This window comes from Populus trichocarpa, chromosome 18 (genome assembly GCF_000002775.5).
Source record: "Populus trichocarpa isolate Nisqually-1 chromosome 18, P.trichocarpa_v4.1, whole genome shotgun sequence".
Taxonomy (NCBI): Eukaryota; Viridiplantae; Streptophyta; class Magnoliopsida; order Malpighiales; family Salicaceae; genus Populus; species Populus trichocarpa.
This window is the reverse complement of record NC_037302.2, coordinates 7,896,362-7,968,450: the sequence shown is the minus strand read 5'-3', so window position 1 is coordinate 7,968,450 and position 72,089 is coordinate 7,896,362. Positions and strand designations below refer to the sequence as shown.

The 72,089-nt window shown below is 32.6% G+C and overlaps 3 protein-coding genes across 6 annotated transcripts; 2 read left to right on the top strand and 1 right to left on the bottom strand.

Moving 5' to 3' along the window:
- The first annotated feature begins 30,572 nt into the window (after window positions 1-30,572).
- LOC18107693 (telomere repeat-binding factor 4) lies at window positions 30,573-33,996 on the top strand. 2 transcript variants are annotated; one of them, XM_024589931.2, is made up of 7 exons: window positions 30,578-30,727; window positions 31,149-31,433; window positions 31,522-31,730; window positions 31,960-32,044; window positions 32,675-32,758; window positions 33,356-33,635; window positions 33,713-33,996. In XM_024589931.2, the coding sequence occupies exons 2-7, from the start codon at window positions 31,284-31,286 to the stop codon at window positions 33,742-33,744; spliced, it is 840 nt and encodes a 279-aa protein (XP_024445699.1). In that variant the 5' UTR covers window positions 30,578-30,727; window positions 31,149-31,283; the 3' UTR covers window positions 33,745-33,996. The 2 variants fall into 2 exon arrangements, with proteins under 2 accessions (XP_006371994.1, XP_024445699.1); XM_006371932.3 differs by having other exon boundaries at window positions 30,573-31,433.
- Window positions 33,997-37,586: 3,590 nt separating this feature from the next.
- Window positions 37,587-39,869, bottom strand: LOC18107694 (glycylpeptide N-tetradecanoyltransferase 1). The gene is made up of 2 exons (XM_006371933.3): window positions 39,675-39,869; window positions 37,587-39,410 (listed from the first exon to the last, which is right to left on the bottom strand). Exon 2 carries the CDS (start codon window positions 39,362-39,364, stop codon window positions 38,054-38,056), a length of 1,311 nt encoding a protein of 436 aa, XP_006371995.2. The 5' UTR covers window positions 39,365-39,410; window positions 39,675-39,869; the 3' UTR covers window positions 37,587-38,053.
- A 6,743-nt stretch (window positions 39,870-46,612) lies between these two features.
- On the top strand, window positions 46,613-58,270 carry LOC18107695 (diacylglycerol O-acyltransferase 1). 3 transcript variants are annotated; one of them, XM_052449148.1, is made up of 16 exons: window positions 46,613-47,225; window positions 47,310-47,390; window positions 47,516-47,589; window positions 47,762-47,837; window positions 47,974-48,041; window positions 48,950-49,073; window positions 49,332-49,430; window positions 50,609-50,710; window positions 50,810-50,946; window positions 51,452-51,533; window positions 51,643-51,663; window positions 52,574-52,632; window positions 54,463-54,510; window positions 57,225-57,287; window positions 57,464-57,517; window positions 57,836-57,931. In XM_052449148.1, exons 1-15 carry the CDS (start codon window positions 46,947-46,949, stop codon window positions 57,471-57,473), a joined length of 1,323 nt encoding a protein of 440 aa, XP_052305108.1. In that variant the 5' UTR covers window positions 46,613-46,946; the 3' UTR covers window positions 57,474-57,517; window positions 57,836-57,931. The 3 variants fall into 3 exon arrangements, with proteins under 3 accessions (XP_052305108.1, XP_052305107.1, XP_006371996.3); XM_006371934.3 differs by having other exon boundaries at window positions 46,622-47,225; window positions 52,570-52,632; window positions 57,836-58,270; XM_052449147.1 differs by lacking the exons at window positions 47,762-47,837; window positions 47,974-48,041 and having other exon boundaries at window positions 46,617-47,225; window positions 52,570-52,632; window positions 57,836-58,270.
- Window positions 58,271-72,089: the final 13,819 nt, after the last annotated feature.

Here is a 72,089-nt window from a genome sequence, read left to right as displayed (position 1 = left end):
CTTCTCTCATTCTTTTTATATCCTAGGAAACCCTAGTCTCTATTTTACAAAATAGTCCTCCCTTAAGTAGACTGTTTACATTTAAGTATTCCAATAACTATTTCCTAAAAAAGGAGAAATAGCCTTGCATGAAATCTTCAAGCTTTGACTTAGAGGAGCTAAATTGCTGAAATAAAAACTTGGATATCGGTTTAGATGCTTCGGAACGTAATTTGGACTCGTTTCTTCATGAAACCTGTTTGCTGGCAGAATTCAGTTATCATCTTTGAAAAATCATATCTCCCTCATATGACATCATTTTTGGCTGAAATGTTGTTTATAGACCTTTGAGTCAGGAATCCAAAACAATTGAGTTTGCATCAATTGGACTTCTGTAGCTCCAGATATTCAAGTCGGAATGGCCGAAGGTCAACAATGGCAGATTGCGATATTTGACTTTGAAGGCTGCGATTTCCATGCTCTTCTTTATTTTATTTTCTTGCCTTAGATGTCTAGAAAGGTATGGATGTTAGCTTTTTAATGCCACCGTAATCACTTCATTTCAACCTCTAGAGCTCACGCTCTGCACAAAACATCAACTGAAGGTCAAATCTGCCAATTATCTCCAATTTACTCCTTTTTGCATCTTTCCTCCAAAAGTGCCTTCAAAATATAAAACAAAGAATATCAAGGCATTTTATATATAAAACATAGGCAAAACACTAGTTAAATGTGGGTGAAACTATCGAATAATATGGTTGCATCAGGGACCCCTAACATACCCCTAATGTATGTTAATCGATGCATGGTGATCCCCTTACCTGGGATCCTAACATACACTAAATGTACGCTACCCGACACATGGTAATCCCCTTACCCGGGATCCTAACATACACTCAATGTATGCTAGTCCATACCCCATAGGCATCGATGCATGGTGATCTCCTTACCCGAGATCCTAACATACATTAAATATATGTTAGTCCATGCCCCATATGCATCGATGCATGATGATTTCCTTACTCGGGATCCTAACAGACACTGCTAGTCCATACCTCATAGGCATCGATGCATGGTGATCCCCTTACCCGAGATCCTAACATACACTAAATGTATGTTGAACCATGCCTCATATCACACTTCTCAAATTTTCTATGTCAACAATACTTTCATCACTTGGCAAATCACATACAAGACTATTCTCACCTTGAACACATATATATTCGGGATACTATCCGAAGTAATAACATCATTACGCAAACTTTCATTCTTTCATATAATATCCAACATTCATCAATTTACATTTCACATCAATAACATATTAAATCATAGAATTTAACTAGAAAGCATAGGTGCGGATCACCTACCTATAATAAAAGCTCTTCTTGTGCTCTCCTATTGCTGCTGTTGTACCACGCATGTGGTCCCACCTGTAATCACAAGCATATCTCATAAATTATCCTCATTCAATGATACATTTCATAATAACCATATTAACAGCCAATATAGGTCTTTCTTTCAATTATTCCTTTCTTTATATTTTATGTTTTTCTCATTTCACCCATTAATATCGTCATTCTTTGTCCGACCATAGTTATCATTACAAGTTTCCATTTTTAACATGACTCATTTCTTTTGGAAGTTAAGATGTAATATGAAATGTTTCTCTGAAGGGAAAAGACCCAATTTTCACCCTTAATGCATCTAAATAGTTGCTTTAACGACTTTTCGAATCTACTGGCAGAGGTTGCCTTCCGACCTCTCCTCAGCTTTTTTACTATATCTGGAGTTCTAGGACTCTATTTCAAGCGAGGTTGGTCTCGTTGGAAAGCTAAGACACGGGGCAATAAGTCCACTGAAGGAAGGAGAACCCAGTTCGGCCCCAAGACAATCAAAATTACTCATCAACGAATCAGACCCACTGCCTTATAAAGTCTGTCATGACCCAATCTCGTTTGGTGACCCATAACTGGAATTATATAGGTCCAAATTAAGTAAGACCAATTTTCTTAGTTAGTCAACATCCAAAACTACAATTACTATGAAGGAACCTGATCCTAATTCTCTCATCCTCTAACTCAAATTCTCATCGAAAGTCAAGAGATGAACCTGTCCAGATTCATTAACCTTTCCATTTACTCACATTATCCACAATTCAATTTTTCCTCTTTTATCTCAACCCCTAGTCATATCACATACCATATAAGAGTGTCAAAAATATCTTTTAAGAGCCAATTTACTCTATTTATTTCAATTTTTCCTCTTAACATCAAAATATGACATTTTATCGATTTTACTAACTTTCCAAACAATATTCTTCTAAACACAATCCTTGTTATTTCAACATGTATTTTCCCTCATTTAGACACAATTAAACACATGTCATCAAGCTAAATATATCAAATTAAACACCCCCTCTTTGATGCATAATTGGCCGAAAGGAATCAAGAGTTCCCTCGTTCCTTTCATGCTAATTTCATTCGAGTCACACACACATTCACATTAAAAAACCTATAATAATAAACTCAATAAGAAAAACCATAATTTCCCCTTTTCCCTCTTTTCTCTACATACGATCAACCACCCCTAACTCAATTACCCATACATTTTCTTTAATGAATCATCATGATTTCATGCCCCCAATCACATACAATAAACGAATTAACTTAATTTTAACAATTAATACATTTCTCCTATTCAAGTCTAAGAACCCTAATTAAAATTCAACATTAAGGCATCAATTCATAATCGAATTTGAAACGACTTATAGAACCATATTTAGAACTCCTTACCTAGTAAAAATCAAGGTCTCGATCCTTAACCAATCAAAAATTTTTGGCTCCCCCTTTTTTATTGACAGCCGACCCTCCCTTCTTTCTTTACCTTCAAATTTTCTTGTTAATATATATTGCCCACAAGTGTTTATTCTACTTATTAACTCTTAATCTTGGATCAGTTCTTGGGATTTTGGTTTTTCTCTCTTGATTTGGCAAGAACAAAATAAAAAACTCCTTCCCTCTCTTTTAAATTGATGCTGTCGGTTTTGGATGGGTAAAGGAGAGGGATATTTATACCGTATAATTTCTCTTATTTGCACTTAGGCTCTATTTTCTTCGTGTATATTTTTTGCCCCCACATCATTTCTTTTTATAATAAAGTTATACCTCTTTACATTTCTTATAATTTCACCCCTTAACTTTTTAGTTTAGTTCATTTTCTTTAATTTAGTCCAACCCTCAATATTTTCAGGTTAAATTTATAATATCTCGAAATATTTCATCTGGAAATTCATATCTGAAAATTTCCACAATCCCATTTTATTTAAATCTGTACATGAATTTCTTCACTTTTATTTTCTATTTATTTCATTTGCAATTTACACAAACATTTATTTCTCAGGGTTTACAGTAAAACTTCAATACACTCGTCACACACGCAGCCAAATCATTGTCCAACCATTCTGGATTCATCATTTCACAACATAACTCATCACAATCATTGCAATTCATTCTAATATCACTTTATGCATTCAATTATAATGTTCAAGATTCAATTCAAAGATCTGTAACTATAAGTTATTTGGTACTATAGTCTAAGCTACGATAAAAGGGCATAAATACATCATTATACATTATCACAAATAAGTTGGATTTATAATTACATAATATATGGGAAATTGACATTCAAATGCAAAAGGATAATTATTATAATCCTTTACAAAATTAACAAAAAAATCTCTAGATATCTATTATGCTACTTGAGGCTGAGAAATACCTATAATTAATATATAAGTGACAAATTAAGTATTGTATCAATATATTACTTAAACAATTAAGACAATTGCAATGGTATGTTTGAACACAACTTATCATAAAGTCTTATTCGATTACCATTTACACAATTCATCTTTAATTTAGATGATTTATTTTTTGTGTCAATATTTCTTATTTATCATCATTTCTAATACACATTCTTTTTCCTAAACTAAAAATCTCCATATTAAGCTCTTTTCAAATACTACTCAATGCCGGGTAATTCCTTGTTTGCCTAAGTCCAGACATTATTTCCTTTTACAAAATCTAAATTCTCCATCCATTACCGGGTAAAACTCCCTTATCCAAGAGTTCAATTTTTATTCCTTTTATATTGAACAAGAATCCCAATATTGGAATGAATTAATTCCTTATGTGAATTAATCCTATCACCGAGAATTTACTTTTTTTCCTCTAAATACTTTAGAAATTAAATATAAAAAATAACATAACATATCAAAAACATTTTCACAACAATCTTACAAAAAAATCTGTGATCGAAGATTTCAAAGTGTCTCCCTATTGTTGCCCAGCTTCCAAAGCCTCTTTCGTATTAACAAGCATATCAAATTTCCTTCTTATATCCGTTACCAAATAAATTATCATTTCCAAACATTTATCTAACAATTTAAACTAACCAACTTTAGGCGATTCATCATAATCAACTATGTACATTGTTCTGTGTTTTAATCACAATCATAGTTGTATAACTTGGTTTTATGCGTGGATTATTTATTTAGAAAGCCAAAACATATATCTAAAATTTTGATGAAGAACATTAAACCCAGTTCTGCCTTCTAGATGCCTAAAATCACTAATTACAGTAGTATGTGGAAATTGCCCTACAAATCTTGGTGTAGACCTTTCTTTGATTTTTGTTCCATATGTGGAGTTTCATAACTCTAATTTAAATGAGTCCGATTGAGTTCAAAAACTAACATTCGTACCTATAACTTTTATGAAGAATAGTTTTCAAATTCTATCATCTTTCGGTCCTATTTTCAGCTAAAAGTCAAGAGACAAGGTTGTCTTGTTTCTGGTTTTTAGGTTTAATAACCAAATGTTTCCATGCAACTTTTCCATCATTTATAGCAATAATAACCATTTAATTCATTTTAAATTATCATTAACATGATTCTTACACTCATTAACCTAATCAATTTCACCCTTTACAATTAAAACTCCCTCTATTAAATCATTATTCAATCGTCACATATCCCAATTAACATCATATAATCATCAAAACACATACTTTAACATTAAATCTCATAAACTTATTTTTTCATAAGACTCTAGCAACTCAATCATTCAAAAAGACACAAAACAATTTAAAACAACTTAAGTAAATAAGTTTGTTACCTCCCACAACAAAGAAATCAAAAGAGAATTCCTAAAAAAATTAAGTTCCTTTCACTCTCTATCTTTTACAACAAGCATTTCAAATTATAATTCAATTCTTTCAAAAATCATTTCCCCACATAGAAATACATGAACTCACAACAATTTCACACAATAACATGCAATTATACATCATTGACCTCTTTGGCCAGCCACTTGGGTTCTTAAGGACCTTATGTTTTTCTTAATCAATTCCACTAAGTTTAACACCCAACACAACCAAATCTAACCCAATGTAATCATTTCATAATTAATTTATATTTCTCTCAAATTTTTCTATAAACTTTAACCTAAAATTCATGATTCCTGCTTCAAATATTATTCGAATTGCATGAAATTGCTAGAATAGGTCTAAAACCCCTTACAAGACATTATTCTAGTCTTCGAATCGCAACCAATAAAAATTTTCTAATCCTTCCCTTAATTCCCCCTTGGTGTCATGAATAGTGCCCCCCCCCCCCCCCCGCGGTGGTTTTCTTCACTTTTCTCTCTTGATTTCCCTCAATCTCTCCTTAATCCTTGATTTTTCAATGTTTTTTTTCCTAAGAATTTGGTGGAAACTAAAGCTTTTCTCTTTTCCTTTTTTTTTTTTGTCTTTGCAATTGTTGGGTCCAATAAGAGAAAAAAGAAGAAGAAATAAAGTCTTTTTTATTCTCTTTTCCATGGTCATTTACCTTTTTACCCCTCAATGCACTTAATACTAATTGTCCTATAGGTTCTTAATTAATTTCTTCTCCCCATTTATCAAGTGTCTCATCTCTTTTATTTCTTTTCAATTTCATTTTTAACATACCCCTCCCTATTCTTTTTATATTAAAAATTTTCTAAATCTTAATTTAACCCACTTTATTTTCGGGTTAATTTTATTTATTATTTTATTCGTTTTTTCACCGGGAGTTTACACATATAAGTGGTGTAGTAATTATTAAAATATGAGATTTTTTGAGATTCCATATTTTAGCATAGTAAATTTACTAAAATAGTCTTTGTATCAAAAATGATTTCAGCTTTACAATAAGGTTGGTAGAGGGATAAAATAGCCTTTTGTATTTTCAATTAGGTTTTTTTTTGTTATAATAAGGTTGGTAGAGGGGTATATTAGTCTTTTACAATTACTAAGGAAAAAACAAATGCCAAGCACATAGGACGATGTCGTGCTACTAAGGTGGCATCATCCGGTAGTTAAAAATTTGCTTTCATCATGTCATTGAATTCCTCAAAACATCATTTTCCTCCACAAGCAACATGTGTTTGGTTTGTTGAACGGATTGTCATGGGTGTCGTTTTCATTGTTCTTTTCCCTTTTCTTTCTCCTTCCTTGAAAATCGCACTAGCCATTTAAAATTTTAGAGTTGTCTTTTTATTGCGTATATTTAAGTATCGGTCCTCATTATTTTGATTTGTAATTCTTGTCCTTGTCTCTTTTGTAAGGTTTTAATTATTTTTTCAATTTCATTCTTCAATCTAAATTTATTTTTTATTTTTTCAAATCTAGTTCTAGTTCTTTTTTTTCTTCATTTTTTTCTTGCCTCTTTTGTGAACTTTCAATTGTTTTCAATTTCATCCTTTAATTAAAAAAAATTAATTTTTAATTTTTGTTCAATTGTTCCCCATTCTTTTAGTGGTTTTTGTAATTGCTATTTTGTTAATTCTTTTCAATTTAACCCTTCTATCCAAAATTATTCATCCTCTCATTTATTTATTTTTTAAAATTTGATCCTCATTCTTTTAATTGCTATTTTTCTTTTGAATTATTTTGTGTGATTGAATTTTATTTTTTCAATTTCATCCTTTGAAATTTAATTTATTGAAAATTAGGTTTCATGATTTTTTCAGATTTTGTGTTTCCGATCAAATAGCCTAGGTCACTGGTTTTATAAACTAACACAAGTTCACATTATTAGTTTTTACTTATTTCCTTTATCGATCTCATTACTTGACATTAATTTTTTTTTTCATAGGATTCATGGTTTTTTTTATTTTTTCTTTTTATAGGGTTATCTGATCTCATGACATAATCCATGGGTTTAGGGGGTTATCCCAGGTGGGCTTGTGTCTTTTTTTCTCTTTTAATTACTGTTTATTTCTTTTGTATCCTTTTGTGTGTTTGATTTTTTTTTTAAAAAATCATCTTTCAATATTTGATTTATTGAGAATTGAATGATTTTTTCATATTTGGTGCTTTCGGTCAACGGTTGACATCAACTTTTTTCTTTTACTTATTTTTTTTCATCTCATAATTTGACATTATTTTTTAAGTTGGGTTTCATGATTTTCTTTAATTTCCTTTCTATTGGGTTATCTCAATCTCATAACATGACCCATAAGTTTGGTTGGTTGACCCGAGCAAACTTGTGTATTTTTTTTTTGTTTATGATTGCTATTTTTTTATCCTTCTTTTTTATTGATTATTTTTTTTCAATTTCATCATTCAACTTTTGATTAGTTGAAAATTGAGCTTAATGTTTTTTTCACATTTGTTATTTTTTGTCAAATGACTCGGGTCACGGGCATAATAAGTTAACACGAGTTGACATCGTTTGTTTTTTAGCTTATTTTATTTTTTAATTTTATCATTTAACATTAGTTTTTCTCATTTAGTTTTGATTTTTTTTCCTTTTTTTTTAAAGCAAGCAAGCGTCGACTAAACATCAATTGTTTTTAATCCAACCACATGAACGCGGATCACATAGCTGCTCACCTTATAATTCATATTGCTTTATACAACCCATTAACAAACAAAACCAAAGTCAATAGCTAATTATGAAAACAAAAAAAAACTTAATTATTTCTTTTAAAAAATCAAACACATTCAAGTGTGACCAGCCGCTAAGTAATCGTTGTTAGTAGCCATTCTTGTCATTTATTTATTATAAAAAAAAGTCTTAATTATACGAAAACAATGAGCTAGTGGGAATCTGTGTGTGTAGGTTTTAGGATGGCTGGTGGTTGTATAGGTAATTGTCATTAGGTTGAGTGTGTGTCGGAGTTTTCTACTCTACAAAAAGTCTTCAGAAAAAAATAAGAACACATTTAAGGAGCTGGTGTATTGGCGTGTGCCAGTGAGCTCCTACATTTTAAAAGAAAATTATAGATCGATGGAGATGGAAAAGGTAACATTGATCTCTAGTAAGGGAGATTATATATATCTTTATGTCCATGTGCTTAGAGTTTGAGAAAGAGGATGAAAAAGGGAGATGAATGGAAGAGAAAATATAGTTCTAGGGTTTTTTTTTTTTTTTTTGTATTTGCAGTAAAATTCCTGACCTTCTCTACTAAAACTAGAATAACAAATTATGTTAATCTTCCTAAGAGTTTGGATTCAATCTCGAGCACAATTTCCTTTAAGATGGTTAGTAGTACCGTCACCATCAGTACAAAAGCCATTCACTGCCAAAACTCTCCTGCATGTTGATAGTGCTATACAAGAAGAGACACCACAAATCATTTCCTAGACCATCACTGCCTCCACTTGAATCCATTACATGACCATTATTTCACCAAGATTCTTTGCCAAGCACAAAGCGCACCAAGTTTTATTCTCCTCTTTATTTTATGCGTTAATTACCGGAATAAATATCACCTTTCTTCACGGATTGACTTTAATCAAGCTCATATATAAAAATACGTTCTAACTGCCAATTATACAAGTGGATACTCTACTAATTTGTATATACACGAAAATGAAAGGAATAGATATAAAAAAGTATTATAATCATACCAATTGGGTAAACAGAAGAAGATTTATTGTAATACATTAAAAAAAAATGTTTTGACTCAGTTAGTTTAGGCCTATCCAAGGGTCACAAGCTCGATTAGGCTAAGGCCCGACCAAGCCTCATAAGTTTCGATCTTTGCCCGACTCACCATATTGTCTTTTTTTTTGCCTCTCTCTCCCTTTTTGTTTTATCACTCATTTCTTATTTTTAGCTAGAATTTTCACCTGCTATAGGTGACATGTGCAAGCTATCATGTGATAAGGTAAGCTATGCAATAAAACTGTCACCTTACTAGGTAAGTAGCTTTAGATTTTTTCTAAACTAAACTATATATTCCTAAGTTTAGGGGAGAATAGCATGGTTTCTCATCTCAACATACAACAAAGATATGTAACTCTCTTTTTCCACTTTTATTATATAACATCTACATGCAAAACCATAAATTGACTTTAGCATCGAAGGGTTATTTTGCATGTAACACATGTATCCAACTTGTTATTGTCCACGAAAAAAGCCCAGATCCAATGAAGTTTTTTAATCTTCATTAGTGGTGTTGTTTGTGGGAAACTAAATAGAAACCTTGTTTATGTCCTTTTTGTTATTCATTTTCATCCTTAACATAAAGCTTTCATGACGAATAACATTAATACACCAGAAAGATGAGTTACCGACCTTCTACCATCCTCATCAACTCCAGTAAACTTTCAATAGATAAAGCAGCAAATGAAAGCTCTCACCGGGGCTATGTTAGCTACACAACAATAGCTCAAGGCTCTCCTTACTTATCCTTAGAGTATGTGAACCGCTATACAACCACCTGCATCTCTTTCAGCTCCATAATTACACTTTCATTTCTAAAAAAAGACAACCCAAACTGAGGTAGAAGATAATAGATACCATATTGTTACTCTTATAATAAATTAGACCACGTTATCACAAGGAGCCTTCTCATGCAAGATCCTCGAGATATGATCTCTATAGATCAAAAGGCAAGGCCTAGGGTTATAACCTTTGTCGTCAACCTTATTATTCTACATAGTTAATTTTCAGCATCCCACATCCTAAAAAGCTATGTACCAAAGAAAATAGAAAAGACTCAAGTGACATAGGAGATTCACCATTTTGCAATAGCATATTAAATAATCATATCCTAGAGATTTGGTAGTGGCCAAGATGAATTTAAACCATTATGATGGCTTATCTGACCCTAGGAAGCATCTTCAAAATATAAGGAGAAACTTGGAATTGGTGATTTAAGATACCAACACCATGTGTAAAATACTCCTTATCACTTTCGAGGATCTACACGAGCTTGGTATCATAGTTTGAAGCCTAGTTTCATATCTTGTTTTTAGACTTATATAATAAGTTAATTGCTCATTTCAGCAATAACATTTCTATAAAAAAGAGTTTGACCGAACTCGTCTCCATCACTCAGCTTAAGGGAGAAAGTGCAAGAGCCTACTTGAAAAGATTTAATGAGAAGATGTTGAAAGTGGAAAACCTACTGGAACTGATGGCTATAAAAGCTTTAATTAGTGGCATCAATAATTATTCCTTATGAAAATGTTTTTATGCACTTCCTGACAGAAGCCTTCTTAATATGAGATAAGTAAAGGAACCAAGGTCTCATGAGTAATCCAAACAAGTACTTAAGAAATTATATTTGATTTGATAAATCAATGAAATGAAAGATGTAAAGATAGAGTGAGTACCCACCGAAGAGAATCTAGAAGATCTTCTTACTAAGTCACTATCCATGCAGAAGCATTACTGCTACATGGAGCAATATGGTATTAGATATATGAGCGATTGACTTTAATGCAAGTGGAAGATTGTTAGTTTAATATGTCATGTAGTCAATTGATTGGTTACACGTGGTATTATTATATTCATGTCAATATATATTTATTACTAATAAAGGCTTAATTTATCTTTAATATTTATATAATATTAGATTAATGAATCTAGAGTAAAGATAAAGTCCAGAGACAAAAATATTTTGCAGAAAAATTATAAAGTTGTTATAATTATAAGATTTCTATTGCATCAAAATATTGTTCATAAAATGTTCCTAGTTGATACTCTCTTAAATACTAGATATTTATTTCATATTATATTCTTTCCTTTATGAAAGGAAGCAATTGTTCTCATAAGCTGAGGTATAAGGGATACCTAGAACTAATATGGAGGTGCTTGTAAAAACATTGTATTTTGTTGATGTGTTTGGAATTGTATTTTATTATGTAACGATGTTGTTTTTACTATGTAATATTGTGATGTGTATGTTTTGAAAATGAATACAAAAAATTAAAATTTATCATTTGGCTATCTATATTTGGAGTATAACTATGTTTAATTTAGAGACTAATAATTTTAAGGGAAATTGATTATGAGGTCCAAATTGGAGAAAAATAATCCAAATTAAATAAAAAAAATTAAGTTGGGTAGAAATGGCGTATAACTCAATCAGGACAAACTACAAGTGTAATTTAGTTTGACCAAACTACATGTGCGGCTTCCATCATTAACTAGTACCCCGTATACATGTGCGACACGTTTGCTTCTTCTATACGAATATGATTCTTTATAGCGTGCTTCACATTGAGAAGACTTTTGTCAATAAGTGCATAAAGACGTTCGCATAAGGAATAGTTATTGATGCCACTGATCAAAGCTTTTATTGCCATTGGTTCTAATAGGTTTTCCACCTTCAAAATCTCCTCATTAAATCTTTTCGGGTAAGCTCTTGTATTTTCTCCCTCAAGCTAAGTGTTGAAGAAAAGTTTGATTGAACGCTTTTCCATATAAATGTTTTTTCTTAAATGAGCAATTAACTTACTATATAAGTCTAAAAAATTAGATATGGAACCAAGATTCAAATTGTAATACTAAACTCGTGTGGATCCATGAAAAGGGGTAAGGAGTATTTTACACATGGTGTTGGTATCTTGGATCACCATTTTCAAGTTGCTCCTTACATTCTGAACATGCTCTTTAGAATAGATAGACCATCTTAGTAATCCAAATTTATTTTTTCCACTACAAATTCTCTAGGAAGAGGAGTGTTTAATATGCTACCTCATAGTGACGAATCTCCTATCACTTGAGTCCTTTCCTTATTCTTTGATATATAGCCTTTTAAGTTATGGGATGTTGGCAAGAGACTTGTAAGAGAATAGGGTCGATAGAAAATGTTATGGCCCCAGGTCTTGCCTTTTGATCTATAAAAATCATATCTCGAGGATCCTACATAAGAAGGCTCCTCATGATAATACGATCTACTCTTTGTAGGAGTAACAATATGTTATCTACTATATTCTACCTCGTTTTGGTTAGTCTCTTCCAGGAACTAGAGTTATCATTGCACAAGAGGTGAGACTGGTGGAGTTGTAGGTGGTCGTATAGCGGCCTGCATACTATAAAGATAAGAGCAGGGAGAGCCATAGGTTGTTGTGTAGCTAACACAACTCCAGTAAGAGATCTCATCTTCAGCACTAGCTATTAAAGATCTACGAGAGCTTATGAGGATGGTGGGAGGTTTGGAACTCGTCCTCCTGGTGTTTCAATGTTATCTTTCAAGAAAAAATTATGTTGTTAATGAAAAGGAGTAATAAAGAGAACAAATAAGGCTTTTGTTCAGTCTCCTACAGATGATGCCAATGATGGAGCTCGAAAAACTTCACTAGATTTAGGCTTTCTTCACATACAATAATAGGTTGGATGGGGGTGTAACATGCAAAAGAACCCTCTGATATTGAAATTAGTTTAGGGTTTTTTAGGTAGATATTATGTAAGAAAAATGGATTGAGAGAGTTAAATATTATACTTCTATGTTGAGATGAAAAAATCATCATCTTCTCTCCTAAACTTAGGAATATATAATTTATTTTAGAAAAAAATTGAAACTACTTACCTGGTAAGGTGACAATTCTATTGCGTAACTTACCCTGACATAGGATAGCTTGCACATGTCATTTATAGCATATGACAATTTTAGCTGAAGTGTAATGAAGTTATAATATGTATAACTTGACGTGCTCATAAAAATAAAAAATAAGTGATAAAATAAAAGAAGAGAGAGAAAAAATGATGGGTTAGGCAAACACTAAACTATTAAAGGCTTAGTTAGACCTAGACCCAACCAAACCAAAACCTTTTTAAGCTCAACCAAGCCCAAACCCTTTTTTAATGTCTTTATCACTTTCAATATCTAGCTGCAATATAGTAGTGCTAGTCTAAAGAGAAAGAATGCCCTTTGACGTTTTCTCTCCAGTGGCCAAAGAGTATTCCAAGCAGAGAAACAAGAAAAGCATTCAGCATAAATTAGTCTCTAACCATGAGTTCATCAAAATCAGCTATCTTGTCTTTATTTATGATTTCACAAACTGGACCAGAAAAATCGTTTCAAAAAGAGTCCTAAAAGGAAGCTGAATCCATGTTGCAGAGGATTTTCCCAAAGAAAAGGTGTGGAATGAAGAAACTCCTTACAATGAGCTGGAAGCGTTTGTTCACGCATAAAGATAGACGAATTCAGTAAGAATTTGATGCAACTAACTAGAGTGATCTGTGTGATGTCGCATTTTGATTGCTGAGATTACGATATTACCATCTTTAAGGTAGCCAGCTAATATGGAAGAAGAGGTGTTCGGGAATGCACTAGTCCCCACAGTTACATACCAGCATTGATATATTTGCATTACAGCTTTCAAAAGTAAACTTGCCCTTAGAATGATCATATTTCAATATATTTGCAATTGCAGAAGCATAATTTGGAGCCTCAGACAAAGATCTCACGAATAGCCTGCTTGAGGATGCAAGAAATGATAAGGTGCCTTTAAGTTTCAATTACTATTCAGAAAACAGTGGCTGGATGCACCATGCTAGCTAGCAGCAGCACCAAATGCAGGGCTTTTTTGCTCAGTATATGGCAAGAAACCACCAACTGGAATGGCAAGAAACCATTCCAGCATAACAGATTGAAAAACTATTCACTTCCCTTCACGCACCCACCCAATAAAATATATGTGAAATAGCTATGTTCCCTAGAACACAACATGAATTCCAGTGCATGCATAAACAGTCAGAAAAGAACAACAAAGGCGCGTGTTCTTGAGGGCTTTGGCATTATATTTGACATAGCGTATATCATCTAGTAATAGCAATACCAGCATTTAAATCATACACCTATATATGCGCATAAGCACCCCAGGAACATTTATGCCTCAAAAATCCAAATTAGGAGGAATCAAACCAGATAACCTCTGATTGATTTTAGGAGAATAAACTATTAAAAATTCCTGCATTTGAGCTTGCTTTCACATCTTTTAAGGAGTCATATGTGAGAACATAGAAGTTAGGGGGGAGGGAAAGAAGTAAAAGGAAAGCATCAAAGCTGTACGTATTGGACAAGCTAATAAGTTTTTTTACAACACCATCTATCACTGTGGATTGCATTTCCAACTATAAAAAGTTTCTATTTTCTGCTAAGAGAATTAAAATTTCTACAAGAACCATTTTTACCATATGCATGTAATATGTTAGAAAGCACATCAAATGACAATGACCACCACCTGTTGGTTATGGAAACATGATTGTATTTGCACACGCATGCGCATGAAGACTCGTCTTGGGAGTCAATCAAAAGTAAAGATACGGGAACTTACTCCTAGAAGACATCACAGATTTGGCTGTGAAGATAACCTCTTCATAGGTTTTTAAGTCTCGGATTCCCATGGTCTCTAACCTTGACATGAGTTTCCTCTTTAACAAGTCGAAAGGCATGGCATATTTTGAGGCCAAACAAGTTTCCTGAAGTTTAGTATCTCTTGAACCTTTGCACATAATTGTTATAAATAAAATTGCTAATACCCAAAACAGATCATATTGAACAAATCTCAAAGAAAATTATGGTCGATGACATAGGAATTGCATAAAGAAATGTTGGATATTCAGCTTCTAAACGTAGAACTTGAAAGTGACATTTATGTTCCTGTATGTTAAGAATCAAACACTTTGAAGACAAGGATCATTGACCAAATAAATATAAGTAATTAACAAATTATTTGATTACAAAAGGAAAATATTTTAAAGAACTCTTCAAAAAATTAAAAAACACTATATGATAGGATATAATATTATCTTTAAGCTTTTATAGTCTCTTACGTTCTTAACAGATTGTTATTTGTGTTTCACAAAAACACTTCTTTGACAATTGTTCTCAGATAATTTACATTTATCTTTTATATGAATTTCTTATAGAATTTATCCAAAAAAAATTGATAATTAAAAAAATAACGTCGTCATATCCTAAAAGATAAGCTTGAGTAATTTTTTATCTAATTTTGGATAAACTAACAATCTAAACAAATTCATTTTTAACAACGCAAATAATCTTTCACTAATCAAAGCCAATTATTTTGACATGTACAATCTTCCTTTTTAGTTGATTTGTGAAAACACATAATAAGGATAAATTATCATGTAAGTAATTCAGATAGTTTGATCATAAACAAATACTTCATTAAAGTATTCTTGCACGTATAATTGAAACAGTGGTATGTATCATGAGAACAATTAATAATATTTATGCAATCAGTTCATAATATTTTCAAAGAATACTTCATGTAGCATGTTGCATCCTAATAGTTCATAATATGTTCAAAATGCAACTATCATTTATAAGATATTGCTATATAACTACATGCATCAAGTATTCAACATAAAGGTTTCTATGCTAAAAAATATCATATTTATTAATGACTAAAATATTCAATATTCAATATTCATTACTGATTAAAAAATAGTAAAGTTTCATAACAGCAAAAAAACATTTTGACGGCTTGTTAGCTTAGTTGTGTCCTCTTCCTTGCATATATCATTGTCTCCCCCCCTTGGTTTGGATCCTATTCCTTATCATCACCAACAATAAATTGATGTATTTGTTCGATGTCCAGAATGAGTTGAACCAGTCTGTCATTAACCAAAACTTCTCTTTCATCTAGTATACTTTTTTTAGAGAATGTTGACTTTTAGTGTCACACATTCATGTTTTTATATATTTTAATAATAACAATAAAATAAAAAATAGACTAATAATATGCTTAGTTAAGAATAAACTTTAAACAGATTTTATACAAAGAACATATCAACAAACATAATGAATTTCATTAAGATATCAAGTAGGAAGTCCAAAAAAGAAACAAAGTGAAGACTTAGATTAAGTGTTCGTTTTAGTTCTCAAATGTAAATCCTTATATCTTACTTGATAGTACAATTAAAATAAACTCACATACTTTGTCGCACGTGCACACGCGACGTGGCGGGATGTCGGGATCAAGAAGTCGACACCTAGTTGTTTGGTTCATGGCCATTAGGAGACCTAGATGGACTGATTTTATATGAAATTATAGGGTAATGGACTAGTTGTGGCTAGGAAAGGTATTATCACCCCTAGTGCACCTTACCTAAGGTAAGCTACATTGTATGGTCTAGATATGACTTAAAGGTATTGATAGGTTCCTAGCCGAAGGTCTGTCTATGGTTTAAAATAAAGATTTACGCTTATGAATAAGTTTATTATGGGCACGTTTTATGAGAAAAACTTCATGTAAGTGCCCTGACAAGGTTCACTTATCCTAGAAGGAGAAAGGGCTTTCAACAACTCGTATGTCATGGTAATAAATACTCTTGATTAAAATTGTTGAATATTTGAAATAACTTTGAGAATTTTCTAATCAACTCCTAGTATTTAAATTGCAGCTTACTTGTAGGTTCAGTATTCATATCAGAATGCTGACCATTAATTCTTAGAAAAACAATTTTAAGATTTTTCAAATATTGGTCAAGTTCTTATGGATTCAATAAATTGGTTATTAAATCCAAAAAATGATTTTTATATAAAAAAATACATGCAAAGATATTTTTTAATTTTTGTGTATATAAAAAAATGTTAAATCATACCAAGTATTTTTTTTATTTTTTTACGCCAAAATATAATTTTTATTTTTTGAGAGACTTGACCATATGCACACCAAATAAAAATCATTTTTTGTATTATTTTGAGATGATAAAAGTTTTTAGAAATTTTGGAAATCTTTGAGGTTTCGATGAAAAACGAGTATTTTAATACTAGGTTAGTATCTTACAGTATAAATCTACGGCCTTGATATTAAATAAAATTGCTGAAAAAACATGCAAACAACCCACAAATAATTTTAAATTTATCCTTAAAATTCTTTAGAAATTTTTTGGAATTTATTTAGGACCTGTTTGGCAAAAACCTTTTTTTTTTTCAAAACAAGCTTAAGGGTGTGTTTGCCGAACATGTCCTTAAGCCAAAATTCCTTTTATTAAAACAATGGCAAACCAAACAAAGCCTGAGTCATTGACCCAACCAGGTTAACCTGACTAGCTGAACTTGAAATTTTTGGTTCAACCATAAACCGAACCCAAAAATTATGGTTTAACCTGAAAAACAACCCAAAATAAAACCAAAGCAAAAAAAAAGATTAAACACCTAAAACACACAAACTAAAAAAAACTTGAGCCAAATGGATCAAACATACAAAAAATAAAGAACACGAAGAATATTTACAACAAACTCAACCACATAACTCTCAAATCATACCAGTTATGGACAAACCAAGGACATGGACATGTTGGGAATCAAGCAATGATCAATAATTTAGCATCCATTTACTTTGATTATCATTCTAAAATCACAATTTTGTCAAAATAGGTTTTAGTTCAAAATCAAAACCCTAAGAATAAAACAAAAAAAAAACATGTTATTGATGCAAATAAACCCTAGATTATTCACTGATCAAGTATAAAGAAAGGTTTTGTTCAAAGAAATTGACCAAAATTGATCTAAATTCAGGGGCTAAGGCAATGTTCTAACTAAGAACACAAAGAACATTGTCTAAAAACCTAGTCATTACCTAGCACTGTCAAGCCCTATAAATGGACATTTTAGGCCTCTAAACACATTGATTTTAATCTTCACAACCACATTGTCAATACCAAGTATAGTTGAATAAAAAAAACTAACAAAAAATATCAAATCATCATAAACATGAATTAAATTCCAACTTCATAAATGCAGCCCTAATGATAGCCAACAAAAACATCAAATTTCAATTCAAAATTAACTCTTTGAACACTTGGAACTCAAACCATGCTCAAGAACTAAGAACATACACTAACAAAATAGAAAAGGCATCAAACACCCACTACCAACTTTTAGCAGAATCCAAAACTACCCTATTTTATCAAAATCAGTCACAAACATATTGTCTTGACACCAAGTAACATCAATAGCAACTCCAAATAAGATTTAAACAATAAAAACAATATTTTTACGTATTAATCAAAACAAAACTAAAAAACATCATAACACTAAACAAGTTCAAAAAAAACATCAAAAGAGGTTTAAACATTAAAAAAACATGAATGGGCAAGCCACATAGACTCTACCCTTGAGTTTTTACATAGTTATACCTTCTCCAAAACTATATGCTATTATTATTTTTTTCTCTCTCTCTTTTCCTTCCTTCTTTCCCTTTCACTCTCTTTCTTTCCAAAGTTTGTTAGACCTTTCATGTTAGGCTCTTGAACCTTCACAATAGGGTTTATTAACAAAGTATTTCCCCATGTTTTTCCTCTCTCTCTCTCTCTCTTTTATTGTCAGGGATATTTATAGGGTTTTTCTAGGTTTTTTGATGGATTCCCTCAAAACTTAGCACTTTGATCAAAGTGAGATGGTTCTAGACAAAAGCTAACAGCTAAAAGCTTATGTACTAGGTTGATTTTGCAATGGTGGCTTTAGTTTTAGGGGTACTTAATGGTTTTGTTAAACTTGGAGGGCAAGGAGCTATTTCTAGCCTTTTGGATCTTAAGAGGAAGGTTTTAAAGCCATTAATAAGAACCCTTTGAGAAGCTTTAAGTGTGAAAACATGAAAAAAAAAATTATATGTCACAATCAAGGCTGATTGGATTGACCGCTTTCGAGTCTTCGCTAGAACAACTCCGATGTAAACGTCATCGGAAACCGCTTGAAATATAAGAGGTGCATATCTTTTGTTTGGATCTAACCTTACTTAATTTGGAAGTTTGTAACTTCACATTCATTCATCCAAAGGTGCCAATTTGATCAGCCTAGAATATGAAATTGTAATGATGGTTGATCAAGGACAAGATGTTAAAAACTTCTATAAAAGAATTAGAATGTAAATGTCTAATTTCATGGAAAAGGGGTTGTAAAGGGGATGTTCTTCTTCAATTTGTAAAAGAACCTTGTGTCATTTGAAGATTTAGAACTTCACAACAAGCTCTTGGAAAGTGCCAACTTGATCATCATTTCTACTAGAAGAAAACCAGTGTATGATGTGTCATTCATGTCCTTTCATTAAAACCAAATGACATGTTGTCTACTAAAAACCCTAAAAGCTAGGGCTCTTCATTGATTTTTGCCAAAAATTAATTTAATTTTTTTCTAATCATGGCACATGCACCCTTAATTGACTCGAAATCCTTTTAATCGTTCCAATTACACCACAAGAAATCGAGATTTGAATCTCTTTATTCAAGCGCCTTTTACAAACAAGTTCTTAGTTTCTAATTTGTTTAATTTTAGCCTTAATTAACCACTAAAATTTCAATTCCTTTCAATCTGGCCCCTGATTTGGTCAATTTTAGCCCCTACATCACGCTCCACTTACAGGTTGGTTTTTGGTCTTGGGAATTTACAAATAAGTCCTTAAATATCCTCTAAAGTTTAATTTTTTTTCATAATTAAGCCCCTAATTTAACCAATTAAACCTTTCAAAGTCTAATTTTAATCCCCAAACTTCAATTTCTTCCAATTAACACCCAAATTGACTCTAAAAACTAATTTCCCTTGCAATTAAGTCTATAGTAAAATTAATTAAGCATTCCAAAATTCTCATTGAGTTCTTACCCATCTAGATTTATGTTTCTTTACCCCAGATAAATATTTTCACTAGTGGGGCCTTTTGTCAGTCAAAATTGGGTTGCTTATTTTTCCAATCATATATATTTTAGTCCTTGAACTTTTTCACTTGTCATCTTGGTCCTCCACCACCAATCTTGGGCAATCTTATAGGTTTTCTTCATATATGTCCTCTTGCATTATTTATTTATTTGTATTATTATTATTATTATGTGTGTGTGTGTGGTCAAAAATGGGTAATAACACACTTCACTCTACACGCATTAAAGGACTGATAATGATCAGATTAAAACTAAGATAAATGATTCTAAGAATTCACCTAGTTTAAATTGTTAAATCTAGAATTTTGCATGAATCGTTCGACTGTTTAGGGTTACCAAATGAACCTGTCAATGCTTATTCATCAATGATAAACACCTGAAAATTTTGCAGGAACTAGTCAACCGATTGGCTTGACCAATCTAAATTAGTCAACTGTTTTAGCTATTAAACGAATAGTAATGGCTATAAACAATTTGTTTTTCTTATATATATAACTTGTCTAATTACTGAATTAGATGTAGAATCCGAATATATATCATATACAAGCTATTCTAAGAGCAAAACAACTATAAAATCATCAATCCTTGATCATACTTTATTTTGTGCTTTTAAACCTTTATATTTTAGCACAAAGAGTATTCAATCTCATTCTCGCTACACTTAAACACATATAAGTCCTATAAGTGCTATCTAGTGAGTTATGGAGATATTAGAACTTAAATTGTGTTATTCACTCTAGTAAGTGTTTTTTTTTAGAAAACAAAATCATCATTGTAAACCTTTGAGAGTTAGGTAAAAACTATTGGTATTAGTGAGGGAATTTCACCAAGGAAAACATCTTGAAGAGAATATATCACCAAGTGGATATTGTACTCTTGAACTTGGATTAGTGAAGGAATACAATATATAAGTATGATTTGGTACTTGAGGTATGGATGCCCGCTTGTCAAACCACGTTAAAAATGAGTTTGTAAATTCTTTCTCTTATTTCTTTACTTTACATACTTTAATTATATTGTTAGTTATTCTGTTTACTTGAAGTAATTTGCATTAATTATAAAATTTAGTGATACACATAATTCACCCCCCTTCTTAGATGTTAAGTTGCCTTAATCATTGAACAACAATTAGTATTAAAGCTTAGTTCTCATATATAAAGTTTGTTTGGACTTTAAGTAGAATTACAACCACTAGTTATAATCTCCAAAATAAAGTATTGTCTACATCCAGGCTATTTTTTTAGGGTAACTATTATGCATATTGGAAAGCTAGAATGATAATCTATTTTCTATTAATTTTTATTTTTATTTGTGGTTATCCGTAGAGAATGGACCTCATAGACCAATTAAAATTGAAAATGATATTGAGATTTCTAAAACTAGAAGTGAATATACGGACAATAATAAAAGTTACTTTCTATGGATATTAAAGCCATAAACATATTATAATTTTCATTGAGTAAAAGTGAATTCAATAGAATTACATCATGTAAAAATGCTAAAGATATATGGCATGCTTTAGAAGTAACTCATGAAAGAATTAAGCAAGTGAAATAGTCTAAAATCAACATGTTAGTTCACTAATATAAATTATTTAAAATGCTTCCTAGTGAATCCATAACTAGCATATTCACTAGAATGATTACCATAACTTATAGTTAGGATGCATTTGGTAGGACATACACTAATACAGAAATAATGAGAAATATTCTTAAGTCTTAACCAAAAACATAGAAAGTAAAGGTGATAGCAATTCAAGAAGTCAGGGATTCACCAGACTTCTATTGAAGGAGCTCATTGGTTCTTTAATAAACCATGAGATTACCATGGAGAAACAAGAACAAGAAGAAAAGCCAAAGAAGAATTTGGAATTCAAAATCGTTCATCACATTATGATGACATTAAAGAGGACATTGCCTTAATCACAAAGCAATTCTAAAGTTTCCTAAGGAATAAGCAATGCAAGAAAAGATTCTCAAACTTTAAGAAAGATAGGAACAAGGAAGATTCAAACAAGAAACTCCTAAGATTCTTCAAATGCAACAAAGCAAGGCACATCAAAGTACATTGTCAACTTCCTTAAAATAAGAATAAAAGACATCATTACAAGAAGGCAATGAAAGCTACTTGAAGTGATGAAAGTCTATCTAGACTCACCGTCAGCACCTGCAGCCGATTCTGTCGACTTTGCCGATTCAAGCGATGAAGAAGAACATATGGTAAACATGTGCTTTATAGAAATTAAAAGTGAAATGATGTATAATCTTTGGATGATGAATCCAAACCTATTTATGATGAGTTGTATGATGCACTTGAATCACTATATGATCAATTTAAGAAATTAGGTTCAAAATATAGTTCATTGAAAAAGAATTATGCATGTTTACTTATAGAGAAAGAAACTTTAGAAAAGAAAGCTTACATTGTGATTGGTGATAGTAATAAGGTAAATCTACTTGAAGATGAAAACAAATCATTAAAAGAAAAAGTAAACAAGTTAAACATAACTTTAGCTAAATTCACACAAGGCTAAACAAAACCTAGAAACTATGCTTTCAAGCCAAAGATGTGTGTTTAACAAAAGAGTTTTAGGTTACCAACCTAAAAAGAACTAAAAGTATTTAAAGAGTTATTTTGTTAAAGCTAAACAATCCTATGACCCTAACCATAAATGAAATTATTATAGAGCTATAAGTCATTTGATTTATGCATGTCCTATTAAGAAGGACAAAGTTTATAAAATGATTTAGATTCCAAATGGAATCACCTCTAACAACGAAAGACCCAAGAAGCTATGGGTACCAAAAAAGTCATCTTGATTTTTATGTGTAGGAATCAATGGAGTATAGAGAATGGTTTTTTGGATAGTGCTCGTTGAAGATATATGACTGGAGACAACTCATTATTATCAAGCATTACCAAAATCAATGGAGAAAATGTCACACTTGGAGACAACTCAAAAGGTAAAATAATTGGAGTTAGCAATATTGAAGGTAAATCTTCTCCTTATATTAAAAAGGTTTTTCTTGTTAATAACTTAAAATATAATTTGCTTAACATTAGTCAACTATATGTTAAAGGCTATAAAATTGTTTTCAATCACGCATGTTGTTTAATTCTTGAAGAAGATAAAGTAATCTATGTAGAAAATAGAAAAGGAAATGTCTACAAGATTTAAAATTGATGCATGTATAAGAATAGAAAGTTGTCTTATTACTAGCATTAATGATAGTTTTCTTGGGCATAGAAGACTAAGTCACATTAGTATGGATATCATTTATACACTAGTTAACAATGAACTAGTTAAAGATCTCTCACATATAGCATTTTAAAAGGAAAAGTGGTGTGATGTTTGCTAAATGGGTAAACAAGTGAAAACTACTTTTAAGAGCAAAAATGATATTTCAATCGATAGATATTTAAGCCCTGTTTGTTTGCTGGAAAGTAATTTCCTTTTGAAAAGTGGTTTTCTTGAAAAATAGATTCCTGAAAAGTGAATTATTTTCTTATATTTGATAGTATCATGAAAAATAAGTTGGAAAATGTTTTCCAATGTTTGGCTATGTCATGAAAAATGAGTTGGAAAATAACTTATTAATATTTTTTTCAAGTTTATTAAAATAAAAAGAAACAAATTTTACAAATTAAAAAGTTAAATGAGAATGAAATTAAAAAAAATCTAATTTCATAAATTATCTCAAATAAAATAAATAACAATCAAAATAATAGAGATCAAATCTAATCGATAAAAAAGTTGAAAGATAATGAAATAAAAAAAATCAATTTCATAAATTATTTCAAATAAAATAAATAACAATCAAAAGAATGAGGACCAAATCTGATAGATAAAAATTTTCAATTAAGAAAATGATAAGAGAAAAGCAAATAACAATCATAAAAATAAGAACCAAAGTTGATATAAAAATCAAATTAAATCAAATTCGAAGGGGTGAAATTGAAAAAAAAAAGATTCAAAACAAAATATATAGCAATCAAAAGTTTGAGGATCAAATTTGATATAATCAGCAAATAACATGACATTTCTAAATTTTTCACAACTTCTGGAAAGTGTTTTCCGCCCAAAATAAAATGAAAACACTTCTCTGGAAACCAAGCCAATTTTTTCTTTAACTAGAAAGTATTTTTCGTTGACAAACTTTTCTAATGGAAAACAAACGCAAGAAAGTTTGGAAAGTGATTTCCAGGAAACCACTTTCCATGAAACAAACAGGGCCTTAGAATTACTACACAGATATTTTTGGACCCATTAGAACTAGAAGTACATGTTGTAATAAATATGTGTTTGTAATTATTGATAACTTTACAAGATATACTTGAGTTTTTGTTTTTGAAATTTAAAGATGAAACCATTTATGAAATTGTGAAGTTTTCAAAGAAAGTTGAAAATGAAAGTTTTTCCATAATAAACATAAGAAGTGATTATGGTGATAAATTTATAAGTGATTTGTTTAAAATGTTTTGTGAAGAAAAATGATACCACCATAACTTTTCAACTCGTAGAACTCCCTAACAAAATAAGGTTGTGGAAAATCAACCTCTTCAAGAAATAGTGGATCTATGTTAAATGAATTTTACACACCTAAATGTTTTTGAACGGAAGTTGTAAACACTTCTTATGAGATTTAGAGAGGAAGGAAACACAACATCTCTTACTTTAAAGTTCTAAGTTCAAAATGTTTTATTCTCAATATTTAAGATAATTTAGATAAATTTGATTCAAAATCCAATATTGGAATTTTTCTTGGTTATTCCTCCTCTAGCAAAGTATATAGAGTTTATAACAACAGAATTCTTTATCATAAGGAATCTATGCATGTCGCCTTTGAAGAAACTCAAAATAACATAATTATTGAGATTTTGGATAACATGAATGAAACTGTTTAACATTTGAGTCTTAATGGTAAGACTCCTACGAAGACAAATAATGAAGGCATAGACCACCAACTAAGCTTAAGCAATCAATATGAAATTGTAAGTAACTTTTTTGTACCCCTAAAGATGCTAAGGTATATAAGCTCTTACCTTCCTAAATTAATTATCAGTAATTGTTTTGAAGTGACTAAGACTAGAGCTTCACTTAGAAACATTAATGGTCACTTTGCATTTGTCTCTCAAATAAAACCTAAATCATTTCTAGAAATTAAAAAAAAAAGATGAAAAATGAATTTTGGCTATACAAGATGAGCTAAACCAATTTGAAATAAATAGTGTTTGGGAACTAGTCCCTATTCCTAATAATCAATCTATAATTGGAACAAAATGGTGTTTAGAAACAAAGTTGATGAACATGGAACAGTAGTTAAAAACAAATCTAGACTAGTTGGTAAAGGTTATAATCAAGAAGAATGTATAGATTATGAAGAAATCTTTACGCTGATAGCTAGACTAGAATCAATAAGAATGTTATTAGCCTATGCTTATCATAATAACTTCACACTTTTTCAAATGGATGTTAAAAGTGTATTTTTAAATGGATTTATCATGAAAGAAGTATATGTTTAGTAACCACGAGGTTTTGAAAAAATTTGTTTTCTCAATCATGTTTTTAAACTTAAAAAGGCCTTATGTGGTTTAAAACAAAAACCTAGGACATGGTATGATAAACTCAAGTCTTTTCTTGCTAATAATGATTTTAACATTGGTAAAATTGACACCATCTTTTTTACAAAAAGAAAAGGCAAAGATATCTTGATTGTGTAAATTTATGTTGATGATATTATATATAATGCTACTAATGAATCTCTTTGTAAGGATTTTACAAAGTGCATCTATTATGAATTTGAAATGAGAATGATGGGAGAGTTGAACTTCTTTTTTAAATTGCAAATCAAATAAACAAATGATGACATCTTCAACAATTAAAGCAACTACATCAAAGATCTTCTAAAAATATTTAGGATGGAAATGTCAAAATAGCCAACACACCTATAAGAACATTAACAAAGTTTGATATGAATGAAATCAGTAAGAATGTAGACATCACCAAATATCAAGGCATGTTCGATTCACTCTTCTATTTAACTACAAGTAGACTTGATATTATGTTTTGGGTATAGATGTACACATTTTCAAGTTTTCCCTAAAGAGTCGTATGTTAGTGTTGTAAAATGTATTTTTTGTTATTTACATGGTATTATAGATTTAAAGTTGTGGTATCCAAAAGGAAAAGAGTTGAGTTTCATAAGCAATTTGGATACGAATTTTGCCAGATGTAAAGTTAGAAAAAGTACTAGTAGAACAATTCATTTTCTAGGATTCTCACTAGTATCTTGGGCTACTAAGAAACAAAACTTTGTAGCCCTATCAATAATCAAAGCAAAATATAAAGTGACGGGTAGTTGTTGTGCTCAAATATTATAGATGAAACAAACCTTAGAAGACTACAGACTTGAATTTGATCACATACTCATTAAGTGTGATAATACTAGTGCGATTAGTCTTTTTAAAAATCCTATCCAACACTTACATACAAAACACATAGAAGTGAGACATCACTTTTAAGGGATCACATTGTGAAATGAGACATTGTACTTGAGTTTGTGGACATAAAACACCAACTAGCAAATGTTTTTGCAAAGCCTTCAAGTAAGGTTTGCTTTTGCAAAACAAGAAATAACTTAGGCTTTTTTCATGCTAAAGATGTTTGAGGTGTTATTTTTGTTTGTATACATTAATGGAAATAAATTGGACATATTCACATTATAAATGGTATACTCTTTAAGCATGAAAACCATTAAAAATCTATTATGCTGTAAATTTTGTTGTATGTTCAGGTTTGAGACGAACTGGTTTACCAGTTTGTAATGGTCAGTTCAACCAATTGATTAGTAGTTACTAAAAAACAAGAAAAGTTATTGTATGAATAGTAATGTTTTAATATTTTAGTTGGAGATTGTTTTTTAGTATAAAAGTTTGGCAAGCATATGTATGTATGTATGTATTTATTTTGACTCATGAAACTTATTTTGAAGAAAAGGTTTAAAAAATTCTGCTTTTTATGTGAACTAGTCGACCGATTCATACAACTGGATCAACCAGTCAACCGATTAAGCTAAAGCATTGGTAGTGAGGCTATGGCTTAAATTGTGAATTTTTATTCCCTCAATTTCTTTGTTTTTTGGACATAATTTATGTATGGAAAGGCTCCATTTTAAGTGCAAAGAAAGAATGCGAACAAAATTTTTGGAAACTCTCGTTTAGTTTTCAACTAGCTAACCAATTGAACTTAACTCATAGCAACTGGTTGACCAGTTGCTCAATAGTATATATATATATATATATATATATATATATATATATATATATATATATATATATATATAATTGTCCCTATCTCAATAGAAGTCAAAAACAAAATAAAAAAAAACCTAACTTGATTCTCTCTCAAAACCCACTCAAATCACACTAAATTGATATGGCCTAAATTGCTTGATATTTTAGGAATTAGTAATGATGGTCTTAAAGTGTTTGAAATGAAGATAATCCCTAATAATTAAAGATTTGTGTATAATGAAGAAGTAGCATTGAATACCGGTAGTTATAACTTTACACCAAGTGCTAAAATCAAAAGCAAAGATTTGCTTTTACAACCTAAGATCCTTCATAGAATCATTGCACATAATATTTTGTCAAAGAAAGGGCATTATAATAAAGTTACATTTAAGGATATATGCTTAATTGATTGCATGATTAAAGGTTATCAAATTAATCTTTCATTTATCATGATGAAGAACATGATCATGGCATATGATAAAAAAAAAAAACAAAAACAAAAACAAAAGTCTCTTTCATATTGATTGCATGATTAGAGGTTATCAAATTAATCTTTCATTTATCATGATGAAGAACATGATCATGGCATATGATAAAAAAAAAAACAAAAACAAAAACAAAAGTCTCTTTCATATTGATTGCATGATTAGAGGTTATCAAATTAATCTTTCATTTATCATGATGAAGAACATGATCATGGCATATGATAAAAAAAAAAAAAAACAAAACAAAAGTCTCTTTCATATGGTCAAGTCTTGATCTCTATATTTGAAAGCTTTAACATTAGTTAGTAATACGAACAGGAGTGTTGTTAGTTCTTCTGGCAGCGCGTCAAATGACCACGCGTCGCTAGGTGCCAATTATAACCAGGCACAAGCACCCTCTCTTGATGCAAGCTCGTCGAGTGCTATGTCACCTTGCAGAGAGGGTGTGCCTTCTGAGCATGATGTATTGGAAAGTACATTACTCAGTGGAAGCCTCGCCATAACATATAAGTTTGTTTTCCTTTCTTGCATGATTAAAAAATAAACAACAATAGATAATTTTTTAATAATTAATTTCAATAGACGAATGGAATTTCTAGTTTACAAAAGTGGAGGTTGCTTGCATGATAACATCAGCGATGAAATCTTTGATGAAAATGCTTTTATTTCAGTAGAGTCAAGTTTTCAAAAATCTTGAATGGAAGCTTATGCTTGGTTTAGAAAGTTCAAAGTTTTATTGAACTTATTATTTTATGAAATTAATATTCAAGGAAAAAATTTACTAGGAGGAGGCTACAATGTTGTTGCCAAGAGGGTGTGGGAGAATCACGACGCTATTAGGTATGATTGAATTTAAAATGTTATTTTTAAAAAAAATGTTCAAATTTTATTTTTCATTATCTTAACCAATAATTTATTTTTACCATATAAGTTGTGTGATTTCTAGTATGAAGTGCAAAACAAATCAAAGAAATATGCAAAAGAAAAAGGTCTTCCAAGCTGGGAAGATGTGGTCGTATGGAGGGACTTCAGACCTCCGCACATCTCGAAGGCTATCTGGAAAGCTTATATCCAACACGTGATGTCTGATCGTTTTGTGTGGCAGTCGCAATCCAATGCAAAAAATCGTAGCAGGGGGATCCATTATGTTTGTTTCGCATGCGAAGCGGATAGCAAGATTTTTTTTATTATTGATATCAAGATTTGTTTCACATGCAAAATGAGGGTAGTCTAAAAAAGGTGCAGCAGCTCGTCGATAGTCGAACTCAGAAGTTTGTGATTAGTTGGATTTCAATAATTTTTTTCTTAAGTTATTGTTTTTAAAAATTTCTTGATTGTCTTTTAGGAAGCACATAACACCCCATTGCAGGAGAGATACGTGGATGATCCTTTAACCCATCCAGAATGCGATCCAAATTTATGGTTAAAAGTTGAATCGTCCAGTGGACTTGATAGAAAGCAGGTTTATGGTATCTCAAACACTGCGGTCGAATATATGTATCGATCGTTGGCTCCTCGCAATCGAGTTTGAGCTCCCAATCTTCGGTCGTCCAGACAATTATACAAGAATAAATTAAAGCTCAGACTACCCAGCTTAATGTTGAGACAACCCAACTTAGATTCAAGATGGCCAAACTTTGGCGATTGTACGAGGATTTGTTGTCAAGCCTCGGTGGTACATGTGGTCTACCCCATCACCCACCTGATTAGGCAAAGATCTACCTCCACCTTCTTCTTCTTCTTCTTCAGCTTATGTATTTTAGATAAATTGTATTCAATAATATTTTTTAAATTAATAATAAAATTTTGGTTTTTTATTTTAGTTTTATTTCTTTTAATTTTCTTTTTTTTGTTTCTTTCAATTTTTTAAAATATTAAATACAATATTAATGGAATTACCAATGAAATAATAATCACAAAATGAATTACCAACAAAATAATAATCACATACAAAATTACCAACAGACTAAGTCTCTCGGACGGTTCTAGGGAGTTTGAAAAAAATTATAGAACTTTGTTACTGACAATTACAGAAAGAATCACTAATAAACCAAGTCTATCAGAAAGTTCAAAAGAATTGGAAAAAAAAATATAGGACCATGCCACTGACAATATATGAATCTCTAACGAGTTGATTTCATTGGTAATATGGATTCAATCACCAATGAAATTACTAACAGTGTATTCTATCTTTAATATGTCATATTCACCAATGAAATTACAGATGGAATGATGCTAATAATATTTTTTTGTTTGACATACTTTTTTCATCTGTAAATCAATTGATAATTATATTACTGATAGCATGACCTATAAGATAGAAAACATCAATGATATATTTTTCTATTACCAATGCCCATCCATGATTAAGAGTGTGTTTGAGATTGTGATACCGGTTGTTTTTCAAAGTGTTTTTTACTTGGAAATGCATCAAAATAATATTTTATTATTATTTTTAAAAAATTATTTTTAACATCAGCACATCAAAATGATCTGAAAAATATTAAAAAAAATATTAATTTAAAGTAAAAAATTAAAAATATATATATTTAAAATGAAACAATAAATATTCTCTAAATTTATTTGAGATGAATGTTTTTTCATCTATAAGAGTGTTTAGAAGTGTGGTTGTGGTGGATTTTCAAATTATTTTTCATTTGAAAATGCATTAAAATAATATTTTTTATTTAAAAAAATTATTTTTGATATTAGCGCATCAAAATAATTTAAAAATATCTAAAAAATATTAATTTAAAATAAAAAAATTAAATATTTTTAAAATGTAAAAATAAATATACAAATGAATGTTTAAATACGACTGAATATTTTGTCGGTATTATTTAATATTATAGTTGTGTACTACTCTTCCGTGGCTGTGGCTGTGGCTGTGGCTGTGCAGCTACTCCTGTTTTTGACCTCCATGCCCCTAGGACAAGAAAACACTGCCGCCATCACTCCGAAATGTGGAGCTCCTACGCCCTCCACCTTTTTTAATTCCCACTCTCTTTTCTTGCTTTCTGCTCGTATGGTACTCTACTTTCTCTCTTCTTCTTTTTTTAATGTGTCAAAAAAGAAGAAGCCATTACTGTTTTTGAAAATCGAAGATGATATCTACTAGTGACAGTCTTTAGACTTGAGAGAAACCTCTTTATTATCTCTCGCAGTATTTGTTGAATTTGTTGAAAATAATTTTTTGTTCTTGAAAAAAAAAAAGTAATGGAGATAAATCGCGACTGCCTGTCTGGTCTTTACCTTGCTCATCATCTCTTCAACTGTCATCCTCAAACAGCCATATGGACGTCTTAGATTGGCAAAGCAATTGAACAATGCTGCTCCTATGGAGGACCGGTGTTAACTGTCCAACCGACGTCGTTTCTCTTTTCCTTGCATTGTCAAATAAGGAAACTACGACACCATACTCATATCTTCCTTCTCAATTGCAAAATTAGGGCTGACACATCAACGGTTGCCTTGCCCTGCTGAATACCTCAAGGTCGAGTAGCAGAGAAGAACAGGATCATATCACATGAAGGCATAAACAAACCCTTAAAAATAAGAAATTTTGAAGGACTGCAAACGGAGAGATGGGTAATCCAAAGCAAAAGTGGAAATCAGAGGAAGAAGAAGCGTTAAGAGCAGGCATTGCCAAACACGGTACTGGAAAATGGAAAAACATACAGAGAGACCCCGAGTTCAATCCTTACCTTCGTTCTCGCTCTAATATCGATCTCAAGGTTTTCTTTTCTTTTTTATTATTTTTTATTATTATTGTAATTGCTGTATGATTTGATGATATAATGTTAATAATGTTAATGTCAATAGGATAAATGGAGGAATATGACTGTAAGTGCCGGTAGCCAAAGCGTTAAGGACAAGTCACGGACGCTAAAAGCGAAATCCAGTCCCGATGCTGCTGCTGTTGTTGCTGCTTCAACTCCTCTGTCCAATCCTCATACTTCTGCTGTTGCTGCGGTTGATGTCGTTATCGACGATTCTTCAGAAGCTGCAGCAGATTCAAAAACTGCTCCCAAGTAGGTGCTTTAAATTCCTTTATTTTTTTTTGTGGAACAAGATGGTTTTGTGAGTTCTTTTGAGTTGGTGGCAATTAGTGTATGTATTTTTATGACATAATTTGTATGGATCATAAGTCAAGCATTGCTTTCTCAGTATAAAGTAATTTAGAATTGTGGCGTGGCCTGCCTACACTTGGAGAAGTTTCAACAATGCCATGATATTTGATTGAATTACTTGATTTGGCAGATACAATGCAATGATTTTTGAAGCAATTTCAGCGTTGAATGAGCCAAATGGAGCAGACACTAGTGCAATCATCAGCTACATTGAGGTCTAAACGAATTTTGTTTCCTTAAAATGTTTTCTGTTTTTGTATCTTATAGTCATAGATTTCCCATCGAGATTGGTTTGTACTTGCGATATGGGACATGAATCTCTGTGATTTTGTTAGCTCTGGCAATCATGTAGTTGGACTTGATGTAGAATACATATGGGTTGTATACATTTGTTTTCTTATTCTTTTTGAGATATGAGCTAGAATTGGACTTGCTAAGTATATCATATGTTAAACTCCTAGAGCTGCAATAGGAGAAAGAGAACCAATGCCCTTGAAATCCCTCTCATCTATTATGTTGTGCATGGAAAGGAGAGAAGAAAATTGTTAATATTCCTCTGATTCATAAACAGTATCAGGAGCAAGTCATTTCATCCATATCCCACACCCCTGGGCATGCCTCAGAGGTTGCTATCCTGAGAAAGGAAAATTAAAGGAAAATTAAAGGAAAGAATAAGAAACCACGTTTCTGGATGAGATTAGTGAATGATTATGAAAACGTAAATTATGTAAATCAACCATTAGTTGCTCGTTATTATTTCTTATTTACCATTGGTGATTTTTCCAGCTCTATGAGTTTTAAGAAATATGATGGGTGTGTTTGTTTTTTCTCGATAATTCACACAGAGAAGGCAAGAGTTACCACAAAATTTTAGAAGGCAATTAAGTTCAAGGTTGAGGAGGCTCGTAGCTCAGGAAAAACTTGAAAAGGTGAGTTGTTTATCTTTGCTATGTAACTTCTTTGCTGATGATGATATCCCTAATACATCAGCTCACCTTGTCACACTGCTAAATAATTTTTCTTTAATTTAAAATGTTGAATCAAGTTGTTTCCTTTTTTTAATTTCCATTTGCATTTTGTTGTGATCCTCTCCTCTTTGTTCATACTTTTATTGCTTGGAGGAGAATTGGGATTGAAGAGGAAGAGTTTGTTGTAGCAAGTTGATTGTATTCCTCAAAGACCATCACCGCCACACCCCACAAAAAATGAATGGAGAGGATAGAGATTCATGTATGGGTTTGTAAAATTTGTTCATTAATTCTTTTTAATAATATCATTGGAAACAAATGATAGTAAACTTGTCGCTAGTGATTGCTGCAAAGAAAACCCAATCTCTTGTGTATTTTCTTTTATCCTTCAACGAACTGAACGAAAAACTATGACATTTATAGAAGCAGAAAAGGGAATTTGTTTTAGTTGTGGAAGGGAACAGTTTGTTCTTACGAGAATATTTAACACAAAGTTATGCTACGTAGACATTGGGAGTACGTGCTGAATGGTTGAAAGTTTTAATGAATTAAATGCAGGTCCAAAATTTCTACAAGATAAAGAAAGCTTCTTCATTTGGGACAAAAACACCGACTCCTAAGCAGAAAGAGGTGCGTCCCAAGCCTGAACAGAATACTGGCCTTATAAATTCTGGCGATACCGTCGCAGAAGCAGCAGATGATGCTGCATATATGGTTGCAGAAGCAGAAAACAAATCATTTGTTGCAACTGAAGCAGTTAAGGAGTCAGAGAGGGTTTCAAAGATGGCTGAAGATGCAAATTCACTACTACAGTTGGCCAACGAGATACTTGAGAAATGTAAATTCATCCTTGCTTCTTCAGTCACTGCTTTTCCACTTTCTATTAACCTGTGTCCTTATTCTTTACTTTGGCAGGTTTACGAGGTGAGATTGTGGTCATGGGATGAGATACGAGCTTGGACTTTTAAAACAATGGGCTGGAGATGACCCAACAACTAGAATGCATGTAAATAGTGCCTGTTTTTCATAGTTTTTCCAGGCATGATCAAGCTAAATCTTATGGCTGGTTTTGTGGTAGCAATTGTAGTGTAATTTCTCAGATAAGATATTGCATAACACATTTTGTTTTGATGTCCTTAAAGCTCTTGTTTCTTTGATTTGACAAAGATGCCATAGTAGCAGAAGCGGCAATTTCTCTTTCTTGATTCGCAAACCAAAATTCCCTTGATCTGCTAGACAAAGTATGGTTGTTCCTGAAAATCTATTAGAATGTGCAAATGCAGTCTGCATGACAAGGAAGCATGAGCTTTGATTATGGCCTTTCATCTTTTAGTTTGATGCTCTATAATGTGTCAACAATGACCGAGTCAGACCGCGCCGAGTGATGATAACATTGTCTAGAAAAGGATGCATGACTAGTTCCAGGTACGGGAGGAACCGAAAAACTGTTGGGCGTTCTCTTTCTCTGTTTTTTCACTGGTCAGGATTTACAGCATCTTTGAAATTGTGGGACCAATAAGATTTAAAGTTTTTTTTATTTAAAAATACATCAAATAATTTTTTTTTATTTTTTAAAAATTATATTTATTATTAGCATATCAAAATAATTTAAAAACATAAAAAAATTATTTTAAACAAAAAAAATCAAAACTTTTTGGAAGAACTCTCTTAGTTTAGAAATAGACGCGATACTTTTTATTTGACAGGATGAACAAAATAACCGATAAATTAATTAAACCGAGAAAATTAAAAAAAAATAATTGAAAAAACCGAATCATGAAAAAAAACTAATTAAACTGATTAGAATATTTAAAAACAAATTAATTAGTTTGGTTTTGGTTTTTTTAATATATTTTATAATATTTTAATTTGATTATTTTTATAAATAAAAATTAAATCGAATAAAAAATCATCACCCCTGTTATTTGATGGAACTTTATCAAGCATTCAGTCACCTTGGCATGGCATGGGAGCTCAGAAACATTGATGATTGACATCACTCGGCTGTGTCCAACAACAAAGGGTTCTTGCTTTGTGCGTTCTCTCCATCCTTTTCTTTTCTTTTTTTTGTTCTTTTTACCCCCTAGTAAACTGTGACTTCAATACAAGCCTCGTGATGCAATAACGTTAATTGCCTTGCTCCTCTTAGATCTTATGTATTACTACATAGGTAGTTCGCAATTGTCTATAATCGGATTATTATTAAGGAGTAACAAAAATGTAGGATCCTAGTTATTGATTTAAATGGGTTTAATAATCTTGATTAATTTAATAATATGATTAATAAAAACACCAATAATAATTAAAAAAAAGCCAATAATTAATTAAAAAAATGAATGTTTGTCAATATTATAAAAGAATACTCTCTAAATATTCTTAAAATGTATCAACAATCTTATTTGATAATAATAATAATTAAAATGAATGACAATGAGATAACCTCATAAAGAAAAAAATGAAAAAAAAATCGAAGTTCAATTACAGTCCGGTCGTGAGACCGGGATAACCTTTCACATAAAAAGTTGAATAAAACATCAAGGGTCAACTCTCAAGGGAACAAAATGATGAAAAACAAAACTGAAAAAAAAATTAATTTAAAAAAATATGGAAAAACAATCAGTTAACTCGACTAACCCGTGATTTGGGATATAAGATTGAGATAACCCCACATAAAAAAAAAAACAAAAAACAATTCATGAAGTTTAAGGCCAAATAATTTAATGTTGAATGATGAAATTGAAAGTAAAAAACAACTTTAAAAATAGGACCTAAAAAATTACCAAAGTTAAATCGAGTTAATTTTTGAAATCTTTGACCTGGGTCATGAGATCAGAATTACCCTATAAATGAAAAACATAAAAAAAATCACGAAGGAAAATTCATAATCGTCCAAAATTAAAAAGTAAAACAAATAGCAATCACAACAAAAAAGGACCAAATCTAGTATGATAACTAAATAAAAAAATAATGAGGGACTGAATTGAAAAATAAAAAAAATCAGGAAAAGAATAAAAAAAATATAACAATCAAAAGAATAAGAATAAGAACCAAGTCGAATACAAAAATTAAATGAAAAAAAATGATAAGGGATGAAATTGAAAAAAAATTAACTTAGAAAAAATGAAAAGAAAAACAAATAGTAATTAAAAGAATAAGAACCAAAATTGATGCAAACATAAAATGAAAGGACACATTTAATTTTTGAAAAAGGCAAGTGTGAAATTCAAGTCGAGAAGAGAGAAAAAAAAAAATTCATTGGAGTCCAACTGTTATTCCGCCATGCATATACGTCTGACAACCAAAAGGAGGACAACGCAATGCTTCCAACGCCATCATAAAAGACAATGTTTTACCGTCGGGAGACACCGCATGCATAGCCCAAAGAGCATGAATGTCTCTCACTCGCTAGCATGTGCATATCACGCACTAGCCATCTTTTTTTAAAATTATATTTATATTTGTTAAAAAACTAAATTGCCCTTCATTGAAATTGATTATAACTAAAAAAATCATGATAAAAATAAGAAAAAGTATTTGGATGTCATTGTTTTTTTTTAAAAAAAAAAACAATGTAACCATTGCAATATGCAATCAAAGAGTTAGAAGACTAAAAAGCAACTGGACCATTGTTTTTTTTTTTAACTTTTAAGAATATTTAAGTCATTTCATTATGCATTTTAAATGTTAAAGGTTCAATAGGGCTTGTTTGGGAGTGTGGTTGTGGTTGTTTTTCAAAGTGTTTTTCATTCTGAAATGCATCAAAATGATATTTTTTTAAAAAAAATATTATTTTTGAGATCAGCGCATCAAAACGATCCAAAACATATAAAAAAACTGAATTTTTTGGAAACACGGGTTGGTCCGCGTTTCCAAACGCTCCCTTGTTCATGATCAATATGATAATAACAAATGAACCCTATAAAAAAATTTATTTTATCCCTAATAATTAGTTAAATGATTTTGTTTGAGAATGGTAAAATAATCATTTCATTGTTTCAATTTATAGTGAATTGTGTTTGGTTGTACTAGAGAAATTTTATGATGTTAAGAGAATAACTAATGTCATCTTATTAGTTATTCTCTAGAATTATTTTGAATTAAAAAAATAAATAGATATGCTTATAGCTTTTTAGTAAATCATAAATTTTATTATTTCTTTTTTATATTTGTTTTTTTTAAAATAATTAATAAAAATAACACTAATTAATTACATGGTGGCTAACGAGAATCGGAGTCATGATGCTATTTCCACAACATGATTCGATGGATGAAAAATCAAATAAAACCTCTGAAATTTGAACGGAGACCATCAAGATCTTTTTCTGAATTCTGTTTCTAAAACATGATGTCATGTCATGCAGTAGTAGCAGAAATAGCGAGCTCTCCTTACCAGTTTCTGTTGCTTTGCCAGTCAACCGGAGAAACTACTAAGATAGGTCGCCATGACTGTGGAAACAGCTATCTTGGATATGTCAATAAACAAAATCGACTGATGCAGCGATCCAGGACTTTAACCATAGATACGAATACAGTTTACAGATGGTATTACAGCCCATTGATTTTAATGTAGAGCAACATCCCCACCCCAAGTATCTTCAGACTTTAGACCATCCATCGTTGTGTGGGAGATGGGAGATCCAAATATGGAAAGCAACTCATCAGAACAAACTTAGTTAATGTCAAAGAAGATCAGATATATAGCAATAGATAATGAAAAGACCTCGTGTGACCTTAGGCAATAAATAAAGCATACTATTGTCTGTGGCATGAAGGGGAAGAAAAAAAAAAGTTGGCGACATGAACCCTGAATAAAAGGGTTATTCAAGCTCTCAACAATTTTTTTCGTGTCCAGAGAACATACTGAATAGCGAATAACATTGCAATTGCCTCAAAAACTTAAGCTTATGGAAACACAAGCTTTTTTTCTCAAATACAGTGCATAATCTGATCCTAGTGCTGAGGGAAAACAAAAATACGGGCAACCACATACCCATTCAATCAAAGATACTACAGAACGCACTTGAGGGTCTAGCTGCTGTGGTCAACCGTGTGACTTGTTCCGCCCCCGTCCCGGGTTCGACCCTCTATGTGCACGCCTGTCACCCCCGCGGTGCCTTACCTGCTCCTGGGCTTGCAGGATGTCCAGTGGGCCGTGGGGAATAGTCGTGGTGCGCGTAAGCTGGCCCGGACACCCCACGTAAATCAAAAAAAAAAAAAAAAAAAGATACTACAGAACCAACTTCCAGATATTTCAATCTATAAGAGGACAAGCCCCAGTTCCGAGGGTCTCAAGGCATGCTGTAAGCGGTAATTGTAAAGATAGTAGTGTAGTTGCCCATCACCTGGTCCAAATTTCAGTTCTTTCAGGAAAGACTCGTTATGCATGACATCCAATGCATTAAAAACATCAAAATCCTTCTGCTTGGCAACAATCAGTGCATCATTCATTAACTGAAGCAATGGAGTCTTCACGCTAACATTGTAATATGAATAGGCAGCTTTCAACGTCAAGTAATTCTGGTTGCCTAGGATAGAGGATGGAAGCGTGTAGAAGCTGCAGAAGTCAGTGATCTCATGAGTCTCTGGACTCTCAACCAAGTAACTATCAACCACGTTCTCAGTTGGAAGAAGCCAGTGCTCCACATCATTCTCATCAAAATCAGGTGCAACAACAAACTGGCTCAAGTAATTTCTTAGCAACCTTGTAACAGCAGGTACATCACGAAGTTCCATTTTTCTAAATCCAGGGGTGGCGGGGGAATCTGGTAACTTGTAGAGTTTTATTGTCCGACTCATTGTCATCCTTGCACCAAGCCTTGAAAAGCCAACATCAATAAGCTTCTTCGGGTTCAAAGACCTGTGCCAATACTGACAGGTTGTTATTGGTGTTGGAAGAACCACGCCAGCAGTATATGCTGCTTGCCAAATATTCTCTAAATGAACCCTCCTAGTAACCTCCTTAATCATAACAGGGGCAAGTCTCTTCGACCGAAGCTTCTTATGAACACACAAGAAATTGATCTCAACCATTTTCACAACTTCATCACGCACCCGAATCCTTGCAGGGACACCTGTGATGAAAGCAACGAGCTTCTGGGAAGCTTTGGCACGAACCCCAATGTGCCAGCTTGGATAGTAACCCGGGGGACACAAAGCCCATCTAAGAAACTCCTGTGAGTAATTAAACCTAAACATGTTCTCATCATCTTCAACATAGTTGTTTTTCAAGAGATTATAGACCTCATTGCAAGTCTCCTCGGACTCCATGTCACAGGTGGTCCATTCATACTGAGTAGGGAGATTGTATGGTTCTTGTTTAACTTCAGATAGCGGGGTTGGAGGCTCAATAGGGCCCTCGGGCAAACTTGAATCACCAATGTCTTTGAATTGACCAACAGGTTGACTTTCCCAGAACTTGTGTGTCTTGCCTAAGGAAATGGAGTCCTGAAACCTACGGGCTATAGTTGCGAGGGAGCTATCTTCCTTGGCAATTAGGTTCGTCTCAGAATCATGATCTGGGTTTTCTTTCGAAGACACAGGTGGTGAATTGTTATTGTTATCGGCCATTTCAGCAAATGGATTCTAACAGGAGCGAGAATTAATGGAAAATTTCCTATCAAATGAAAGAAAACTTGATATAAAACACCAAAGTAAAACGAATAAACAAAGTGTAACAGCGAATGCAGAAATCAGTAGAATCAATGTATTGAGACTCGTATGTTGTAATTTTTGTTCATACAAGTACCCATCCTTCTTGTTCCACTTGACCCATTACCACATACACAAAAACAAAAGGAAAAGAAAAATTCAGATCTACTACGACATAGGCTGACAGATCTATAAGAATATGATGAAGAGATTGAGATTATCAACTTACGCTGCAGAAGCTTTGCAAGAATAGACCTTCACGTTACTGCAAATCTCCTGATGGTTTTGAGAGGAGAGGAGAGGAGAGGAGCAATCAGATTCTCATAGCCAATTTCGTTCACATTGTTTGGGGAGGCGGCTAAAAAGATGCTTATTTCTCGTTTTGATTTGGGGACTGTAGCGCGTGGGGGTTTGTGAGGATTTAACCCCTGGGACTCTGGGAGGGTAATTTATGCTTTTTTGTTTTTTTTTTTTCTTTTATTAGTTTTTGAGAGTGTTTGTTTGTCAGCATAAAGCATATAATATAAGCTTTTTCATGAGACACGCCGCTCTTTGAATGAAAGTGGGACGGAGGAAGAAGGTTATGTTAAATTCAGCATTTATGATTTATGAAATTAAATTAGACTTCGTAAATTGTTTTTATAATATGAATTATATATATTTATGATAAATAATAATACAAATTATATACCAAATAATTTTTTTTTTAAGTGATGTGACTTCCATTCGTACTGTATGAAATCCGTCTGCAACAAAATGCATGTTCATGACATGCGATAAAAATGGATCGTAGGCATCCCAAATCCGGTTTTGCAAGCTGGTGCGCGCAAAGAGAATGCGAGTTTAGGGAACGGTTTTTTATTATTATTATTATTTTCATTTTCTTACATCAATGATGATAAAATAAATAAATCAAAATAATTTTAAATTATAAATATAGTAAAAATAACTCAAAATAGATAATATAAGTTAAAATCCATAAAGATTAAAAATTTTGATTCAATTTCCCAACAATTTTTTTCAGTAAAAAATTATTCCTAATCAAACAAATTTATAACTTCTTTACAAGTCAAAAGATTAAAAATAAATAGCTTAAATCAATTTGTAAAAATCTTACCCAACTTAGACGACTAGGTATTTTTTTAAAAAATATGTTGGAAACTTGTTTAATTAAAATAATTTAATTAAATTATGGGTAAATAAAAAATTAATAAAAAGAACCATTTGTTTTCCTATTCAAAGAACCCTTGGTTTTCCTAAATTTAACTATTGATTTATAGTGGCTAATTAAATATTGATAATAGTGGGAATTAATTCTTATTAATTCTTCAACATTTTAACTTTCAAAATACACTATAAAAAATGTGCTGAAAAAAAAATTTCTAATTTGATTTTTTCATATTTTTTCACTCTTTCTCGTCTCATTTTTAGCATTTTCATTCTCTTTTATATTTTTGTTTTTCCAGAGTTTAGGTTTATACTTTGTTGAGAGATATTTAAGTTCTTTTATTTTGATTTAAGCACCTTATTTAGAAGTGTATTTAAACTAAGATGGTGTTTTAAAATCTTGAGAGACATATTGCAAACATCCTAGTTGCACAAGTAAAGGGTAATAAAACCTTAAAGACAAAGGATTTATCGTTAACAATAACAAAAGTTTCATTTCTTTAAAGTGTTTAAACAAGTAAGTATTCTTTTTTATTTTAATTTAAGCATTGTTATTTTTTTTATTTCAACCTACACGACCTGACCATCACGTTTTGCCTTAAAATTATACGTGTACTTTAATCTTGTATATATTGCAAGTTTTAATATATGCTTGGTATGCATGCTAGTATTTTTTTATCATATTTATATTAAAAGCAGGCACCCGACATTGTAGGGACTTGCCCTCTTTCCTAGAAGAGAAAGATTTTTTTATAGGGAAAATATCTTAAACTTATAAAAAATAGTTGCCACCTGCTATTAAGGTTACTAGAAACCCTAACTAGTATTCAGAATTTTAAAGTAAATGATTGATTATGCTAGAGAAAACATATTATCAAACTAAAGCATCATACTTGAAGTAAGTTGCATTTCTACTCATCTTTTATTCCTAATAATATGTTGTGCCTAATATTAGTGGTCTATCTATTGGGTGATAGCGGGTCTACTGCAATGAGTTAAACCCTGAGTATGTATAAGCTTATCCATTATAAAGTTCATATCATTTTGGTTACTTTAAATTGTTTGGTGAATTGACATGTCTACAATTGTTTACCGTTGATCATAATATGTGATTGTCAATAGTCTATTAAGCTTTGTCAATAAATAATTAGGTGGGCTTTTATCAATCCCATTAAAATCATCCCTTGTTATAGGAAAAGTTGTTACTAAACATTTTGTTTATGTAATAGTGGATCATGGATAATGACCTATTTATGTTTATTTATCCTATAGTATCAAGGTTCACTTATAATTTTTATTTAATAAGATTTTTGCACTTAAGTCCCTAAATATCCAAACAATAATAATTATAAGTTGATCTACTTAGTGGTAGAATCTAGTTGCATGAACATTTAAAATTTGCTAAAGAAATTAATACCTAAGGTGTTACTCCTCATTGACATTTAGAATTTGCTCGTTATGAGTATATTTATCTCAAACACTATAAGTAATAACAAAAAAAAATATTATATTCAACATGGTTTTAATTTTTTTATAGGGGTTTTGGAATGTCAGCTCATATAGGTCTTTTTAATGTGGGTCAAATCTCAATGGGTTTTATAAGCAAGTTATAAAACCCAAAATGGATGCATGCAATATGACAAATATTTTTTTTAAAAAAAATAAATACATGCATAAAAATAAAAATACTAAAAAGATGACTAATGATTACCAGAACTTGCATGAAAAATAAATAAATGCAATTTTGTTTTATGTGTGAGAGGCTTGGCCAAAATGCATGATCGAAAAAAGAATTTTTAAAGATTTTGACATTACAAAGCAATAAAAAAAAAATCCATATTTACTATCAATGATTAAGGGAAATCCTAGACAAATTGTCCACTAAAAGTTTTATGGATAAAATATTTAAATCCCCATACATAAAATTACAGTTACATGGTACTTTCATGAACAAACCTTGACAGGAACATAACATATAAAAAAAAGGAAGCATGATTCCTAAGTAAGGCAAAATATAAGGAGAAGTTCAACAAAACCTAAACTCCTAAAAATGTATGTTCATATTGGATTTTTCAAGAAAGAAGAGAGAAAAGTTTCCTCCTTATCACATATAATCAAGGAAAAGAAAATAAAAGATTATGAGAGTTCTTATGCGCAATGACATTTCTTAAAATAACATGTTCTTTAATCCATGCATTTCACATGCATGCCCTATATATAAATAAAACACAACCTCCTTTCTTGTTTTAAGGGAAGAAAAACTAAGGATTAAAACTAACCCTTTTACACAAAAATAGGCAGTCACATGAAGAGGAGAACCGCTGACTTATCAACCTTTCACCCTTAAGAAAACCAACCTCTCAAACGATCATTCTCTACTAACAGGTCCAACACATGACTAGAATTTAAAGAAAAGACTCGACTACCCTATATACCCTATATACTTTCATCAATGCCTACCTCATGTTTGCTTGCATGTTTTTACCAAAAACATAGTATACACTTGTTAACTAAAAAAACAAATGCATGGTAAGCAAAACAAAAAACCTACATAAAACCATGCTTTTATTTTTGTGAAATCCTAAACATAAAGATTGCTCATTTATTCCAAAAGAAATATTGTCACTTTCATGTTTTACCAAACAACCTCAAGCTTACACTTATTAACTACGAGAGAAAAAGTTTATAACACTGCAAAGTGAAACATAACTTAGGCTTTTTATGACTTCTCATTCAGCTTACAAACACTCATAGGTATTAACTTTCCTTGTGTGAAACACAAAACCATGATAAGAATCCTTTTTTTTCATGGAAACATCATGCTTCTAGGGCTATCACATTAGGAGAATTTGCAAATCTAGTTACTGTCATTAAAAAAATGTTGGTTTCCTTCTTCTTTTTTTATCTCTCTTTTTAAGAAAAAAAAGGCATTTATTATATATAAAAGAGAATAAATCATATGTTGTTTGACTACTAGATTTGCAAGGCATAAAACCCCCAAAAAAAAGGCATGCAAAGGAAAATAAAACAAATAATGAAACAAAAAAGTGAATGCTGAAATAACACAAATTGCATCCTAAAAACCTGTTACCTGTCATATTTAACTCTCGAACAATATGATACAAAAGAATGAAAGACATAATTTTTATATAAATATGAATCTTAAGAACAAAAAGACTTAACCATATCCACATTCATACCTCAAAGCCAAAGACTTTTAAAAATTATACCTTACATACACAAGAAGAGAAAATAATATGTTCAAACCTAGACATATTATTATGAAGATGTATGTTTGAGACTACAACCTCATAAAAAATAAACTAGAACAAATTACGAAGACCAATTTTATAATAAATTAAATGGTGAAGGATAAAATTGAGAAGAATAAGCCAAAAAAGATTTAGTCGAAAGAAAAATATTTAGAAGATGTAATTAAAAAATAGGATAAAGGAAAAAAAAAAGGACTTGACCAGATGGGTCCACCTTGAAACTTCTTGACTTGACCTCTTGTCTAGCATGAGTTTAAAATTAATCTCATGGGAGTTGCCTTGACGTGACTCAACCAACTTGGTGGGTAAAAAAAAAAAAACCTAAACAAGTAAAAAGCATGGTTTGACTTAAAAAAATAATCAGGATGACATTTTTCTTTTTGAATATTGAAACAATGATATATTAGATCAACTTCGACTTTGTGGATTAACGGCTTGAACCTGTGATTCGAATCGTTGACCCCACTGGATTTAACAATTTTTTTAACTATTTATTATTTAATGATGTGATAATAGAAATAGGTGATTGTAAAATTGAGCACCACTCAAATGTTGAGACATTTGTTTAAGACTATGATAATCTCATAAAAAGTAAACTGAAACAAATTATGAAGACCAATTGAAAATCAATGAAATATGTAAGGATGAAATTGAAAAAAAACATTCCATTGAAATTTATATATATAAAAAGTGGGGGTACCCCCCCCCCCGCCAAATAAAAAGGCACAATGGAGAAAAAAAGAGCACACTTGAAAAAGTAATTATCAAACTAACACAATTTGATGGGTTGAGCAGTAGCATCTGCGCGATTTAAAATGCACAAGTCTCACTTGCACAACCAGCTAACATGTCTATTTTTCTACGTGTTTAGCGTGTGTGATACATGCGCCAACAAGTTTATTTTTTTTTCTAGCGTGTGTAGTACACACACCAACAGGTGGAGTATGCCACCACCTTTAGGCGACGCGTGTGCCTCACTACCAACTTCAAAGTTGGAGCACAATGGAGGAAAAAAGAGCACAATTGAAAAAGTAATTATCAAACTAACACAATTTGATGGGTTGAGCAGGTAGCATCTGCGTGATTTAAAATGCACAAGTCTCACTTGCACAACCAGCTAGCATGTCTATTTTTCTACGTGTTTAGCGTGTGTGATACATGCGCCAACAAGTTTATTTTTTTTTCTAGCGTGTGTACACACACCAACAGGTGGAGTATGCCATCACCTTTAGGCAACGCGTGTGCCTCACTACCAGCTCCAAAGTTGGAGCACAATGGAGGAAAAAAGAGCACAATTGAAAAAGTAATTATCAAACTAACACAATTTGATGGGTTGAGCAGGTAGCATCTGCGCGATTTAAAATGCACAAGTCTCACTTGTACAACCAGCTAGCATGTCTATTTTTCTACGTGTTTAGCGTGTGTGATACATGCGCCAACAAGTTTATTTTTTTTGCTAGCGTGTGGAGTATACACACCAACAGGTGGAGTATGCCACCGCCTTTAGGCGACGCGTGTGCCTCATTACCAGCTTTAAAGTTGGCTTTTATTAATGTTTATGGATTCGTTTTGTTGAGATATTTTTTATGGTAAAATTAATTAAATATAAAAATTAAAGGACCAAATAAAGAAATAAGCCAAAAAGAATTGTATGGAAATTTTTTTCCTTAAAAGCGCAAGTGAGACATGCACATTTCAAATAACACATACTTGACCTAAGAGATCCATTTAACGATGCTAGTTTGAGAATTTCTTTTTAATTGTTCTATTTTGAATATTTTTTCTATGTCGTGCTATTTTGAAATAAAAGTAAGGTTGTCAATTCTGTAGTGATTGCGTTTTGTTTTTTTAATTGGAATAGTATGTTTCGGTTTCAAAGCGTTTCAGGATTATACTGTTATATATATATATATAAAATTCAAAATATTAATTCAACAAACATAATTTCAATTTAAATTCAAAGATAAACTAACTTGAAATTATACAATTCAAAACTCAAACACAAGAAAAAAAGTGAAAGTTGAATCGATATGACCCGATTGACTCGATGGGTTTTTGAACACAATAAAATGACAGTTTTAAACAAAATTATAAATTTAAATAAAATTACTAAAATATCATCGGAGTCTCGTAAGACCTTTCTAAAGTCTGATTGACCTAAAATTTTAACCAGGAATATAAAAATATGTAAGAAGACTTATAATATTTTAATTCAATCCAATAATCAAATTAAAATATATAATTGATAATTAAAATTAGATAATATTATAAAAACAAAAAAAATAATACTATTTGACCAGAATAAAACGTTAGGAATGGAACCAAAATGTTCAAACTGGAATTTTAGTGAAATTTTCAGATCAACCTAAAATTCTGAACAAGATAAAATCTATCCTAATTTATTCTATTTTTTAAACTGAAACAGATAGACTACGTATTAGAAACGGAATGAAATTGACTTCCTTGCGTAAAAGTAGATAAGGTCAAATAAAGGAGGAAAGTTCGTATTCACAAGATATTAAAAAGAAAAAGAAAAAGAAAAGGAAAGCCACTACCTCGACCCACAGATTTTATTCCAATTATTAGAGGACCCAAAAATCTACAAGGCAATAAATGCACGCATACATGAACCATGAACATGAAGGAAAAAAGGGGCAAATATTTGAAGAGTTGACTGAGACCTTTTCCTTGTCCTTGCCTGCGTGGCGGTTCCTCTCTCTCTCTCTCTCTGAAACAAACACTCCCGAGCTCCATGAACCACTAGACCGCCCATGCGCGACAAATGAATAAAAAATGTAAAAAATTGCAACGCCGCTATCTCTAAAACCGGTTTCCTGTGGACACCGCACCCTCTTTGCATAATCACCATTCCTTATCACCCCAAAACCGACAATGAATGAATAAATAAATAAATAAATATTCCAATTTCCATGAACGTTTCTTTCTTTTCTTTTCTTTTTTAATAATAAAAAATTACCCGTATTAAACAAGAAAATACGTTATAATTTTTCACTGTATGCCCTGCACTGCAGTTGAGTTTGTTTTTTTAACATATTTAAATCATGGCGGAGTCAGAGTCACCGGAGAATCGTATAGCGGCAATGGAAAGTACATCTTCCTCGACGTCAGATCTCAACTTCTCTATTCGACGGAGGTCTACAGTCATGGACTCGGCTTCGACGGAAATGATGGGATCGGAGGGTTTGAAAAGTAGTGGTAAAGCATGCGATAAGGTTAAGATTGAGAAGCAATCAGATATGAAATTCAATTATCGGCCATCAATGCCCGCTCATAGTGGTGTTAGAGAGAGTCCTCTTAGTTCTGATGCTATTTTTAAACAAGTATGGATTGTTTTTCTTTCTTCTTCTTAATTTGCATTTTATGGATGGATAGATTTTGTCTTTACTACAATTTTGTGGCTGCAGAGTCATGCAGGTCTCTTCAATCTCTGTATAGTAGTGCTTGTGGCTGTAAACAGCAGGCTTATCATTGAAAATTTAATCAAGGTTGTTCTTTCCCCCTTTTTTCCGTGTGAACTTTCATGTTTTGTTTTGTTTTTAGGTGGGAGAGGTGATACAGGCGTGTTTTCTGTAATTTATAATGTTAAGGGCTTATTATTATTTTTTTGCAGTACGGCTGGTTAATCAATTCAGGATTTTGGTTTAGTTCAAAATCATTAAGAGACTGGCCCCTGTTTATGTGCTGGTAATTTCTACCTTTTCATTCTATTTGATTGATGAAGATTGTTTTCGTTTTTTTTTTGGTTTTGACTCGGAATTTCTTCATATGTTAAGGATTTGTAATCCCTTTTAGAAATCGAATGGGATTCTTTCCCTTTTCACAAGAAGTGTCTCTCTCATTATTGCTATTATTACAGTCTTAGTCTTCCAGCATTCCCTCTCGCGGCCTATCTCGTTGAGAAGTTGGCATATCGAAATTGTATATCTGAACTTGTAAGTGCTGGAAGTCTGATTATTTTGCACGTTGCCATTAATAGAGCTGGCTTATTATAATTCCTCAAATAAATAACACGCAATCTATTGTGGAGCCTGATTTGGTTTGAAGCTAACTTTAAGTTTAAAATTGCAGGTTGTTGTTTTCCTTCATATAATCATCACCACAGCATCACTTTTGTATCCAGTTTTAGTAATTCTCAGGTTTTTTTTTTTTATTCATTTGCTTTTCCATGTTCTTTTTTGTTATGTACTGCAAAATTAAGTGATGAGCAACTGTTAACTTATCACACTTGGAACTTAATGGCCTATATGTGGCCCAAAGGATTTGCATATTTGCCATGGTTTCATAAGAATGAAAAATAGTACTCCACCACAAAATTGCATCCCTCTTGAAAATTAGATATTCTAAAAAAGTTGAGTTCATGTTTAGGAAGATTTCTTTAAGAATCTTGAGGTTTGGCATAGCTAGCTTTGAAAGAATTTGGTTGTCATATCAAAGAAGAATGCAAAAGGAAACACTATTGTTGGAAACACACGGCGAGGATTGAAAGATATTGATAGCTGGCTCATGACTTGCATTTTGCACAGATTATTGTATAGTATTGTGAAACAATTGATCTGAAAAATAATACAGAACAACTGATAACAATAGAGCATTAAAATAGTCAAGGTTTTTATAGACAAGAAAAAAAAATGCATTTTAAATTGCACAAGCACAGAGGTGGGTTTATCTAACTGAAGGTGCTAAGTTCACTTTCGATTCTTCACGTTATATTCTTAGCAATTGATACTAGATATTTTAGTTCTCTGATTAATGGTATAAGAGGTTGGTGGAAAATAAATCCTCAAGCATCAGAATTTTTGCAAGTTTGTAAATTATGCAGTTCCATTTCGTTGAGCCCTCTCTCTCTCCCCAATGCAAACTTTAGAATGCCAGAACTATTGTCGGGGTAATTTATTGTGCAAGCATAACATGACACCTTTTTTTCCTCTCAAAGTGGAACTGATAAGCCAAATGTCTTAATAACTTTGTTCTTGTAGGGCATTATCATTCTTACTCATTAGATGTTAACAAAGACACTCAAGTAGTCTTTGGCTAAATTGTGCAGGTGTGATTCTGCTTTACTATCTGGTGGCACATTAATGCTCTTTGCTTGCATTGTGTGGTTGAAATTGGTATCTTTTGCACATACAAGCTCTGATATGAGAGCAATTGCCAAGTCAATTGATAAGGTAAATATACCTGAAAAAGCTTAGCAGGTTTCTTTACCAGGATTTTCACTCGAAAGCTATTGTATTGTCTCCTATATAAGATTACAAATTGAAGAATTGAGAAAATGTACTGGAAGTAACTAGCAGATGTGTTATCATCACTTTTTATCTTTGTTTTTTTCTTCCACTATCACCACACATTAAATATTTCTCACTTTATCGAAGTTAATCAATCGGTTCCTCCCAGCCATTATTCACCGAGGTCCTGTTTGATTTCAGGAAAATACCGCATCCATTTCTTCGAATGCAGATAATTCTTATGATGCTAACTTTAAGAGTTTGGTCTACTTCATGGTGGCTCCCACATTATGTTACCAGGTAATGAGTCTTGTTCTTCCACAAATATTCCGATTGCTGTTTACATTATTAGATTTTTATCAACTCTTACTTGCTCATCTTGTATTACCTCATGATATTCAATTTATTTCCAAGTATTCTGGAGGATACATGGCAATAATAAGACCTTTTTTCTTGTTACAAGAGAATAAAAGAAAAGGAACTAGGACATATATGGAGGAATGTCTCCCTGCATAAATGCAATGAGAAGACTTTGCTCTGACAATTGGGTTTATTATCCTGTATATGGAACGATTGGTGCAGAGTAGTTTTTAACCCTGAATTGTGCGATATTTCTGCATTTCCTCAACCTGCTGAAAATATTTTTATGTTATCTCTGTTGTATAGGATTGACTATGTTTTGAATGTCCTCGTTGCCTTGCTTGGCCATTGGGTGTCTCATTTTCATCAGTTTTTAAGATTTTAGGATGCATCCAAGAAGCTTTGTTTTCAGATGCATTTATGGTTATTTTTGTTTGCGTTTTTTCCCCAGTTTCAGGAGTTTGGGTTTAAATTCCTTGCTGTAGATGTACTAAATATTGCAACCATCCTTCTTATGTTAATCTTGTGCTGTTATGTTGGGAACATATTTGCAGATTCAAATGATGAGGAGGCATGATTAAGTATAGTTAAACTGCTATTCTACTATTAAGTTATTATGTTCTCATGGCAAGTTACTTTTTATAGAGAGAATTGTCAGAAACTGAGAGTATGAATGTATGATAAAGCAAGTTAGAGAATGTCCTAGAAAGAAAGCCAAGAGGTAATAATGATGGCTCACCAGTCCCTTGGAATATCAGCTAAGGAAACTTCTAGAAAGATCAGCTTTACATAAAGAACAATTCTATTCCATCTCTGGATAAAAGATAGTGGGTAAAGATCCTTGAAATTTGCTCTGTTATAATCGGCCAAAATTACTAACATTTAAAATAGAATCTAGCTTTTTATGTGGTCATTAATTTCTTTAAGACTAGTGTTAATGTATGGGCCTTTCTTCTGGTAATGCTCTGTTTCATGGCCCGAACTTATATATAGCTTTTGCATTGTGTTTGTGTGGCTATAGCTTATAAATAGGACTTCTTTCTCTAGCATGTGGTTGCTATATCTTGTCCTTGTTTTTGGGTTCTCTTATTTTCGCCCTCCATGCATTGTCATTGCAGTCAAGCTATCCTCGTTCTGCATCTGTTCGAAAGGGTTGGGTGGTTCGACAATTTGTCAAGTTAATAATATTTACTGGATTCATGGGATTTATCATAGAACAAGTAAGTAGAACTTCACATTTAAACTAGTTCTATATGCTCTTGTCTTTTATGAAATAAAGGCATGCATTCATGACAATTTTGGTGGGTGTAATTCTGCAGTATATCAATCCTATTGTTCAGAACTCGCAGCACCCTTTGAAAGGAAATCTCTTGTATGCCATTGAGAGGGTCTTGAAGCTCTCGGTTCCTAATTTATATGTTTGGCTCTGCATGTTCTACTGCTTTTTCCACTTGTGGTGAGTGAACTTTTTTTTTTCTTTTCTATATTCATGGATATTTTCCCCTTTGTTGTAAAAATTATATTAATTGCCAAAAATGTTATCTAATTGTTTTATTAGTACCACAAAGCTTGTTGTTATAGCTGTAGTGAGTTCACCTTGATGGCTTCAGTGCAATTTGTGGCTTCTTTTGGTTCTCTGGATTGTAGTTGTAGCTCTATTGGACAAATTTACTTCAGCAACCCTGAACTACGTTCCCTTCAAAATATTTCTATTATAAATTTTTCTCCTAACAAGTAACAAAATTTTTTAACTGTTTGCAGATTCCTTTGTAATAAGAGCAATTTGTTGAAAGTTTCTTATTAGTTTGTTTAATGCATAATTTTTATTTCCTAGCATGATTTCTGAAGTTTTGGCACATTTTCTGGAAATTTATGCTAGATTTCTTCGATCTCATAAAGGGTGAACTTTAGGACCAGGTTCATCTCTTTGGTTTTAGTTAAATACTGTTTTGCATTTGTAGGTTAAATATACTTGCCGAGCTCCTTCGCTTTGGTGATCGGGAGTTCTACAAGGATTGGTGGAATGCAAGAACTGTTGAAGAGGTAAGAACTCCTTTTCTGGAAGTTTTTTCTTTATTTTGTATATATCAACAATCCTTTGCTTATTTTCTTTACATTTCAAATGTGTTTCTGGAATTGTGGCTTTGATCAGTACTGGAGAATGTGGAATATGGTACGTTTCTATACTTCAAACTCTTTAATTTATATCAGATTATGGAGACATGTGTTTACTGGTAATGAATTTCTTTTGTAAAATGAATAATTCCGTGGAAAATTAATTCCAGGAAAATGAAATTTTATGACCGTGGAAAATGAGGATAAAAATATTTTCCAGTGCTTATTGTGCACTGAAAAATGACTTTCTTTTCTTTGTTATCCATTTTTCATAATAAACTTTTGGGCAAACATACAGGCTGAATCTATGTTATGGATCGATATGGTCAAGCACGAAATGTTTTGTGTTTTAGCAGTTATGTGTACCAAAATTTATTCTTGTTTTAGATATATAACATGAATGGTGTGGAACTCTTACACATACTACCTTAGAAGTTACCATAACTTTTTAATTAATTCAAGAGCCTTGAGAGGAAAAATGTTATTTCCATTTTAAAAGAGAAAATGTAAAATGTAAAGGAGCTATGAAATTGGAAAACATCTATATGAATTATTTTTTTGTAGTTGCGTAGTTGGCTATTAGATCATGAAGGGGGGAAAGATGCTATATCTATTTATTTGATTCTGGGCCATGGTTACCATGTGCCTTTTGAATTTAGTTGTTAGTTAACGCTATGACTGAACAACAAGGGATGTCTATTAGTTGCAAATTGTTATATACGAATGAAAATTGTGTCGTCATAAAGATATTAGATTGAAAGTCTTCAATTCAATTTAAACTTTAATCCGTGTTGGAGGAAATATTTTTTTTGTTGCTGCAGTTGTCAGCAAGACCATGGTAATCAATTCTTATTGTAATACTGTAGTTATTATAATGAAAAGAAGATGTGCTGCTTACAGAAGCAAACACACACACAGTCTAGCTGGCCAAGCATATCTCTAATTGAATCCTCATTTTTTACAGCCAGTTCATAAGTGGATGGTTCGCCATATCTATTTTCCATGTTTACGGAATAAAATACCAAAGGTAACTTCCCTTTCTCTCTGTGGGACTGTAACCAATACTTTATTTGTTAGAAAGTAAATGAAAATTTCTTTTTTTTACTGTATTTGTTTCTCTGCATATGTCATAATAAATTTTCCATTTCATGTTTGATGATGTTATAAAGTGACCCATGGATTGCAAGACATGTTACAATTTGGTTTATCTTGCAATTCTTTCTTTATTGAACCTTCTTTCCAACATTCTTTTTATTCTTTCTGCTAATTCCAAAAGAAAAAAAATAGGTCAGAATAACAAATATAGAAACTTTAAACCTCTAATTATGATAATTGTTGACCATAGCTTTTGGAAGAAAGATGATGCACAGAATATGAAGGGGGTTATCCTAATGTTTATCACATTTTCCTTATTCTTTATTTTATCTAAAAAATCTCACATACTTAAATGTAAAGTAGTACTTCAACTTAGAAAAATATCATATAAAAACTGGACATCCAAACATGGTTTATATCAATGGGTTTGGGTATCGGCACCCAGGTTCTCATATACCTGTTTCATACCTTGATGGTTCGAACCCCATATCATTCCCATATGCTACAGGTGTGATAATCAGTTATGGATTAGTCAGGTGCTCGATGGATAGGGAACATTGCTATTCCTACCTTTGTCATTGTGCTTTAAGTTGGTTCTTTTGTGCTTCAGGTCTATATTCTTATACTTCAGGTCTAGTGCTTTCAGGTTTCTTGAATTCTGTTCTGTACTGCCCCAAGAGCATAACTTTGTGCATGAACTCCAACCTGAACTTTGCAATTCAAGACTTTTGTGTTGTGGCTCCATATCTACCCAGTTTTTTATTTTTCCCTTCCTTTTAAACATCTCTTCCGAGTTCAAATGAAAAATTTTCCATCTCCACTACATACCTTGGCTCTTCAAGGTGATGTCTAAGTTTCAAGTCAAGGACCTATAAGTTACCTTGATTCTTCTAGAGGAGGTCCATCTTATGTAAATGTATCTAGGATTGATGTGATGCACAAAAGAGATTTGAAGATGAATTAATAAGCTAAGAAGAGAGAGAGAAAAAAAAAGGGAGCTAAGAAGAAGAAGCCAAAGAAAGAGAAGAAAATGCTGAAGAAGAGAGAATGGGGGTTGAAAAAAACTGCAACTTTGCAATTTTTATTCAACTCATCAACAACTGTCTAACGTTTAGAAAATTAGGATATAAATACTAAAACCTTAACTAGAACAAACAATTAGGTTTATAGCCCAATAAATAAAATACTCAACAGTAATTAAATCAAGCCCAATAAATAAAGTCTAATTAATATATCTCAATTAAAAGTTCAAATAAATTAAACCAATACATAAGCTAAAACCCAATCTCTCAATGGTTTGACCCTTCATCATCTATGATCATACGAGTACATAAACAATGTCTCGGGTCCGGTGTCCCAACCATGATACCTGAATATCTGGATTTTATTTGTACTTTTGCAACTTTGATGATATCCATCAATGATGTGGATACATCTGTGCAGTTTATTTTCTTTTGATACTTTTGTAACTTAGGAGCCATTGTAGTCTGCAACAGTTTATTTTCTTTTTAATGACATTGACATTACATGATGCAAGCTTGCTTTTCTTTTTAATGGCTTTATGGCCATTATTGTGAGTCATTTTTGCATGTTTATATTTGAATAACAGTGTAGGCCACTCTTGTGGCACATTATTGAATGGCTGCCTGTTATTAACTAAGCGTTTCCATGTGATTCTATATACTGTTAGCCAAAATCTCTATTTGCGATACTCTATTGGCTGCTACTCACAATTATCCTTTTTTTCCCATTATCATTGCAGTGGGCAGCCTTACTTATTGCCTTCTTTGTCTCAGCTGTATTTCATGAGGTATTATTGGTTTGACATTTTATTTTTGTTATTTGATGACTTTTCCTTTTAACTAATTTATCTCATAGTTGGTCGTGTGGTTGCATAGAGAATTGAATTCTCGTATATTTATTTTTTGGTTATAGAAGAGTATCATTTCTAGGAAGCATCAACCATGATATGTATATACGATATGATACTAATACTTTATTACTTCAAATTTCTGGAATTTTAGGATATGATAGGTTATGGATACTTTCATTAAAAAAATAATTTTATAATGTACTTTCTCATATTTATTCTAAATAATTATTCAAATTAAATAAAAATATATTTAAAATATGAGAAAAATTAATTTGTTTGAATAATACCAATAATGACAGTTAAGATAGCATATCGCATTTGTCATTTTATTTTACAAGATTCATCCATTAAAATAAAATAAAATTGGAAGCTTTGTGGGTTGATAGAAGCAAACTATAGCTATTTGGAAGCTTTTTTTTTTTTTTTACTATTTCACATTGCTTGTAAATGAGTAAACCTGCTCAACTCTTTGTAATCTGCTATCTTCAATTCCCCCCCTTTTTGCAACCAATAGCCAACAAGCAATCCATGAAGCACAATACCATTTTTTAGCTGTTCTGTGTCACATTCTTCGACTATTCTCTGCATTTATTCAAAAAATTCGTTCTGCCTTTTATCACACAAGCAAGCACATAAAAAGAAAAGCCTCAATTATTTTTAATAGAATTGATGATTAGCGGCACTAAAAAAAATCTTTTCATTGAAACTAAATTTCCTAGAACTAAAGCACACCCACGAACAATTGAACATACCTTGAGTCCTCCTTTTACATATAAGAACTTTTGCATCATAAGAAGAATGGTTGAATCCCATTCCCTTTGTCATCATAAAAACATTGAATTGGCAGAAACTCCCAATACATTTGCACAAGAAAACAAAGGAGCAATGTTTCATGCAAGTCAAGAAGATGCTTGATGAGCTCCGGAGGACTGAAGTATGAATGATACATGAAAATTAAATACAATGAATTGAAACTACTTCTAGTAGATATTATATGACCATATCTGTCAAATTTACCTCTTAGGATTCGTTATTTCAATTCTAGAGCTCAAATTTGACACCAGAAAACTTGAAAACCTTTATTGATTTGTGAAATAAAAACCCACCGAGATGGAGGAGAGATTTTCATTCAAACTTGGGGTGACATTAAAATTAAGGTTTCTCTTGGGGATTTGAAAAACTATAACAACAAAAAATAATAGGGGGTTTGTCCTTAATTCGAAATACACGAGATTAAACATAAGTAATTGTAATGTCATTTGGATTTTCAAAGAAAAAAAATTGATTAGGGTTAGGCTTTCTCTCACTGATTTTTTTTCTGCTCTTTTTCTGATTTCAATCTCAGTCAAATCTTCGAAAGGATCTTCTACACATTTGATTGATGATTTTGGTTTCAATTTTACTCAGATTCTCATTTAATTTGGGTTAGGTTTAGGCTTGTTTGCTTCTCTGATATTGAAGAGGGAAACAAGATGGTTCAGAGAGGGAGACTGTGTCCGGAAAATTTTGGGTGAAATGCTTTGCTGCAACATGTGAATTTTTTTTTTGTCTCAGGCTACTTTTTTCTTTTTAGATTTCCACGAACAGAACCACAAACATCATTTGATGAAGGAGTAAATTGTAATATATGGGAAATTAGAGTACAAAGTGTTACCACACTCAAACCATAAGGTGATTAACGTAATTTACCGTGATATTTAGTGTTCATTGATTTTGGATTTGGCAAGTATCTGATATGAATTGGGTAGTACCGGAACAAGTATAGTATTGAATACTATACATGTTGCGATACATGAGGCATTTTGAATTATCTGTTCTTCCCTATTCATTGACTCATACAGACACCTGATGTAAAACCAAGGATTGTGTTTAGGGATTCATCACTCCTTTTCTTTTCAGTCTTGATGGCTAGAGTGATTTTATGTTGAACTTATTTGGGTTAACTGCAACTATTGAAAGTTCGACTTTGAACAAGATAAAACGAAATGTGAACAAATTACAGAGCAAAGAAACTGATTGTCCTAAAGTAAGCAGGAAATTAAAATCCTGATAAAATATTACCTTTTAATAAAAATAATAACAAAGTCCTAAAATTTTATCTAAATAATAATAGAACTCTAAACGCACTTAAGTAAACTTTCTTGTTCCCATATTTTATCAGTAGCTGGCAGGGTTGACACTTATGTGATGGTCTTTTATTGGAATCAAAATTATAGGAAATGAAAGGAGAAAATTATCAGAAATAATTTTAAAAATTTGTCGATTTGAAATAAACTAGTGTAGGCTATATTCCTTTGTTGTGCTGTAAAATGTTAAATTTGCTGGTGACAAAAGATGGTTCCTATTGCAATTAATGCTACTGACGTGGGTTCAACTGTTACCTAGTTAACATTTCATAGAAAATATAAGGTGGGAAATATATTCATGTAGCGGATCCAACTTGATTGGGATAAGAAAGTAGTTGAGGCAGATGTACTCATACCTGATTTGTCTCGCTGAGGAATGTAGTGATTCCAATTTAGCGATAGATTAATACCTCAGCTTTTATAGTAATTGCTTGCTGTAGAATCTTGAAATGGTGCACCTTTGGGTCATATAATAATTTCAGTTGCACTGATGTACTTATGTGGCATTTGTTATTAACTATGCAGTTGTGTATTGCTGTTCCTTGCCACATGTTCAAGCTCTGGGCATTTATTGGAATTATGTTTCAGGTAAGATAGTTCTGACTACTGACTGCCAGAAGTGTGTTTATCTGACTGTTTTAAAATCAGTTATCTGCTTGCTCCCCACCCCCTAAAAGAAGAAAAGGAAGACAGAAAAGTAATCATCTTAAGTGTGCTGGATTACCTAATGGAGTACATGGTTTCCTTTTGCTCGTTTGGATCAGGTTCCCTTAGTGGTGATCACAAAATTCCTTCAAAATAAGTTCAAAAGCTCAATGGTATGTCTATTTTTTCATCTCATTAATAGAAAGCATATTTTAGTGCGCATATATCTTGTCAGCGTCAAAGTTCCATGAAACAATCATCCATATGGAAAGGGAAACAGGTTAAAATCTGGAACATTTGATATAGCAGATAACCAATTCTGCTATATTCCATCTTAAAATCTATTTGAGGTTCTCGCTGGCATCGTTCATGGACCGAGTTGGTAGTATATTGCTATGGAGTAAAAGAAAAAGCAAACTCCAATAATTAATTGTTCAGTAATCTATTCTAGTCTTCTAGTCCATGACAGAATATTACTCGTTTCATGACAGGTGGGCAATATGATCTTCTGGTTATTTTTCAGCATTCTTGGTCAACCTATGTGTGTGCTTCTATATTACCATGACTTGATGAATCGGAAAGGGAAAACTGAATGAAGATGACAAATGCGGTATGGTAGAGATCGTCAAGATGAACAAAATGCACGGTTATGATAGTAGAGCAGGCATTAGGTGTGCCTTTTCTTATGTATTCTGCAGGAGAAATTGACTCGATTTTGTTGAGTCGAGAGATGGTCTCTTCAGGACTTTTATTTTTATGTATCTCAATTGACGTGCAAGCAATTTTGGAAGTACAAGCACTGGCAATTAAAATGCCAATGCAACAGTGGATCTGTTGTGTTGGTTAATCATTTCCAGAAATTTGTAAATGTTTCGTGTTCCGTCTTTTGCTTCAAAGGAAATAAAAAAAGAAGAAAATTTCTTCCCTTCCCAGTTATTATTCATCATAGCAATTACCTGTAAATGGTACAAGTGCTTCTCCATTTCTTCTGTGCTAAGAGGGTATTTGAAAGTGTGGTAGTGATTATATTTTAAAGTATTTTTTACTCGGAGATATATTAAAATAATATATTTTTTAATTTTTTTTAAATTTATTTTTACACAAGCACAAGAAATAAATGTTACTAGTACTTCTCCATTCCCCTCCTTTTTTGATTGGATACTTTTGTTCATTTAATAGTTTGGTTTCACAAAATTGAATTAATTGTTTTTACATTCATTTTTTTTTGTTTGCGGGTCTTTTTTTTATTTCTATTTAGTAATTATAATTTAGTTTTATAAAATTAATATTTGATAAACTATGAATAATATTTGAAATTATAAACATATAATGCAAAGTGAAATGAAAGAAATATTAAATTTTTTTGATGGAAATGCAAAATAGGTCTAACTATTTTTTTTGTTAGCATCCATCATTTTCTTTGTTGATTGGATCTTTTGCTTCTCATTTAATAATCATTGTAGATTAGTTTTGCCAAATTGATGCTTAGTAAATCATAAAATGGTGTTTGAAATAATGAATATGAGAGACAATGTCATATGAACAAAATATCAAATAAAAAATGATAAAAATGCAACATAAAAGAAAAACACAATCCATTATGGTTGTAATAGCTATCCGTAATGTTTTTTTTTTAATATTTAAAAAATTTGATACTTTCATATTAAATGTACTTGAGATTGAATTTAATGTCTTGTTTCACTTGGTTTTATATAGATCTATTGATATTAAAAATAAGTTTTAACATTGAGTTAATACTCAATTTGAAAAAATAAAATAAAATTTTATTGATTCAAATCAATTAAAACTTTTAAAATTCAATTTCTAATTGAAATAAATATTCAATTTGTTTTTATAAATAAAATCTGTTTTAATTTCCTGACTCAATCTTTGATTAGAATCAACATATTTATTATCATTTATTTTTATTTATAATTTTTGATTTATTTTATTAAATACTCGTATAAACTTTTCCGTTTACAAATAATTTTTTTTATGATAAAAACAACGTTAATAATGCCTGCATCCTTTTTTATATTGAGGAAAAAAAATGTTCCATTACACTATCCATGGTGTAGTGCGAAAAATCAAACTATTTCTTGTAAAGTCATTTGAGTAATTATACTAATTGGAAAACTAGGAAGAAAAATACGCAACGCTTGAAGATTAACTTGCAAGATGAATGCAATATGTGCTGATAAATATAAATTACATGGTGAATATATATTTGAAAAAGCAAGGTGGATAATGTATAATTAAATAATAAATATTAGTTTAGATTTATAGTGATTGAATAACTATCTTTTAATGTATATTTATCATAAATAAATAGAAATCGAAGCATCTACACGTTTTTTTTCTTTTATATTTTCAATCCTAGTTATTTTGTGTATATTTTTGCTCATGATAAATATCACCTTTTCTCTTATCCTTTTGTAATTATGTTATTGTATGTTTTGTATAAATTCAAAATAAAATAAATTCGTCAACAAAGAAAATAAAAATAAACCCCAAAACATAAAGTATTTTACGTCATACAAAGTAAGAAAAACAAATTCCTATCTAAAAAAAAAAAAAATCGAAACCACATGGTCTTAGAAAAGATAAACAATTCCAACCTGTACCTGTAAAACCTCCAACTAGTTTATACTATGTTGTAGTTTATGGTTTATAGGCGAATGCCATATTGGAGTGGAGCAGAGTACAATGATGGTTAGGATTTCTTGGACGGTTAGGTTTTCTTGGGAGGTTTAAGGTCTACTATAAATACATACTATATAACCCTATTTCGACATAGTAAAAAATAAAAGCTCCTCGCTCTTGTATATGTAAACACATTGTCGAACTACGTTAAATCTTGTATTGAGAAATATGAAGAGATAATGCTTGAGGTAATCTTAATTGAATAACCACGTTAAACCACTTGTTGAGCATATGAGCTAATCTATGAGTTGTTGTATAAGAAACATGTAATGCATTTGAGTGAGCTAGCTGAAATAAAAGCAACAGGAGAAGCTGTTAAGAATTCCTAAACTAAGAAGGTCGAATTGTTGAAGAGAAAGCTCAACAAAGAAAAAATCAAGACAAAACATTTGGAGGAGAAGAACGTGCTGCACCACAATTAGATGATTGATACCAACAACAATCAACTGAACAGAAGCAACATGTTGCTATTAGAAAAGATAAGCAACATGGACGAGCATATCGAACGAGCTTCCGTCTATGCTAGAAGGATCTGTCTCAATACTCGGCAAGTGGGGAGAGATCTTCATCGATATCAACAAAGTATAGCTGAGATTGGTGCTTTTCTTAGAGATATAGGAAATATAGGCTTTGCTTCCCCCCTGTAAATGATGATGAATGAATGTAAAAGCTGTTATTGAATATTAATAAAAAGGGCTTGGACCCAACCTTTTTAACAATATATTGTACTAGTGAGTATAAATTTATTGAGCATCGACTTAAGTCAAATTTCCTCGATTGTTACAAAAGAATCGAAAATCTCGCCCAAATGGCGGCCATATATCAATTTGAAAATTTTTCTAACCCAAGTCCAAACATGCATCATCATGCATAACTACGTATCTATGTGCATTTGTATTCATGAATCTTGGAATATGCCCAAACAAGCATTCAAAATATAGGTCCCCCTACCAAGGTCTACAATACAAGGCTTCGCAAAAAGATGAAAAATAAAGAAGGTGCTCATTACCAGAAAGAGTTCGACGATGTAACAAATAACATGGCTTGAATGACTAGTTTACTCAAGCAACTCCTATGAGCATAGTCAGGGAAAGGGACATCTAGTCAACAATAGACTCTACTACTACCACTGGCAACCCCAGTTATCATCGACCCATAAAATTTAGAGGCAAATCCCGCTGCCAGGCCATAAAGAACGATGAGCATTTTGATGGCTCACCCAACTATGCCTGCTTAAATGCCGACCACCATATACCTGACTATGGGACAATCCCACGAGATTAAAACTTATGGTCACCCTGAACAATATAAGTGGGTTGCCTGGGAAGAAAGGTTGAGGGATGTAGAGGGGTTTGATGTCTATGACCCAATTAGAGCAACTGAGATATGGTACCAAATGTAGTAGTACCCAAAAAGTTTAGGGTGCTAAAGTTCATTAAGTACACAGGGTTGGAATGCCCTAATACACACCTAAGGTCATATTGCAATAAAATGGCAGAGGTTATACACAACGACAAGTTTTTCCAGGATAGCTTGTCTGGTTCCGCACTAAGCTCTTATATGACTTTAGATAATACCAGGGTTAAGAAATGGAGTGATCTCGTAGATGCTTTTCTAAGGAAATACAAATTCAATATTGACATTGCTCTAGATCAAACGAGTTTGATGGTAATGGAGAAAGGCAACAATGAGACAATGAGGGAATATGCTCATAGATGGAAGAACAAGGCATTGCATTTGCAACCGTCTTTGTTGGAGAAAGAAATGGTGACTCTATTCGCCAATACTTTCAAATCTCCATACTATGAGTACCTGATGGGAAGCTCTGCTTAACATTTTTATAATGTTGTTATCGCTAAAAGGATAAAGCAAGGGGTAAGAGCTGACAGAATATCGAAACCCACTGAGAAAAAAAGATTTGTTGGGAGAAGGAAGGATGTTGAAGTAAGCAATATAGAAGGAGGATACAGGGGTAAGAAGGATTTCCAAGCCCAAAGCTATCACATCCAAAGCTACCAAGCCCAACCTCCCAAAATACCCAATATCAACTTCGCCAAGTCTTTCCTAGTAAGCCAGCCCACCTACCCTTTAGAAAACCAAACCGAAAGTAACCCAAGAAGAACATACCAAAAAAGCCAAGAACAACTCCCACCTTTACCAATGCCCTTAAAAGAGATGTATGCGAAACTACTAAGCATAGGTCATTAGCCCCCCTTCCTTTTCCATCGCTTATACCCCCTTTCCCAATTGGGTATAAAACAGAACTAACTTGTGAATATTATGCTAGAAATCCTGGCCACAAACATTGATACTTGTTTAGCATTCAAGAGGAAGCTCTTGTAGTTATTCAAAGCAGGGTGGATAACCTTCAAGGATACACCCAACATCAATTCTAACTTGTTGCCCAATCATGCTTTTAGTAGTGGGGGAGTGAATGCAGTAGAATATGGAGAGAAGAAGAAGCAAGTTCTAAGGGTGACCATGGATAGGTTATACGACATGTTAATGCAAGTCGGTTACTTGCTAGCAAAACTTTTGTTTTTTTCATTCCACATGTTCCGTTCCGCTCTTGAAAAACCATTGAATCAAATTGAACCTTGTTCAATTTAATTAATTAAACCACCCAATTATAAAAAGCTCTTTTTCATTACTATTTTCAATAACAATGATATTGATAATAATATTGAAAATTATTATTACTATTTTCATTAACAATGATATTAATTTTTTAAAATTAGATTTATCACTAATATATATGATTTATATTCATGTTGTTTTTTTCATGTTTATACTTTGTAGGAATTTGAGCAAAACAAGGGATGCTTTAGATTCCATTAGCCTTGATAACATTGACCTAACTTTATATTTAAAATATTTGTGTTAAAACATTTTATTTTCATAATATTTTGATATTTTGTTTAAGTTGAATTACTTTAAGTTAAAAACCTATTTAATCTTGACTATTTAGGAATATTTTAAATTTTGAAATTATATTTGTTTGGTATTGTGTTTGTATTGCATAATTTATAATTAATTTATCTTAAATTTGAATTATGTTTGTTGAATACAGTACAATCCCGAAACGGCACGCCGAAACACTCCGAAACTGAAACATTCCATTCCAATTGAAAAAACAGAACACCTACCGAAACGGAATTGACAACCTTGCCAAAAAGTGTAGCAAGAAAATGAGATAATTTTTGTAGGTTTCACAAAACAATAAGACACAATATTGAAGAATGTGAAGGGTTTCACCAGAAGTTGACGCAAGTGATGACTCTCGATCTTCTATAGATAAAGGAGAAGGAATAAGATGAAGCTATTGGCATGATCAATTTCCAGGGAGGGAAAGCAGAAGTATGTAGAATCTAGCCCACTAGAAGCAATCCACCAAAACTTGTCTTGACAAGGCTTGCCTTTACCCATAGCAAAAACTATAATGCATTGCCTCATAATTACAGAGGCTTCTCTCCACTATTGCAAATTGAGATTAATGAATTAACTCAGAGTGGCAGGTGTTTCACACCTGAAGAATTGGAGAAGCAATGAAAGGCCAAGGGTAAAGAGGTTATGAAAGCTATTAGAGGTATAGAGGTGAACAAACCAATAAGTGAGGAGGAGGCTGGTGAATTTCTGAAGCTAATGAAGCATAACAAGTACAGTGTGGTAGAACAACTGAAGAAAACCCCTGGCAGGATATCCCTCATGTCTCTTATCCTAAGTTTCGAGCTCTACCGCAACACCCTGTAAAAATTTTTGAACGAGGCATACGTTTCTCAAGATATGACCCAACAGACCATGTACATTTGGTTGGAAGAATCCAAGCAACCAACTACCTGTACTTCACCGAAGACGAGCTTGATGCCAGAGGTCATAACAAACCTTTATATATCATAGTAAGGTGCCAAGATTGCACCATTGGCAAAGTATTGGTGGATAATAGCTTAACCTTGAACGTACTCCCGAAACATATGCTGGATGAAATACTAGTTGATCCAACCCATATGTTGCCAAGTACTATGACGACCAGGGCATATGACGGTTATCTAAGACAGGTGGTAGTGACCATTAAAATAGAATTGTTCATTAACCAACAAGCATTCCTAGTAGCCTTGCAAGTAATGGACATTCACCTTTCATACAACATATTACTAGGAAGGCTTTGGATACATGCTACTAGCGCCATGACTTCCTTCTTACATCAATGTCTAAAGTATATTGTTAATGGAATATTGGTAATAGTTAAGGCTGAAGAGACCCTGACAATGGTACAGAACATGGCAATACCTTATACAGAGGCCAAATAAAGCAAGGATGAGAATCTCCATGCATTTGAGATTGTTAATATAGAATGGGTTCCAAACAATTCGATGCTAAAAAAGCCAGTTATTTCTAAAGCCAAAAGGATGACAACTAAGTATTTCTTAAGGCATAGACTTCCTTTCCAGTACAACCTTGTCACTGGAAATCCGGAAAGGATAAGCCCGATAAGATGAAAAACTACAAATCAAAGATTTAGGCTTTAAACCTAATAATAAAGATTATAAGAGAGCTGCCAATATCAGGCTAGAAAAGAGACTAGCTAGGTTGGAAATGAGAGAACTAAAAAAGAAAAGATTATCATTCCCCCGATCTATATATCATTCCCTAAGGCCACCTATGTGGCCTGCTCGGAAGACACGATGGATGTCCCTATCCAAGGTATGGCTACTATGGGCATCAATACATTGGAGAAAGATGGTGGCGAGGTCAAAAGTAGCAGTAAAATGGTGGAAGAGGAAGAATTGCTACTGCAACTGACTATCCATACCGTAGACGAGATGCCTGTAATGGCCTTCGTATGAAAGCTGTCAAATGGCAAAAGATTCCAGAATTTGGTGACTTAGGAAGCACCTATAGTTTTTAAAAAGTAAATGACAATGTTTCATGTTTGCTTTGTATTTTGCTTTGTTTTTTTTATATGTTTTCATACCAAGCTAGCAATCTCGGCTCAAGATGCCAACAATTTGGTTTTGTTGTGTTTGAGCCTTTCCTTTTATCAATGAGATCATGCTTTTTCACCATTTTCTATCTATCTTTCTTTTACAAAACATGCATTTACACCTTTCGCTTTCAAAAAATCTGAAAGCGAACCATCCACAAAATCACTAGCACATTAAATTGAGAATGAATGGCCAAATTTTAATGAGTACACAATTACAATGAAAGAAAATGAATGGGAAAAGGATGATGTGAAATAATTCACTAGATTAGTAGAACAATTAGAGTAATTTCAAGAATCGGCAAAAAAAAGTTAAAAAACAGTTAACGTTGGCATATGAGAGGATAAAAAAGAGTTAAAAATAGGGACTCAGATCACTTCTAGTGAAAGAGAGGATTTGATCTCATTACTGCGTGAGTATGTTGACATGTTTGCTTGGTCCTACGCAGATATGCATGGTCTGGATACCGATATCGTAGTACATAAGGTATCGTTGAAAGAAGGGAGTATTCTCGTAAAGCAAAAACTACGGAGAACTTGGTCGACAACGCAATATAAAGCTCAACATACTCCTTCATTGATGGTTTCTCTAGGTACAACTAGATCAAGATGGTCGAAGAAGATAAAGAGAAAATAACTTTCGTTACACCACGAGGAACCTTTTGGTATAAAGTGATGCGATTCGGGTTAAAGAATGTTGAGGCCACTTATCAAAGGGCAATGGTTACTTTATTCCATGATATGACGCATAAAGAAATTGAAGTATATGTGGATGACATACTTGCCAAATCCAGAGAGAAGGAAGACCATTGTCAGACTTTAAGAAAGCTATTTGAAAGGTTAAGAAGGTATCAACTGAAGCTGAACCATGCAAAGTGCTCATTCAGGGTAAAATCTGACAAGTTGCTTGGATTTGGGGTAAGTAGTCAAGGTATTGAAATAGACTTTGATAAAGTGAAGGCAATTCAAGACATGCCGCCTTCTAAGACCGAAAGAGAAGTTAGAGGATTTTTGGGTCGTCTAAATTACATTGCCCAATTTATCTCTCAAATGACGACTTGTGAACCAATCTTTTAGCTCCTTCAAAATAAAAATCTTGGGGTATGGAATGAAGAATACCAAGAGGCTTTTGATAAGATCAAAGGATATATGTAAAATTCACCTTTATTGGTTCCACCAGTACCTGACAGACCACTAATTTTATATCTGACAACACCTGAAAGGCTGATGAGATGTGTACTCGGGCAACAAGATGAGTCTGGCATGAAAGAAAGGGTAGTTTACTATCTAAGTAAGAAGTTCACATATTTCAAATCCAAGTATACAAGGGTGGAAAAGCTTTATTATGCATTTGTATAGGCCACAAAGGTGGGGCTATGCTTGCTGGAACCCTAGGCTCTCCTGCCTTGCACAGCGACGCGATGGTGGCTCTTCATGACGGCGTGCAGGACGCGAATGCTCTTGCTGGGTATGGAGGACTAGTCCTTAGTCATAGCCATAGCCCCTATCTCTCCCCTGTTTTAGGGCCTGAAAAGAGTCTCTCTATGGTAAGGGTTCCTGAGGATTCGCCAGCTATAACGGCTGGACCTTTTCGCTCATCTTCCCCCTTGTTGGTTGAGGATAATGATGCTGTTGAAACCCGTTCTCCTGTTGGTAGGGTTTCAAGTGGTTTTGTATGTGGTTTGTCGTCCGCACTGCCATCTCTTTGCTCTCCAGCAGAAGATTTTGGTGAAAACCGTGATATATGAAAATTATGTTTGATTGGGTATACTAGGTAAGACCCCTGGGTATACAGTCCTAGGTAAATTTATGGCCATCATATGGAAATGTAATGTTACTTTGAACCTCTATGATTCTGGTTGGCTAGTTTTTCGGTTTTCTTCCAAAGCTGACATGGTTAAAGTTCTATATAATGGTCCTTATTCAATCCAGGGCAAGCCTCTGGTATTAAAGCCTATGCCGACCTTTTCTTATTTTAGCAAGCCTGATATGTCTTTTGCTCCGATTTGGGTGCATTTCCCCAATCTCCCGCTGGAATGCTGGTCTTCGTCTTGCTTTAAGATTGTTAAGGCTATTGGTAATCCCCTGCGATGTGATGATCACACTAACACCATGTCCAGACTATCCTTTTCTAGAGTCATGATTGAAGTTGATTTATCAGCTGATTTGATACGCTCAATCAACATCTCCTTGCCAAATGGAACCTCTTTCGAACAGCGGGTCATTTATGAGTATCTCCCGCAATTCTGCACATAATGTCGACTAACTGGAGCCATACTTACCTTAATAATAGCTCTAGTACAGTAGTTCCCCCCCAGTCTTGGGAAGGCCAAAAGGCAGCATGTCTCTTCTTCAGGTTCTCCAGAGGATATGGCTCCAACAGGAACCCTCTCTTGTTGCATCTCGTCCTCAGGTTGCTGAAGCTGTGGCTGGTAGTGGGGTTGCTATTAGAGGGGGGAAGGCAAAACTGCTTCCTAAGTGCTCACAGTCTGCCCAGGCTCCTAGTAATATTATTGATGTCATTAATGATCCATATAGTACTGAAGATCCCCCTCAGGATGTGAGCCTTGTCCAGAGCAAGAGGGTGTACATGACTAGGAGTAAAAGTTTGTTTGCCTCAGTTCTCCCAATCCCATCTGCCATTTCACTTGATGTGGTTGACACTACTAGTAGGAGGCCTGGTCGATCGCGACAAGGAGCTGCTAGTCAGCCCCCTAAGCCTCCTTCCCTCTAATTTGTTATAGGTTTTGTCAGTGAGCCTCAATTCGCTCATGATGTCATTGCATTGGTGTTTATGGTTGATTTGTGCTGATTGGTAGTTATTTGTTGCTTTTGCAATGGGTTTGTGATGTGTCCTGTAGGTTGCTATTTAGCTGTTATTGGTTAATGAGGTTTTGGTCTGGGTTGTTGTGGTTGTAGTCAGGTTGCTGGCTCGGTGATGTTCTTGTGCCTCTTTTGGCTTTTGGAGTCTTGGTACTGGTCTGTTGGGTTTGTGTTAGCTGGTAGTGGTTCTGTGTTCTGCGTTGGGTTCTGTTTTGTTGTGGTCAGTTGGCTGCTGTTCTTATTGCGGATGGACAATGTGATTTGGGTCTGTGGGGATGTGCTGGTAGTCCACTAGCTACTATTCTTTTTGGCTTTTGCTCTAGCTCTTTTTGGGTGGGTTTGTTCTCATACTCTACCTGCTTCCTTGAGTGTTGCTGGCTGGGTGTGCTATTGTTGCTGCTGTGCTGATGTTGCTGAGTTAGCTTGCTGCTGTGCTGTTGGCGCCAGCTTCCATTGTAGTCAACCGGGGCACCTGTTTCTTATTTAGTTTCTAGTTCTGTTGGCTTAGGTTGTTCCTGGCCTATGTGGGAGTTTATTCCCCTTTTGTTCAAGGGCGTCTGCTCTCTTTTTTGTTCAAGGGAGCCTATTCCTTTTTTCCTGTTCATATTTGTATATATGCTTTGATTTGCTGGTTTTCCAGTTCTGTTTCATTTGATCTATAAATTTCTTACATTTGATAAAAAAAAAACTTCATTAGTACATGTTGTATTACATCACATGACTTATTTCAAAACTGGATCCTCTCAGATATATATTTGAAAAGCCTTACTTATCAAGCAGAATAGCAAGATGACAAATGTTGTTGACAGAATATGACATAGTATACATGACAAGAATAACCGTGAAAGGAAGCGTCATCGCTGACCATTTGGTAGACAATGCAATCAAAGACTATGAGCATTTGAACTTTGATTTCCCAGAAAAAGATGTGCTAATAGTAGAAAAGGAAAAAGAGCCGGACTGGTGGACAATGTACTTTGACAGAGCAGTAAATGTGAATGGTAACAGGGTAGGAGCAGTGATAATTTCTCCTAATAAAAAGCAATACCTTGTCTCGATAAAACTACAATTTGAATGCACTAATAACACTGCTAAGTATAAAGCTTGCATCCTTAGGCTAGAAGCTGTATTAGAATTTAAAACAAAGAAACTTGATGTCGATGAAGACTCGATGCTGATAATCTGTCAAGTAAAAGGAGAGTGACAGATAAAAGATGAGAAGATGAGACCATATCAAGAATATCTATCCAAGCTAATAGAGGAATTTGATGAGATAAAATTCACTCATATGGGGAGAGATAAAAACTGGTCCGCTCCTCTAAATATTGATGTAAAAAATTCTTCGGCTTACTAATTCTTCGGCTTACTGCTGCTCAGTTGAAGAAGAAGTGGATGGGAATCCATGGTATCATGATATCAAACAGTTTATCCAATACCAGGAGTATCCCCGGGAGGCATCTAGTATAGATATGAAACCTATGAAGGTTAGCCCTAGACTATTACCTCGATGAAGAGATTTTGTACAAAAAGTTATCGGATGGAACATTGTTGAGATGTTTGGATGAAACAAAAGAAAAAAGGGCACTTTAGGAGGTTCATGAAGGGGTTTGCGCAACCCATGCTAGCAGACATATGACGACCAGACAAATACAAAGATCAGGGTACTTTTGGTTGAACTTGGAAAAGGGATTGCATAAAATATGTCAGGAAATGCCACAAATGTTAGATATACAGTGATAAAATAAATGCATCCTTAGCTCCCCTTTTCAACTCGACATTTTCATGGCCCTTTGCGATGTGAGGAATCAATGCAATCGGGCCTATCAATCCAAAAGCCAGTAACGGGCACCAGTTTATCATAGTGGCAATTGACTACTTCACAAAATGGGTAGAAGCCAACTCATATGTTCATATAACCCACATTCAGTACGTGGTAAGGAGGTTCATTGAATAAGATTGAATATGTTGATATGGAGCTCCTGAAAAAACTAGTGACTGATAGTACTCAGAACTTTAATGGGAGAATGATAGTGGAGCTTTGCCCAAAATAGAAGATCAAACATTCAAATTCATCCCCATATAGACCAAAGATGAATAGTGCCGTGGATCATTTAAAAAATGGTGGTCACTTACAAGGATTGGTATTAGATCTTGTCGTTTGCTTTCTATGCATATCGCACTATAGTCAGGATGTCAACAGGTGCAACCCTGTATTCTTTAGTATACGGAATGGAAGCGGTATCGCTTTTGGAAATGAAATCCTATCGTTAAGAATAATGATAGATTTTAAGCTAGAAGAAGCCGAATGGATGAAAGTGAGGTACGAGCAACTAAACCTGGTCAATGAGAAGAGGATAGCTATAATTTGTCACCACCAACTCTACTAGAAGAGAATGGCAAAAGCCTACAATAAGAAAGTCAACTCTCGGTATTTTCAAGAAGGAGACTTGGTACTAAAGAATATGCTAGCTTTGCCTAACGAAGACCAGAGTAAATGGGCAACCAACTATGAAGGTCCCTACGTGGTAAAGAAGACATTCTCTAGGGGAGCCCACATATTAAAAAGATGCATGGAGATGACTTGCTTAGGCCTATGAATTCTAACTCTGTAAAAAACATAATACGCATAGTGTACTCATTCTGCTTTAAATTAATACATCTAGTGTATTTTTTGCAAAAAAAAAAAAATGATCTCAAAATTTCTCCTAAACAAAGTTGTTTTTTTAGATTTAGCTTTTGTCTAAACAATTTCGAGGAAAGTAATGATATGTCAAAAGTCAACCCCCCTAATAGGTGGCTAAATACCCAGAAACCAAAACAGATGACCCAACCATCAAGTTCTTATTGTGAGAAAACTACGCAGAACAAAAGATAATGAAGTTTTTAATAAATCATAGAATAAACTCAAAAGACTGCTACGACGGTTGTCAAGGAAAAAAAAAGGTTATTTAAAAGAGTTTACTGGTCTCTCTTCAAGTAAATATTTTCTAAAAATTTCGGCAGAGTCTCCTTTGTATTTTGGATACCAAGTTATCGACTCAAAATTAAAACCTGTAAATAATAACCACAAACTCATTCCAATATAATTAAGCATCACAACTCTACTAAACACATCAATTTCCATATCCCATGTAGTTTATATATATATAGTTAACATTGTATGATTTCATATACAATATTTAAAACTAACTTATTCATAATAACATTAATTTCTTAGGACACAAACACATTCAAATATAAATACAACAAAACTATAGTACCAGTTAAAGTAAGGGCGTTGTTCTTAATTACATACCCGACAAAAGAATAATTTAAACATTGTAAAATTTCTTAATATACAGGCGATATAAAACATAATATCAATACTTCCAATCCCAAAATTTACTTAAACAAGGATTTCCTTTTATGCATCTACTTTCTAGCTCGAGGGTGCGATGTACCTAACAACATATTTATATAACATGTGAACATTTGGTAAAAACTAGAAATTTACACTTATGAATAATACACAATTTAAATAAGGGCTATTTGAAGCATGCACAATAATATACGCACTAGCTCATTAAATGAAGTACTTATCGTCAATATATTAATTTAATTTAAATTTCATTATTTTTTGCCAATCCTTTACTAGATATCTTCTTCATTAACCAGGATATGACTTTCTCAAGTCATCCATTAATTAGTACATTATATCTGAAGTTCAGGTAAGAAAGAAAAGGAAATAGTTCAACCAATGTGCCCATTTCAACAGGGCATTATTTCCATTAACAAGAAATAATCTTTCGACGCGCCCATTTAACAGGGCATTATTTTCATTAACCAGGAAATATTCTTTCAGCACGCCCATTTATTTAACAGGGTATTATTTCCATTCTTTTTATTTCACAATTTCTACACTAAAATTACAGTCAAAGGAAATTTCTTCTAAAATACTAAATTTAAACAATTAATTTATTATATGGTATTTAACACCTACCTGATGTTTGTGAGCGTGAAGTGGTTCCCTCTTGCTGATTAGGTCCTGCGACCTCTTCTACATCAACACAAAAATCAACATGTCAATTATTATTCATAACCAAATGATAAAAATATCATTTCATTTTAAGTTAAGAAGAATAAAATTTCCTTTTTAACCCTTCATCAAAATTAACTTCCTAATTCTCCAACAATCCACCCGATTCGTCTAAAATCACTCTTTTATATCAACAAAATCCAAGTCAAAATTCTTGTCATGG

Coding starts and splice junctions, on each gene's coding strand:
- LOC18107693 (XM_006371932.3), top strand. CDS start 31,284: ATGGGTAATCCAAAGCAAAAGTGGAAATCAGAGGAAGAAGAAGCGTTA. Junction 31,731..31,959: donor GATTCAAAAACTGCTCCCAA/GTAGGTGCTTTA, acceptor TTGATTTGGCAG/ATACAATGCAATGATTTTTG. Junction 33,636..33,712: donor CAACGAGATACTTGAGAAAT/GTAAATTCATCC, acceptor TTACTTTGGCAG/GTTTACGAGGTGAGATTGTG.
- LOC18107694 (XM_006371933.3), bottom strand. CDS start 39,364: ATGGCCGATAACAATAACAATTCACCACCTGTGTCTTCGAAAGAAAAC.
- LOC18107695 (XM_006371934.3), top strand. CDS start 46,947: ATGGCGGAGTCAGAGTCACCGGAGAATCGTATAGCGGCAATGGAAAGT. Junction 48,042..48,949: donor CCAGTTTTAGTAATTCTCAG/GTTTTTTTTTTT, acceptor TAAATTGTGCAG/GTGTGATTCTGCTTTACTAT. Junction 52,633..54,462: donor TACGGAATAAAATACCAAAG/GTAACTTCCCTT, acceptor TTATCATTGCAG/TGGGCAGCCTTACTTATTGC.